Source organism: Lytechinus pictus, chromosome 12 (genome assembly GCF_037042905.1).
Source record: "Lytechinus pictus isolate F3 Inbred chromosome 12, Lp3.0, whole genome shotgun sequence".
In the NCBI taxonomy this organism is placed as follows: domain Eukaryota; kingdom Metazoa; phylum Echinodermata; class Echinoidea; order Temnopleuroida; family Toxopneustidae; genus Lytechinus; species Lytechinus pictus.
Genome location: NC_087256.1, coordinates 1,027,204 through 1,083,918, shown reverse-complemented (window position 1 = coordinate 1,083,918; position 56,715 = coordinate 1,027,204). Strand labels below are relative to the sequence as shown.

The following is a 56,715-nucleotide window of genomic DNA, read 5'->3' as shown; positions in this document are numbered from 1 at the left end:
TGTGCAGTGGCGTAATTACGGGGGGGGGGGGAGGGCACATGCCCCTTATCGGCTGGCAAAATCAGCAAGAAAAAAAATAATTGAGTGAAAATCAAAACTGATTGACTGAGTCGAGTCTGAGAAAAAGACTATTTAGCGTATTCCTTACCTTACTACGGTAGGCACTTTTGATGACAAAGTACAGCGAGGGGCGATAAAATGTCCAGCTCCTACGTCACTATCCATCCGACGGTTCGCCGATGAATATTCATTAGATCGTGGTCGTGTGCATGTGTGTGTGTACAATACCGAGTGTGAACAACCAAAGAGAGTTTTCAAATGGTGTGTGTGTGTGTGTATAAAACAACGTAGGAGTTTATAGTGTAGAAAATATAAGTGTTTGATGAAGTTTTTACATAAGAGAAAATGATATAAATATATGGAGGACAATGGAAGATGAGGTGAGGCAAGTGTGCAGTGAGGTTTTTTTCAGAAGAGAAGATGATACAAATATATTATGGAGGACAATGTAAGATGAGCTGAGGCAAGTGTACAGTGAGGTTTTTCAAAAAAAAGGAGATAATACAAATATATGTGGAGGACAATGTAAGATGAGATGAGGCAAGTGTGCAGTGAGGTTTTTTCAAAAGAGGAGATAGTACAGATATATATGGAGGACAATGTAAGATGAGATGAGGCAAGTGTACGGTGAGGTTTTATCAAAAATTGTATGATGATAGAATATATGTAGAGGACAATGTAAGATGAGCTGAGGCAAGTGTGCAGTGAGGTTTTTTCAAAAGAGGAGATATATGGAGGACAATGTAAGATGAGATGAGGCAAGTGTGCAGTGAGGTTTTTTCAAAAGAGGAGATATATGGAGGACAATGTAAGATGAGGTGAGGCAAGTGTGCAGTGAGGTTTTTTTCAAAAGAGGAGATAGTACAGATATATATGGAGGACAATGTAAGATGAGATGAGGCAAGTGTACAGTGAGGTTTTATCAAAAATTGTATAATGATAAAATATATGTAGAGGACAATGTAAGATGAGATGAGGCAAGTGTACAGTGAGGTTCTATCCGATTTTGATGAAATTTTTAGTGTTATGCTTGTTGAATTTTTCTCTTTTTATTTAAATCTACATTTTGCTTGGGTGGACTTGACCTTTAAGAAAAAAATGTATTTAAAATAGACTTATGTGGAGGTGAGGCAAGTCTGAAATCATATGGATTAATTGGTGGCCAATTTTTTGGGAGTGAACTTAACAACTCGAGTGCTTTGAACCTCCTCCTTGCATGAATGAATTTTTAACCTTTCCACTCCCAAAATATATAAAATCTCTTCCCAAAAGATGCAAATCTGATATAAATAATTTTTTTTTTTTTTTACCAGAATATGCAAAACAATTGTCTTAATATTTTTTCTTAGTCGTGTTTTACCAGAGTTAGCAGGAAATCTGTGGTCCCAGAAAAAATAATACTATTTTTTCTTAGTCATGTTTCACCCAAGTCAGCAGGAAAACTGTGGTCCCAGACAAAATTGACCGAGGCAAATTTACGGGGGCTGGTTCAAGTCTAAGTGTTGATTTTGAAAAAGAAAAAAAAACTAATATCTTGTCAGTTCATAATACTCATTTTGTCGATAGGAGTCCATTCAAGGTCAATAACCATAAATGATATCAAGTGGAAAGGCTATATTTTTCCTTGCTGATCTAGCATGTCATGATCGTTACCTCTGTCATTTTTGCCTCTGCCATTTTTACCTTTGGTATTATTACTTCTGCCATTTTTACCTCTGCCATTTTTGCCTGTGACATTTTTACCTTTGCCATTATTACCTCTGCCATTTTTACCCGTCACCATGAAATTGAATACCAGCCCTGAACCTTATCATCATTACCATCGATCACTTTCATATATACCTCACACCACCTACATCATCACAAACTTCAACTCTCACACTTTGAGTCAATCAACTTAACACTCTCATGCTTGATTAATAATTTTCTGTTGTATAACGGGACGCACACATTATTACTACACCAAACTGTGAGATGACAACAGCACTTGAGTTATAACATTATGCCAAAATACCACTCAGTCTTGAATTGATTAAATTGATCAAATTGAAATATATATGACATACTGTTGCACAAGTGGAAGCCAAGAATAATAATAATAAAAGTCAGAGTATATAATTAGCCATAGTAAATTTGATTGACTTATACTTCAGGTTTATGTAGCTATACATATTTCAATTGGTTTTTTTTTTTTGGGGGGGGAGGGGGTTGTCCTCAGTGATAGTTGATACCTACTGTGTGTTTGACCAACTTTAATTGGTAAGCATACATTGACTTAATTTGTAAAAGATACAGTATATAGACCATGCACATGTACAGAAATGAAGTTAAAGAATATATTTTAAAAAAAAAACAGTATAAATGCATAACAGGTAAAACAACCTATTTGAACAAAAGAACTTTCACAATTTGCAAGCACTACATTTGACAGTAAGCTGAATCAAATAGTACAATGTGATATTGGACGGAAAGAGATTATATGTCATAACGCTTTGAGGACTTGCCTACTGACTGTTATAGCATGACTTTTAACCTGATCTCAACATCCAATGAGATCACCAGTCATAAGCATAGATATTAGCTTTATATATATTTCAGGGGCCGCGGAAGGGTTTTCAAAGTTTGGGGGCTGAGCAAAAGGGGGAGGGGGTGCTGACCATGCAAAAAATCACAATTATATGGTCATTTTTGCGTTTTTGTACACAGTTTTGGAAAAAAGTGGGGGGGGGGGCAGCCCCCCGGTTCCGCGGCCCCTGTATTTCAATGCGTTTTAGGAGTTTTTGACCTTTAACACAAAAATCTGATCAGATCAACTCTACTCAAATATCCAAACATCATCAAGTCTTAAGTTGATCAGTCAAACTATTGTTAAGTTTGCCTCATCTCATCTTACATTGTCCTCCATATATCTCCTCTTTTGAAAAAACCTCACTGCACACTTGCCTCAGCTCATCTTACATTGTCCTCTACATATATTCTATCATTATACAATTTTTGATAAAACCTCACCGTACACTTGCCTCATCTCATCTTACATTGTCCTCCATATATATCTGTACTATCTCCTCTTTTGAAAAAACCTCACCGTACACTTGCCTCATCTCATCTTACATTGTCCTCCACATATATTTGTACTATCTCCTCTTTTGAAAAAAAACCTCACTGCACACTTGCCTCATCTCATCTTACATTGTCCTCCATACTAACTCTTGTACTAGCTATCTCCTCTTTTGAAAAAACCTCCCTGCACACTTGCCTCATCTCATCTTACATTGTCCTCCATATATCTCCTCTTTTGAAAAAACCTCACTGCACACTTGCCTCAGCTCATCTTACACTGTGACTGTCCTCTACATATATTTTATCATTATATATGTTTTTGATAAAACCATCACCGTACACTTTCCTCACCTCATCTTACATTGTCCTCCATATATATTTGTATTATTTCCTCTTTTGTAAAAACTTCATCAAACACTTTTCTTTTCTACACTATAAACTCCTACGTTGTTTTATACACACACAACATTTGAAAACTCTCTGGTTTTTTACACTCGGTATTGTACACACACATGCACAAGACCACGATCTAATGAATATTCATCGGCGAACCGTCGGATTGATAGTGACGTAGAGCTGGACATTTCATCGCCCCTAGCTAGCCCTCGCTGTACTTTGTCATCAAAAGTGCCTACCATTGCTTACTTACCGTACATCAACACGTTGGCTACCACCAACGTAACTATCCTGATCTTGTTACATAATTCCTGAGTAGCGAAGATCTAAGTGATGAATTCCGACGATGGAGGTTCATTGAATGTAAGTCTGAACATCAGATTTGAATATTGAGTGTTTCCTTCTTTAAAATTGCATTTAAGTGACCTTTGACTTTTGTCAAAATTTCTGGTCGTGAGAAATTTGAATTCAGTCCCACTCATTCAGTTATGATGGGGTGAACTTCGTAAATTGTAACGTAGGGCGCGAGCACTCATTCAATGAACAAGGTTATGGCGAGCGCCATTTCAATGAACAAGCTGCAGCGCAGCCACATGACAAGGCACAAGGTTATGTCTTATGATATAACCTTGTTCTCTGTTACTTCTTATTAGTGTTACTGTTACTACTCCATGTATGTCAAAATAAGGCTGGCAATGCAATGTTTGGCTTAATATATATTTTCTCTTTTTCTTGGGACGTCATGATTTTTTGGCACTGTCGGAGTGTCGTCAGACTCACACTGAGTTAGCCTGCTGGCCTGGAGGCTCCTGGAGAGTAAAAGTCATTTACTGACATACATGTAGGCTTACTTAGCCAGGACTAGAGGCTAGGGACCGATTGCACGAAAGGGTCTTTCCAAGGACCGTCTTTCGTGTCGCCCACTCACCACTGGTTCACCCCGACCATTCGCCATACAGGAAAATGTACGGGGTGGGACTGATCTGAGACCAGTGCCGCTAACACTGTCATTTCTATGTAGGAACGCGCGAAGTAAAAGAGTCTGACTTACCCATTCTTGTGTTGACCCAAACGCAGATTTTGGTTCTACTTAAACAGGATTCCAATGCCCAATGAGTCAAATATCGTCCTTCAATTGAAGATTTTTTTCTAAATCGGGTAAAATCATAAGGAATTTTTTCCTTATTCTCGTCTGGTCCATAGTCTCCTACGTAAGTATTTCAGCACGCCCTCTTGTGCAGAATAAAAGAAAGCTAGCCACTGAACAGTGGCGACCACAGAGCTGGTTACAATAAGCTCCTACCTGTTTCCGGTGAAGCATAATAGGAAGCTCCGTGATCCGGGGACTGTAGTCTTTTTCTCACCTGACACCACTAACGTACCTAAGGGGCAGACTGCACCCCCTGACCAGCGTTCTCGCCAGGATTTTCCTTACGCGTGTCGGAAACCCGCCGAATCGGCGTTGGCCAAATTTGCACGTGATGTTTTGATTTTCACATGCGCTGCGCTTTGATCCGATCCAAAGTCAAGTTTCATTGCCGATCCGCGAAGTTCAATAGATGATGTAATGCTGTTTTAATCGGCGGCGGACACCAACCTAAAACTGATATCGGCGAAAATATTGGAATGTTAAGTTGTTATTTATCTCAAAATTTAGGGGTCTTTTTTTTGTCTGGATATGTTTTAAACTGTTTTGAGGTGTTAATGAGTTAAAATATATTTCATATGCATTAAGTTATGGACTCCCGTTCTCCGAGAAGAAATATATATCACGCATTATTATTCGTAAATTTCTTACAACGGCGGAAAAGAAAATAAAACAAAATAGAAGTCACAAACATCTCAGATTAATGAGCGATCGATTTGGGAATGTTTTACAATTGTTTTTGAGGTCCTAACGAAATGAAATATATTTATATACCTTTCGCTATGACCTCTCTAAGAAATATTAATGATGCACTATTTTGACAACGGCGGGAAGGATTATAAAACAGAATAGAAGTCACAAACATCTCAGATTAATGAACGATATATCAGGACATTTTAACATTGTTTTGAGGTGTTAATGAGTTAAAATATATTTGATATACCTTTCGTTGCGGACTCCCGTTCTCCGAGAAGAAATATAAATCACGCATTATTCTTAAATTTCTTACAACGGCGGAAAAGAAAATAAAACAAAATAGAAGTCATAAACATCTCAGATTAATGAACGATCGATTTGGGAATGTTTCTAAATTGTTTTTGAGGTCCTAACGAGTTGAAATAAATTTATATACCTTTCGCTATGACCTCTCTAAGAAATGCACTATTCTGACAACGGTGGAAAGGATTATAATTAACAGAATAGAAGTCAGATTAATGAACGATATATATCAGGACATTTTAACATTGTTTTGAAGTGTTAATGAGCTAAAATATTTTTAATATACCTTTCGTTACGGACTCCCGCTCCGAGAAGAAATATAAATCACGCATTATTCTTAAATTTCTTACAACGGCGGAAAAGAAAATAAAACAAAATAGAAGTCATAAACATTTCAGATTAATGAACGATCAATTTGGGAATGTTTTGAAATTGTGTTTGAGGTCCTAACGAGTTGAAATATATTTATATACCTTTCGCTATGAACTCTCTAAGAAATATTAATGATGCACTATTTTGACAACGGCGGGAAGGATTATAAAACAGAATAGAAGTCACAAACATCTCAGATTAATGAACGATATATCAGGACATTTTAACATTGTTTTGAGGTGTTAATGAGTTAAAATATATTTGATATACCTTTCGTTACGGACTCCCGTTCTCCGAGAAGAAATATAAATCACGCATTATTCTTAAATTTCTTACAACGGCGGAAAAGAAAATGAAACAAAATAGAAGTCATAAACATCTCAGATTAATAAATGATCGATTTGGCAATGTGTTTTAATTGTTTTTGAGGTCCTAACGAGTTGAAATATATTTATATACCTTTCGCTATGACCTCTCTAAGAAATATTAATGATGCACTATTTTGACAACGGCGGGAAGGATTATAAAACAGAATAGAAGTCACAAACATCTCAGATTAATTAACGATATATCAGGACATTTTAACATTGTTTTGAGGTGTTAATGAGTTAAAATATATTTGATATACCTTTCGTTACGGACTCCCGTTCTCCGAGAAGAAATATAAATCACGCATTATTCTTAAATTTCTTACAACGGCGGAAAAGAAAATAAAACAAAATAGAAGTCATAAACATTTCAGATTAATGAACGATCAATTTGGGAATGTTTTGAAATTGTTTTTGAGGTCCTAACGAGTTGAAATATATTTATATACCTTTCGCTATGAACTCTCTAAGAAATATTAATGATGCACTATTTTGACAACGGCGGGAAGGATTATAAAACAGAATAGAAGTCACAAACATCTCAGATTAATTAACGATATATCAGGACATTTTAACATTGTTTTGAAGTGTTAATGAGTTGAAATATATTTGATATACCTTTCGTTACGGACTCCTGCTCTCCGAGAAGAAATATAAATCACGCATTATTCTTAAATTTTTTACAACGGCGGAAAAGAAAATAAAACAAAATATAAGTCATAAACATCTCAGATTAATGAACGATCGATTTGGGAATGTTTCAAAATTGTTTTTGAGGTCCCAACGAGTTGAAATATATTTATATACCTTTCGCTATGACCTCTCTAAGAAATGCACTATTCTGACAACGGTGGAAAGGATTATAATTAACAGAATAGAAGTCAGATTAATGAACGATATATATCAGGACATTTTAACATTGTTTTGAAGTGTTAATGAGTTAAAATATATTTGATATACCTTTCGTTACGGACTCCCGTTCCCCGAGAAGAAATATAAATCGCGCATTATTCTTAAATTTCTTACAACGGAGAAAAAGAAAATAAGACAAAATAGAAGTCACAAACATCTCAGATTAATGAATGATCGATTTGGGAATGTTTTAAATTTTTTTTTGAGGTTCTAACGAGTTAAAATATATTTATATACCTTTCGCTATATGAACTCTCTAAGAAATATAAATGACACATTTATTCTGACAACAGCGGAAATGTAAATAAAAAAAACAGAATTCACAAACATATCACTAAACAGATCACTTGGATTGTGAAGCGTCTTGGCTTGATAGGGAGGTATAAACCGGGATATAAATGATAGTCTTTAATAAAATTGTTGATGATTCATAATATATTTGTAAAGAGTTTTGATGTGATAACGACATGATTTATGATATAAAATCATTCTTCGAAAACCAAAATGAAGCTCACAGCCAAAGCAAGTGATACCTCCTTCGACATAAGGTACATTACGTAATACCTTGGATGACCAAGCTGGGCCAAGTCTGTCATCAAGACACTCGACAACGTATTGAGATAATCTGTCGAGATTTGCTGAACCATTAAATCAGGTAAACATGAGATAAAAATCGTTTCTCTTGGGACTCATTTGGGCAGCCACTGAGGTGATTTTAAAACATGAGCCACGCGAGCAATTGCCTTGGGTGGTGATGGACATTTCATTGATTTCGTTTTTAATCAGCGACTTTACAAATAGAAAATAATAATACATATTCTAATAACTTTTTAAATCTTTGATGGATTTTCCTCAAACTTTCACCAATATTTATCTTTTTTTTCTCCTATCTGTACAATAAACTTTTTGTCAGGGTGAACTCCCCCTTTAATGTTTGGTCACTTGGAAATGAAACCTACGTATCATGAACGTGTTTTCAGTTGGGAAAATTTGGAAATTACAAAATCACTTATCGTTTATTTCTACCATGTTTATTTTTTAAAGAATATTGAGACTTCAAAAAAGTGTTTTTGACCATTTTCATCATTTTGCAATTAAAATTCCCTTTAGAAAGATGTTGCAAAGACTTAGGGATATTTCTGATCTGTACGATGCAGGATCTAGGGGCGGGGGAGTTTTTTTTGGTATGGTAGTTTTTATTTGACAACTTCAGTTCATATACAAAATAAAATACATATAAGAAATAGAACTTTGATGTCTTTACAAATTGATAAATACCTTGACAACTCATAAATTTAAAACCATTTTTTCCCCTTTAGTGTTACAATAAAACACAATGTCAGACATCTTCCAATACATAATTATAAATAACATTGATGATGATTATAATATGCATTAAGAATAAAAACTTCTACAATAAATTCAACATATTGATTTTTTCCAGTGTTAAATATCAACATAAAAAAGAGATTTTCCAAATACACATTGGCATGACATATCGATTAGAAATACCTAAAAATATATTTTTAGATATTTCTAATCGATGTGTCGATCATGCGGTCTCATGCCAACCCCCCCCCCCCCGCCACTAGATTATTAATCAATAGAAGAAACTGTACACACATGTAAAAAACAATACAAGAAATTATAGTCTGTTTTAGATGAAAGAATGAAAAATAAATGTTAAAAACAAGCAATAAGCCGTCAAACAAATAACATTAACTTTACATCTCGCTCCCGCGCCTGGGATCTCGTTTTTCTCCATTGACAAAATCATGCACACACGTGTCGCCCTAAGCCCCATTTCCAGCAAGCTAGCCAACACTCATTGTGAGTAACTTGTGACATGACAGCAGATGACATGAGAAATTGAGAATGAACGTTAAGAATATTACTTAGAAAGTAATTAGCGGGAAAATTATGAGGAACAATTCATTTTATGATAAAAATTTCTTGAAAACTACCGGAAAATGGTATCATGTAAAAATGAAAGGCTACGTCGGACCCAGGTCGCACCGCGGACAATTCAGTTCTAACATACATTGTAGCATGCATGTCCGGCTCAGCTAGGCGCGCTGGCAACGCTAGTGTGGCTGCTCAGGCTTGGCTTGCTGGCTGGAAGTGGAAATGCGCCAGTTTCTACGCATGGATATTTTCCGGTCATCAATAATAACATCGTAGTTTGTCTGTTGCCAAAATGATTCTGAAACATCCTTTACTTTTGAGGATTGATGATGAATGATGCAACAATTATTTCCGATGACTTTTCCCCACTTTTTATGGTTTTTTTAAATTTATTTTTTTGCCTGTGTCGCTCGCGTTTTGCACGTGACGCATACAGAGCTTGTGGAATTTACGTGTGTCGCACGCGACGCGTGTGTTCTACACTGGCGAGAACGTTGCCCCTGACGAGTCACAACTCATGCAAGGGACCTACCCCTGCCCCCCTGAACTTGAAGACCTTTTTTTTTTGTTTCTTTTCAAATTTTTTGGCGGACGAATTTGCCCCCCCCCCCCTTTGGAAAATCCTGGGTACGCCACTGCCTGACACTCAATATTTTGTTCATTTTTTTTTTTTTACACAAGAATTATTGTTGTCACAGGCGGCGGAGGGGGGGGGTACACATTCAATACCCCTTAAATTTCAGGAGGAGGGGAGAGTTCCATTGGCGGCAGAAGCCAAAAATTTTAGGGGGGACCACAAAATTTTTTTGACAAGCCAAAAAAAAAAAAAAAAAAAAAAGGTTATCAACCCAAAAAATTTAGGGGGATGCAGAAAAAAAAATTGACAAACAAGAAAAAAAAATTAAATATTAAAAAAAAAAAAAATAAATAAAATAAAATAAAAATTAAAAAAAATAAAAAATTTAAGGGGGGACCGTCCCCCCCACCTAAAATTTAGGGGGGGACACGTCCCCCTGTCCCCCCCCCGCTTCCGCCGCCTGTGGAGAGTTCCTCTTAAGAAATAAAGAACAAAGACTGAGAAAAAAGTAAGAAATAAAAAATCAAAAGAATTCATTTACGCTATGAAGAAAACAGTAAGAAAGGGTAAGGGAAGAGGAAAACAGACAAATTATGCTCTGGATACAGTACTAGAAATATTATAGATAAGCCCCCAAAAATAGCCATTTGGAGTTTTTGGACTTTTTTATTCTTTAAACATGTTTATCTAGACGAAACAAAATTGCCAATCTGTCGAGGCTATCGAGACATGTTTACCAGAATGCATCACGAGTAGTGTGTCATCCATCCGGGTGGATGAACCTCTATGGCTTCGTGATATTTTTTTCTTTTTCGATTTGTCACGATCAAACACCATTGAACAAACCAAGAGTAGTGACGGTCACCGGAGGTGGAAAAATCGGTGAGTTTTTAGTCATTTTTCATATTATTTTCAGCAATTAGATCTTATTTGTTATATAAATTTATGTCAAGTATCACACTTGATCTAGTTCGATAAGGTCATGATGTTTGGGTGAGGGAAGGGGAGGAAAATAGTCGATGCTTTTTTTGGCCATGCTAGTGTATACACCCGAGAACGAGGTTATATATTATAACCTCGTTCGTAGGATGAGTGGTGTCGCCCATCTTTTATGATGCGCTATAAGCGGGGTGTTTCTGAAATTTATGATAAACAAATAAAATTCGTTAGCTAGCTTTTAAATCAAATTTTATACAATTTCATGAGATATCACATCATTTTATAAAAATATATTTTGTTTATTCTAACGGACAAATAAAATATATTTGCAGATAATTTATTTGAAATGCGTTTCACATAGCGTATCATAAAAGATGGGCGACACGAAAGACGGTCCTTGCAAAGACCCTTTCGTGCAATCGGCCCTAGGCTTCTAGAGAGTAAAAATCATTTACTAACATATGGGTAGTTCCACGGTCACGGAGTGACATTCAGAAACAATTTTTTTGCAGTGAAACAAAGATATCACCCATATTTGAATAGTTATTTGCAAAGAAATGTTACCTGACAGTACCGGTAGTTGCTGAAACCCACTTTTCAAAATAATAACATTTGTTATTTTGATCCACTGAATTAATGAGATATGAATTTTCATAAACATGGTTACGAAGTGATGAAAAATGGACATGCATATTTGAGGAGAAAACATATTGCCCAAAGCCTCAAACTCTGTGAATTTTGAATTGCTATCATAATTTCGATTTATTGATTGGATTCTATGTTGATCTCGCTTTAATATGCTGCATTACATTAAAAAATTGGTGTATTATTTCATTAATTACGACTTAAAACGTAAACCCATACCCGGTTACGGAGTGAAATCAGAAATATCCATGTCACGGGCAACGTAAAATAAACTTTTATTTTAAAATTGTTGTTTGATATGATGTAAAATGATGACCTTCAGATTATCCAAAAAAAATTTTTACAAAACAAGCAATAGTTTTCTGTTAAATTGAAATTAAGTAAAAAACAACATATGTAGTCCCATGTATAGAATTTCTTGTATGGTTTGGATTCTCCTATAAAGAGATGCGTAAGAAAAAAAAATTGTGGCTAATTTTGTTCCCCTTTTGTATTTATGAAATTCCATATGAGTTTTGATAGAAAAATTTGATCCAGATTTGAAATAAAGCCAATATAATTTTTTGGAAAATGTCCACTTTTGCTTGGAACTGCCCATATGCTTACTCTTCAAAAAGCCAGGGATTCTATAGACAGGAATAACCGTCGTTTCTGGGGATTTATTCAACAATTTCTGACATTTTACTATAATCCCCATTTACCGACGGTAGTGTGTTAGTGCGAGCCTGCATGTGTAATCTGGCTCGACAATTCGGAGGGTGGGTTTTGTCCAGATTTTTCATTTCTTTTAGATTCTAAATGACATTATATTATCTTGAACGAAGGCCCACTATAGTTGTGCTTTTATCAAGGCTTTCCGATTAAATTTTCGATATCTTGGCCAATCAATGCGAGCGACAAGTTCTGAACGCACGCACATCTACATGTACAAGCGCAAAGCAGCGGCACAAATCGCGATATATAGCGACTGGTAAATACGTCTGTAAGGATGATGACGTCATCCAAGATGGCAACTTACGTTGACCAACGAAAGGATCGAAGATGACGATGTTTCGATCATCGTTTGAAAGGAATTAGCGGTAACTGCGGTCTACGGTACGATATTTCTGACTTTTAAACATTTTCTCGTAAATATGGATGTGATTTCTTTATCATAATGTGACATTTTATGTACATAAAAACGATCGGAAAATCGGGTTTCCGCTGTTAGATCTAACGTAACTGCTAAAATACGTTGTCTGTACGTACGGGCCTCCAAGCTCTTCAGTCTATGTATTGGTGAGTGAGCCAACGCAGTTCAGCGGAACAACCAAAATACAGAGACTGAAGCTTTTGGTCTAGGGATTCTATTGCATTCATCTACACATACCGCTAAAAAACCTCAAACTTTCACCCCAAGATTTCTACTTCTAAAAGATCTAGCCCTAAATCCTGTAAATGGGATACAACTTCATTTCCGACATTTCAATGCTTTCGATTTCATTTTTAAACAAGAATTCATCCGCGCGTCCGTGACGTTGGGGAAGAACAATAGGAAACAAGATGGCGGCGTAAACATTGGGCGAGCGCGAGTCTCTCCCGTCTTTTCATAATATTTTTCTCATTTTTTTGATGAATTCTTGTTCAATAATGAAATTGATAGCGTAGAAATTTCGGAAATGAAGTTGCATTCCATTTACAGGATTTAGGGCTAGATCTTTTAGAAGGAAAGTAGAAATCTCGGGGGCGAAAGTTTGAGGTTTTTTGGCGGTATGTGTAGATGAATGCAATAGAATCCCTGGCTTTGTGGAGGGTAAGCATACATTAGTAAATGATTTTTACTCTCTACAGTGCGTCCCAAAAAAAACTATACACTTTTGAAATTGCTGCCAAATAAAAAATATATCACTTTGGGGGAAGAGACTTATATATATGGAAAGCCAATAAAGTCAACTCTCAAATGACACCAAAAAGTTAGAAAACTATTCATGCTTGAGCGAGCACTACCCACTGAAACAAAGGGTATGAAAATTAGGGTGGGCTGGAATTAGCCTTCCAATTTATGTCAGTTTTTGAGAGGCAAATCCTTTGCAACTTGCAAAGTTAAGGGCGTTGTGATAAATTAATGATCAACTGTGACCAGTTTTGGTTGTTTAAGCAAATTTCATAAATTATTAAATTGAACTTTAATGCATGTAATGAGTGAACACAAATTACACTTTTTGGGCAGCATTTTAACTTTATCATTTGGATCTCTTTTGGGGCAGCATTTCAACTTAATCATGTGGATCACAGCAATGTGTTCATGGGTGAGATAGGACTTAAAGCTCGTGGATAGTGTTGGTAAAGGATACAAAAATTCCAGTTGAATGAATCTTTTTTGTTGAATAACAATTGCTGATAATAAATCAATGTGAAAGTGACAAAATTTCATCTTGGAAATATCAAAATTTTAAATAAACTCTGAGAAATAAAATCAATTTCCTCGGCTGAATTCACTGACAATTAGCTGAATTTATGCGCACCGATATAGCGCCCACTTTCGTCCACGACTGATTTTTTCCCCCTGTTCGTCGATCGCTATTCCGTTCCACTTTTAGCAAACCGAAATATCCCTGCGAGCGTATAGTCTGCTAATTCCGTATATGCTCGTCGGTTATTGTTATAGCATGACTTCCGTCGAGTTTCTCCCCCGGCGGCGAGTTCTGCGAGGAGCGCAGGCGACCATAACGTTGCGTTAGATTGGTTAGAGAGTTAAACAAAAAACATGGGGACTGACTTACCCTTATGCTGTCCCTCTAACCTGTAGTTCACATGTTACTCTAGTTTTTTTTTAGGTTCACGAAAACGTACTGGAGATGTTTCTGTCAAAATTTTGGCTACAAATTTCCACGTGCGACAAGATTAGTTCATTGGCTGAACTATGGAGAGGATTGATTGAAATTACGGTATTCATGCTGCATGCACTGCGCGATGCGATGGACAGTGGCCACGCTCGCTCAGCTCGGCCTCCTGACATTCCCATCATACACATTTTTTGCGTGTACAACGATTGTGTTCATGTCTTTCACGTCATATTTCAGCGCATGCATTGGGGAAGGGAAATTTGGAAATGGGGAAAAGGGAGAAAAGAAAGAGAGGGAAAGATAACGAAAAAGAGTAATGTTTTGATCATGGGCAAGATTCGTATATCTAATTGCTACTGCAAATGCGAAGCACGAGTAGAATTTTTTAAATATATGTTTGGCCCATTAGCGTATACCTACGGGGGGCCGGGGCAGAGGCCAAGAGGGGGGCAGACTGCCCCCCCCCTGACGAGTCACAACCCATGCAAGGAACGTATCCTCCCCCCCCCCCCCCCCCGCAAGTGGCCTGTTCCTGTGAACTTGAAGACCTTTTTTTTTCTTCTTTCTTTTATGCTTGTCAATTTTTTTTTCTGGTACAAATTCCTTTATTTGTGTTTGAAGTCCTTTTTTTTGCTCGTCAAATTTTTGGGCGGACGAATTTGCCCCCCCCCCCTGGGAAAATCCTAGGTAAGCCACTGTTCTGGGGCCCGTTACAGAAAGAGTTGCAATCAATCGCAACTCAACAAAAATCACGCGCAATTTGATTTTCGACCAATCAACAACGCGCATTTGGGACTTGCGCATGATTTTTAGAGTTGCGATTGATTGCAACTCTTTCTGCAACGGGCCCCTGGCCTGATAAACAAGGGACCTGCTTGTAGTTTTCATGAAGACGATACATTCTTGTTGGCCTATTTCAACAATCGAATAATGTGAGCACGAAGTGCGAGCTGAGCTTTTGAAATTCCAACCAAGAAAATTGATATTCTAAGCAATTTTTGTAATCCTGAACTACTAAACACTAAAAAAATACGAGCGCGAAGCGAGATGGGGAAAATTTTGAGATTTAGAGCTAAAAACGGGACTGGACACTATTCATGTTTTGTAATTCGTGCGCGAAGTGCGAGCAGAATATTGTTTATATTATAATCTCAATTAATATAAGCACTATTTCAATCACTAAAAATGAAAATTGGATGTGGATTGCATTTAATAAAATGATTCGAGCCTGTGAGCGCGAGCTGATATTTTTGTAAAATTATTTTGACCTAGCACGGGGATATTCTAAGGACATTTTGTCATCATAATGAAAATGGTAATTATCTACCTATTAAAGCGCGAGATGAAACTTGTCGACATTCTATTCTGAAAAAATACAATATAGTAATTAGCAATTCATGAAAATGTTCTTACCTTATTTGTTACTCTAATAACTAATAAGCCCGATGAAAGCGAGAAATTTGTTAATATCAAGTTCTGACAACTGGATATTGTAAGCATTGTATTTATGAATAGAAGACATTGGTTGATATAATCTTTAACAATTAATGCGAGCGCAAATCACGAACCGATTTTATTTTAATTGTCTTTTGACAATCATGTGATAGGTTTTGACAATCAGACCTGAATATGAATATTTTTGAGAATTCATTGAATATACGAAGACTAGGGTACTTGACAAATAATGCGAGCGCGTAGCGGGAGCTGCATTGATACTTGGACCATAAAACGGACTATGGCTGCACATAATAAAAATCAATTTATAAATCAAACAATAATGACAGCTCGTCTTGTTTTATTCACTTGTCTTCTTCCCCATTTTCTCCTCTCTTTTCCCTTTTCCTTTTTTTTTTTACTTTCCTTTTTTTTTTGCTCCGCCACTACGGGGACCCGGGAACTTCGCCCCCTGGATCCGCCTATGAGATAGCGATAAAGCTGAATTAAAAAAAAAGGAAGAGAAGGGATTAAGGAAAAGTGGAATTAGGCATATAAGAACACGTCCAGGTTGACGATCGAGGATTACCAAAAAAAACGAACGGGAGGAAAAAATGTGATGCCGTACATGTATGTGCCACGAAGTCTAAATCAGCTTGCTAGTTTTTAATGTAATAACGATCGAAAAACCCTGCTGAATTTCGAAGAGGTTTCGCGGCGATACCATACAAGCATTAACATATCCTAGATAATGTTAAATCCTAGCCAAAGAATTTGGGGGCACGCCCCCCCCCCCCAATTTTCGCTTTCATCGCGGTGTATGTAAAATAACATGGGTGTCCAGGGTCGGTCTTTACGGGGTTGGAGGAGATTGGATAACTGACACAATTAAGTTTGGTCCCTGAAAGTTTTTTTTGTTACATTTAGGCCTATTTTTACTTGTAATTTATTATTATTATTATCATTACTTTTTTTGAGGGGGTGGTCAGTAGCACTACCAGTCTAAAATTTCAAGGGGGGGACAGAATTGCATAAAGGATAAAATTATTACTAGAAAAGCTGCAGGCGAGCAATTTTTGTATCACCCTTCAATACAAAAATCTAACTTTGTGATAGATTTTGACGTGATACATATCTCTTTATCATTCTTTTCTCTTCCATGGGGAGGGGGTTCCAAGTCACCAGGAGGGGGGGGGGGGGTGAGCTATGCTCACAAGGACTGCATAAGTTTATGCAAGCGCGACGAGCGAGTTTAGATGCTACCATTAGATTGCCATTATGATTCATTAAAAAGTATGATGATCAAAGGCCCCCCCTCCCCGAACCCTGAGCAATTCCTGGAGGGTATTGAAGGAGCAGGAGAAAGAAAATGGGGAAAGGGGGAGTAAGGCGTGTGCATGTGCGTAAATGGATCTCAATTTATTTGAAAGGGGCGAAAATGGGTTATTCATAGTTTGTTCTAGGTGTTGTTTTTTTCGTACAGTAGTGTAATTTTAGTGTGAACAGATGTATATGGAAATTCATAAAATATGTTATTATGAAAAATGAAATTTAAATATATTGTGTTGTGTATGTTTTGTATATATTGCCATTGTTATAACAGATTCTAACTCGAGCTCCTTTTTTCTATTCTGCGGTGCTATATTTTTATTCAGTACCATCGGCATTCTCGCTTCGCTTGCTTAATTTCATTCTCACAAAAAAAGTTAGTGCAATATTTTTATTTTTCAGATTACCTTTCAACCTTCAGCTACCTTCAACCACTTTAGAAAAATAATGTGAAGCGGATATTGATCGCACTTACTTACTAAATTTGTGAACGCAAAGCGCGAGCTAATATTTTTGCAATATGAATTTAGAACTTTTCTTGTAATCATGAAGAGAATGTGTATCGCTGAATAAAAAGAAGATAATTAATATTCGAGTGGCGAGAATAATTTGTGCATATTGACTAGACTTGAAAATTAATATTTTAGGGCAGTTGATATCCTCTTAAACATGTTGAACATATTATTATCCCGCTCAAGTCAATGCGAGCGCGAAGTGTAAGCAACGTCTTTAAACGTTTTTTTTTTTACATTATGGCCTGATTTCCTTCTTTATTTTCTTATCATCCCCTCCCCAGTTTTATTACACTTTCTTCCTTCTTTTATCATTTTCTTCCCTTACTCCTTTTTTCATTCCTCGTTCTTTTCTCTTTTACCTCCTTTTCCGCCGCCAACAGAGGTAGGGGGTTGCCCGCGGCCGCTTCGACCCCATGGATCTGCATGCCTTGCCTATGCATGTACATCTTTTAGCACAATTCTGAATGATCCTGTCTTCATTACAGAACATTTTTACTTTGAATATTTACATAGGCGGATCCAGGAAGGGGGGCGAGGTGCTTGCCCCCCTTGGCGGAGCAAAAAAAAACTGAAGAAAAAGGTTGAAAGAAAGAAAGTTGAAAAATAAGGGGGAAAAGAGAGAAGAAAAAGAAATAAAAGGAGGCGAAAGAATAAAATAAGATGAGTGGACGACTTTGAAAATAAAACAAAATATCAGCTTTTTATTAAAGGAGAATGAAACTCTTGGAGCAATTTAGCTTTTGTGAAAGCAGAAAAATCAAAGAATAAGATCAACAAAACTTTGAGTAAAATAGGACTAGCAATAAAAGAGTTATGAGCATTTGAATGTCGAGATCACTAATGCTATGGAGATCCTCCCATTGGCAATGCGACCAAGATCTGTGATGTCACACACGTACAACTCTCCCATTTGGACACTGAAAATATACCCCAAAACATCTCTTTTTGCTCATTCTAATCATATGACAAACGATTCATCAATGATATAATGTTGTGAAACCTCTGTACTTGTCATCTCATAAAGAGAACACCTCACCTTGTGATAGACTCTATAAAAGTGAGAATATAAGTGAAATAAGTACTAAAGTAATGAGGGAGTTGTACGTGTGTGATATCACAGATCTTGGTCGCATTGCCGTTGGGAGGATCTACATGGCACTAGTGATCTCAATATTCGAATGCTCATAACTTTCTTGTTATTCATTCAATCTTCCTCAAACTTTCAACAATATGTTTCTTTGATTTTTCTCTTTGATATGGATTCAGCTGGTTTCAAGGGTTTCATTCTCCTTTAAGTGCGATCAATATCCACCTAGCAATTTTCCACCAAGTACTTGAAACACAGAGCTTATATGGACCCTTATTTTCATTTCAGATTTCCAAAAGTTTTCTGCTCGCGTTTGGCGCGCTCGCATTATTCATGTAGAAAGATTCCCAATTATTCATCCTTTTCATGATTTACAAAACATGAAAAATGTGTCCCGTTTTAGGCTAAATCTTGATTTTTTACGCTCACGCTTTTCTCACGCATCAATTGTTCAGTGATATACCTATCATGTTCACAAATTGACAAAAAGAGCTTAGATTTTCCCTTCTTTAGGTAGAAATGTAAAAAAAAATCAGCTCGCGCTTGCATGCACTATTTGATTGTTGAAATATGCAACGCATTCATGGCCAACTGCAAGTATAGTTTTTGACAGGTGGTCCCTTTTCGATCAGATCAAAACGTATTATAATTTCTGTTCACGCTATACGCAGTAATATTAATCAGTTACATGACGTTCAGGCTCACAAACATTGCCCAGAATGTTCAAGTTTTGGGACAAAATACATTAAAAAAAAAAAATTAGTTCGCACTTTGCGCACGAACTAAGGCTTATGAGATTATGTTTATGATGATTTATTAAAATAAAGCTAAGAGATGCACTGTTAGGACTACCCCTTCAAATAAACATAAACAAATCAACTTCGAGAGGCCGATCAGGGAAAATTTTGGGCTGACAAAATTCGCCCCCCCCCCCCATCAGCGAAGGCTGCCCCTGTATCCAACATATTATTTCTGAACAGGCCTCAAGAGCTATATAGTTCTTTACTTGTGTTTCTACTTAGACTCATTAGAAAGGTGCAAATTGGAAACTTGAAACTAAGCATGCATTAAATGCCATTTTGCCAGGGTATAGGTGAACATCTTCTTTTTTTTCCTAACAATCATGGTACAAGAACGATTTATCGGTAATGTTTATGGCAATGTTCGGTCAATATCAAATTGGAATGAAAATGTGTCAGGCAAGCACGCCAATTATAGTAGAAGATTCTTATACAAAATTAACGTTGCGAAGAAAGAAATAAAAAGTGGTGGAAATAGCAAACAGACGGGCCCATAATGACCATTTTCGAACATTTAGCTCTCTTGTGCAAGACTCTCTTACCTTGGGTAAATGAAACAGAATACATGATAAATGAATGAATTAATTAATAGATTAAAAAATGCATTAAAGTAAATAAATAAAAAATGTAAGTCCATGAGCAAATTTCAAAATATTCCTGGGGTGCCCCCAGCCTGGATCCCTCAATTATATACTGTATTTTTGACCTCTGCTCTTTCTCAATTAATAAAATATATTGTAATTTATAAAATTATAAAGTCAGCTCAGAGATTTTTTCATTACAAGAGATTCGTGCTATGTTTCGTTGACAAACAAAAATTACACGTTTAATATAGGATATAGCATATTTTACAGGAAGGTCAACTACTTGCTCAGTATAATTTTGTCCACCCTCTGCGAAGGTGAGGTTGGGGGAGCGGTAAGCCATGTTCCTATTCACAAGAAAGTGTGTTATTTTTTTAATGAAGAAATAACATTATTTCAATGCACTATCAATTATGATGCCGATATCACAACATTTTTTTTTTTTGCTTTTCTCTCATAACAGTCCGATTGACAATATCCGGATATTTCTCCCTTTTATAATGAGGGGCGTGTACATGGCTTGTTTGTCAAGTTAGAAACGAAAAAAAAATGCAATAAAGTTTGTCAGACTAAAGAAATTCCCAACGACGCAATCCCATGCAGCCCCCATCCCTTCTCCATTTTTTTTCTTTCTTTATACTAATTTCTTTCTTTCATTGCATTTTTTCTCTTCGCACCGTTCTCAATTTCACCTCCTTGTGCTTATGACTTGAAAATCAGTGCTTATATAATGACTTGTAAATCATTGTCCCTGTTTTTTTTTTTTGCACCTCGCCACTAGCGTATACCTAAGGGGGCAGACTGCCCCCTGATGAGTCACAACTGATCCAGGGGACATGCCCCTGTCCCCCTGACGAGTCACAACTGATCCAGGGGATATGCCCCCCCCTGACGAGTCACAACTGATCCAGGGGACAGGTGCCCCCCCCCCTGACGAGTCATAACTGATCCAGGGGACATGCCCCCCTTTTGAGAAGCAAAATTAATAATTTGGAATGTAAAAATGCAATGAAAACAGACGTGTGGACCCTCTTTTGAACTTAAAGACCTTATTTTTCTTTTTTTTTTGGCTTGTCAATTTTTTGTGGTACGAAATCCTTTATTTGTGGTTGAAGACCTTTCCTTTTTTTGCTTGTCAATTCTTTTCGCGCACGAAATATCCTCAAAAAAATTTGCTCCTCTTTTGGAAAATCCTGGGTACGCCGCTGCACCTCGACCATAGTTCAATGTTTAAAGGTCAAGTCCACCCCAGAAAAGAATGTTAATTTGAATCAATAGAAATATCCAACAAGCATAATTTTGAAGATTTCAACAAAATCGGATGTAAAATATGAGAAAATTATGACATTTCAAAATTTCGCATAGCGCACATTTTTCACAGAATAGTTATGCACAACTCAATCATATGAAAAATGAGAGTTGATGATGTCCGATCGATCACTTTTTCTTTTATTTTTTTTATTGTTTGAATTATATTTCAATTTTTAGAGATTTCAAAATAATAAGGACCAATTACTTGACTGAACCATAGAAATATAATCCACAGCGATAATATATTAATGAAAATGTCACATACAATTAGGAGAAAATTAGAATATTTATTTATATTTGACAAAGAATACAATTAAGTGTGTGACGTCATCATGCAGTCATACAGACCAGGATGTGCATATAACTGGTCTGTGAAATTTGATCATAAAAAATGTCCAACTTTCTTTTTTTACATCCGATTTTGATGAAATTTCCAGTGCTTGTTGGATTTTCCTTTTTAATCAATTAAACTTTTTGTTGGGATATGGACTGATCGTTCCATCGCTGTGCTTCCTAATTCATGTTTCATTTAGATACAAAACTAGAAGTTATATAGTAGCAGATCAAATGACTCAGCTTTCGCCATATTTTTCACGTGAAAATGACCCCCTGCTCCCCTGCCCCCCTCCCCCCCCCCAAAAAAAAAAAAAAAAACTTTATAAAAATCATAAATTTATTTCAGTCTAAAATAGAGAAGGAAAAATCCTGCACATCGATCACTAAATAATAGAGACCTGAGACTTAGTGAGACAGCTCTGCATGACAGTAACACTTTGGCGTCCCACAAAACAAATTATGGCGTCAGTGTTTCCCCATTGCCAGTTTTCGAAAGAGAAAGGTATTTGAAATATGGGCGAAAATGATGATCGCGGCCTTAGTATCGACGTTACATCCGACATGACTTCTATATATTGCACATTAATTGTTATTTTTTGGTAGGTCTATTTATTAGTGATATAGTGGTTATTACCCCGAAATGGTCTTCATCCAATTATCGAAAAGTATACGATCGAACTGAATTATGTACATAACTTTATCCAATAATTAATTACAAAAAAATGAAGTTCATTACTAATTCCATAGGATTGCCAGTTTTCCGCAACTTGACACTGACATGCTAGTTATAGGTCCATGCATGGTTTAGTTAGAGCTCGATTGAATTATCTCAGGACACGTACTCATTTATACCTTGGTCACATTTGTTCTACGGCGGCCGTACGGCGAGTTTTAACATTTTTTTGTACCAGCTACATATACATGTATATAGATGGTTTGAATAAAAATGAATAAAACGACTGTTTTCGATCGACTCGCCGTACGGCCGCCGTATGACAAATGTGACCAATGTATTATGAACCACTGGTCAGGAGCAATGGGTTGTAATTACATCTCCCTGTACATGACCAGTGGACTGAACTCTTCATGGCCTTTTACTAGTATGCCTACACTGGCTACACACACGAGTATATCGATATAGTAGGCCTATACAGTTCATGGTGTCATACAATGCTGTTGACCTTACACCATATAGCTCTATGCTTACACACACTCCGGCCTCACACACACACACACAAGTAAATACAATTCCGCCAGGCCTACTGCATACATATATAGAAAGGACAGTGCAACCAACGTGGATAATGTACTGTACTAGTCTATGAATTCAGACACAATTTACCCAAAGACGGTTTACATAACATTTTAGTGAGAGTACAGTGCATTTCCAAAACATAAACAGGATGTATAATCTTGGAATTTCCTTTGTATGTAAGGGTTTCTTTCTGTTGGTTTCACTGCCCTTTTTTTCTCTTGATTCATCAGAATCATAATAAAACTTTTTTCATCAATCTGAAACAACATATGAGCCGAGACTAAAACGCGGGAAGTCGGAGAATATGACCGAAAAAGAATGTTTTTTTCCCCAACTCTGTGCTGTACGTAGTGTTCATTCTGAAATCACTTTTCTAAATTGTTCCCGTGTTATATTGGAAGTTAGACTTAGACAATAGGGGATGTACTCGCAAGCCCCAGCCCCCGCCAGCCAAGGCAAGAGCAAGGAAGGTAGGAAAACAGAATGTTGTTGTGTGTTGTGCATGTGAGGAACGTACTGATCGATGATCCTAATGTCGATACGCGATCAAGGCTTTTTCTGCTCTGCCGTTCACCGAGTGACAAGGCAATGTAGCGGACTACATTATCGTTCTTGCGTAGCACACTCACGGCAGCGGTGGTGGTGTGTCTGCAGAGGGGTGGATAACTGGATTTGGGTGATAGAGGGGGTATGTTACAGTTTTGAAATTACTTTGTCGGGATATCCGAGAAGGTAAAATTCACACATATAAGAGCATAATTTATCATGAAAAACACCTTTTCATTTCATATCATCCACATCACGACTGTTTTAGGACATACACATTCATATAATATACAAATTAATTAGAATGGTGACAGGCCAATTTCGAGGAATTACCAAAACTATCCACCCTCTTTAAGTGGGAGAAGTAGGTTGATGGAATAAGGGTCAACAGAACATTCAGCTCCCGCCCCCTTCCTCTTTACTGCCCTCCCCTCCTGTTGAGAGATTGATGGCTGTTGTCATGTACGCGTGAAGTCCAGTGCAGAATGTTGATTTAATGATAAATTCTGAATTGGGGCATCAACTTTTTCCTATCAATCATTTAATGAACAATTTATCAGTAAACCAACTCATTCAATGTGTAATGGGATCAATCAAACATTCAGGGTTTTTTTCAATAAATTATTTCATTAATCATCATCAGTAAATTTCTTGGTAATCCTTCAATGAAAAAAACTGACCATCAGCCACTGGTCACTTGGCAGTTAAGCTTTGAATAGGCTACAATCCAGGAAGTGAGACAGAGAGAGAGGGGGACTGGGAAATGGAGGTGGACGGTACATATGACTTTAAATTTGTAAAAGGACAAAAGAAGAGGAATGCCCTTTTAACCAAGTCTTAGCATATCTCGCCCTCTTGCTTGTAACAGGTACCATCACATTACTCTGACTCTCACGAACACACTTTTGAGGTCAACAAGATGAATATGCTACACTAAAATTACAATTCCTGTTCATTCATGCATTAAATTTTGATTTAGTAACTCATAAAATTTGCCTAAGAAACCAAAGTTATCTCATTAATTAATTTAGCTTAACACCCTTAGCTTTGCAAGTTCCAAAGGACTAACCACTAAAAAAAACTGTAAGGCTAATTCCTGCCCAGCCTAGTCGAGCTTAGTCTCTCAGGAGAGAAGTGGAGGGGGGTAGAGATAGAGGGAGGGGTTGCTAAATGTTCTGTTGACCTTTATCCCATCAACGTACTTCACCTACCTAAGTCATATTATCCCCTCATTTGACTCTTCTGACTCTCATGAACACATTGCTGAGATCCACATGATAAAGTCAAAATGCTGCACTCAAAATTGCAATTTATGATCACTCATGCATTAAATTTCAATTTGATAACGCATGAAATTTTCACAAACAACAAACTGATCACAACTGATCATTAATTCACCAAATAACCCTCAACTTTGCAAGTACCAAACAAAAAGCCTGAAAGAAATTGGGAGGCTAATTCCAGCCCACCCTAATTTTCATATCCTTTGTTTCAGTGGGCAGTGCTCGCTCAAGCATAAATAGTTTTCCAAGTTTTTGGTGTCATTTGAAAGTTGACTTTATTGGCTTTCCATATATAAGTCTCTTCCCCCAAAGTGATATATTTTTTATTTGGCAGCAATTTCAAAAGTGTATAGTTTTTTTTGGGACGCACTGTAGAGGCCTCCTGGCTAGGCTTACTCTCTATGGAGCCTGGGACGGGATGGCATAGGCCCACACACACCGAGTATTTTGGAGACAACAATGTTGCTCCAAAATACTTGTTTTCTTTAACTTATCCCAAACTTATGTAAATGGGCTATAACTTCATTTCCCCCATTAGGAAATAATAAACTTCTTTTTACACGAAAAATAATATCAAAATGAAGAAAAATCATGTAAGAAGATGAGCAGATACTCACAGATGTTATTGTCGCCCTCTTGCCATCTTTGTTATTGTAGCCTATAGCTACAAGACTCGTACAGAGGGCGACAATATCATGAGCAGTGCCAATTTAAATTTAAAAAATACTTCCATCGGCCGATAAATATCATGAATTGTAAAATACTTGCATCGGCTGATAAATATCATGAATTGTAAAATACTTGCATCGGCTGATAAATATCATTAAATATCATAATATTCATCGGTCGATGCAAGTATTTTATCGTAGGTAGCAATTTGGGGAAAAGGAAGGTGCAGTAGGGTTGAGAAGAAAGAGATTATCTATTAGATTAGATAATCTAAAATAAAGGGAGATGCAGGACAAAAAACTTATGAGAAGAACTAAGGATAATGAATATCCAATTGCAAACTATAATAAAGCCAGGCCTGTCTGGAAAAAAAAAATGTTTTGCATATTATATTATTTAAAAAAAAAACTTTCTTTTCGGAATTGAAGAATAATAACCTTCAAAATGCTGAAATGAACCATTTTCAAGGTTTGATAAGAAATTAAAGAACTTGAAGCTTGGTGCAATAGAGACCAATTTTCAGCAATTACCTATCGAAGGCTATGTCATTAAGAAGTGAGACACATGTATGTCACACAAAAGAGTGTTTTAGTTTCCAAAAGCTGTAGATCTACAGCTTAATATTCTCAATGTAAAAAACATCAATGAATGCTCTAGTATCTATTGACCATTTTTCATATTGTGCATTTATTGTAATATTTTCCTTCTTTTCACCCATTGCTGATAATGTGTTGAAGCTTTTAATGTAGGCCCTACCATATGAAAGGGGCCCCTTGTCTGTGCACCTAAAAAATTAACTTAAAATTTAACATGAATTTCCTTTTATTTCACAAAAAATTTTAGTTGATAATGGTCTTCCTTATGAATAAGTGTGCCAAAAATGGCATAAAATTTTGAAAGATATATATGATTTTCTTGGAAATAACCAACGCCAGTCATTTTCAGACTGAACAAAACAATGCGCACCCTTCACTTTTCACACGATTCAGGGATTTTGATGAGAAAGGCTGCATTTTGAGGCCGTCACATAAAATGCCCGAAAATCATTATTTTTCCACCATTTGTAGTCAGAGTTTTTAAAAGAATATCTTTCTATGTATTGCATGTGTAGAGTTTGTGGTCATTGCATATCTTATTTTACTAGAATCGCGTAGATTCGCGTTTGTGCAGACTTGGGGGAACTTACCATGTATATGAGGTTTGTTACTTTTTTCCAAGCTTCTACACAGATCTCACTGTATCTTGACATGTTTATGATTCCAAAGCTGACAATAATGGAAAGAAAGAGTACATCAAATTTCTGTGATTGAATTTTACTCCATCTTTACATACAGGTACCAGAAGCTGAATTGCTTCAGTTCAAGACACTTCTTAAAGGTCTTCTTGAACAAGTAAGTATAAGAAGACTTCCAGACATTGTTACAATAACCATGGGCCCTTTTGGTGTTTTTTTGGTGGCAGGTATCAAATCTGAAATGACTACCAGGTATTCTATTTGATGTAGAAAATAATAAAAGGTTAAACAATTTAATTTTCAGTGTTCGATTTTTTATTGATAATTTAATTGTCTTTTTTGTTCATTTTAGTTAGTTGTCAGACATGTTATGTTAGAATCCATTTTATACAATGTGAAATTCCTTGAATTTTTAAAAACTACTCGTAATTGATTTCCATATTTCAACCACTGATGAGTCAGGTTAACTCGTTGACCAATGGCATCAATAAACTTATTGAACATATTTCATAGATGAGATTTTTGCAAGAATTAATGTCAGCAATCATAGTAGGAGGATAATATGAAAGTCAAACTACTATAGATTTAGTTGGTATTTTTGAAATAATTTTTTTGTTGAAATCTGCCTGCAAATCAACATTTTCTTACTAATTGCTTGATTTAAAAGTTCACGTTTTGAATGAATGCAACACAGACAACAAAACTAATAGATGTTTTTCAAATATTTTCCATACTCTTATAGAAAATGGCATAACATGGTAATTTCTTTTTGAGCTACAGGAATGTATGCAAAATATGGGCACACTGGCTTTGTTGTTATAGTATTAGTTTCATATTATTTCACAATTGACAGGTATCTGGAGTAACTAAATCAGTGAAAGGGATCCAGAAGAAAGTAGAAGATGGAGTTACATCTACGGCTAAAGGGGTCAGCTTTTTAGAGGTTAAACATCACTTGTTATTAAGGTTTGTTTGATTGAGTTGTTCTCATGAACAAAAGCTGCTACATTATAACCAGGCGCATATATCCAGCATCAGATCTTACAAAGAATTGTCTGGGGACAATAGTGACTCTACTATGCTTGTGCATGGGCCCATACATTTCTTTGTCATAGTTGATGCTGGGTACGCTAGTGATAACAATTTATATTTACTTGGTTTACTTCTTATGGGCCAAACACAAATGGTCTACTATCATTTGGTCTGTCATTAAGTATATAAATGTATACTCAGATGGTCTAGTTTGTAATTTGTTTGATTGTTATTTTTCACTTTGTGAAATAAAAATTTGTTTCATACTTGCAATGTATCTAATCATATACTGAGTGGTGTGAGACTAGGTGGATATTAGATAAAGTGGATATACAGCCTAACTTGAAATTAGACAAAACAGTTAATGCTGTATGAATCAAAGGTGTGATCTGATAATGTGATTTGTAACTCTTTTATATAATTTGAACATGCACAAAATTTATAATCTTCATGAAGGATTCTCAGATTTAATTTTATATTGTCAACTTTCACCAAACAGCTACATAATGGACCTGACCTACATCATGCTGCAGAAGGTCAAAGGTCGGTCCATCAATGGCGACCCTGCCGTCTTGCGTCTAGCTGAGAATCGTACCGTCCTTGAGAAGATGAGACCTATTGATCAGAAGCTTACATATCAGATTGACAAACTGATCAAGACTGCAACCACAGGTGTACCAGCAGCTAATGATCCATTACGATTCAAACCTAATCCTGATGGTCTCATTAGTAAGGTCAGTCAACTTTCATGTTTCTTTGAATTTTCAGAGCTTTGAACTTTGATTTAGGACTTTCCGTTGACCCCATTTGGGGCACAAGGAATACACAAATGTTACAATATCATAAGTAACGAGAAGTTGGCAAAAGAGTAATATTTCTATTCATATCCCATGTTGATCGAAAGAATATTTTTTAAATCAATTCTGTGAGCAAGTCATATCGATATCCATGCACTACCAATTACATATGATATGATGAGTTGTATTTATTTGCATGTATGAAAATTGCTGTCTTTTATTTTCCATCTATAGTTACAAGATGAGGGAGGAGAGGAAGATAGTGATGAAGATGAAAAGATTGAGAAAACCAAGAAATATGTTCCTCCCAAAGTTGCTGCTATGTACTATGGTAGGTCTTATTAACTGGTATCCTAGTGCTAATTATCTTAATGATAATCATACTTGCTTATATAGTATACAAATAATGAATGTTTATGAGTGCAAGGGACAGAATACTTCATGAGGTGAAAGATGAAATGATCCATTCAACGCCTCGTTGAATGGATCATACATTTCATCTTTCACCGAATGAAGTATTGTGTCCAGTGCACGAATGATAAGAACATTCATTATTTGGTTTATATGACACCTAATATAGAATCTTTTTCATATGAAATTTATGAATTTCGATGCAAAATATGCTCATACAGTGCGAGCTCGGTCTGTTGATTATCGCGTACATACAACATGCGCGCTGCAAACACGAGTGCTTGCAGTCTGGGTCCATGCGTGCATTGGACAAAATCGTATGGATCCAAAATTGCACGATGAATGAATCCAAAATTGCACGGTTGATGACGTCATTGTAAAATGGGCTGAATGATCGATATAAAACAACCAGTCAAATGACAAGGATCTATCTAGGTGTCATATAAAAAGCTCTTTATCATAAGTCTGTAAATGTGCTGTACCATACATGCAGCATGATTCCCCTTGTTTGAGCAGAGCTATTATTAGGCGCTCAGTGTTTCAAAGAATAAATGGTGGTGATTTTTTAATCTGATTGCTAAGAAAGCATGAATGCTTGTAAGCATGCAACCAGGAGACCGACAGCTCAAGGTCATTTCCGAGGGACCTTGTAATGAGGATGAGGGCCTTACCAAAGGGCACCAAGTGAGAATCGAAGCCGGGTCATTGGTATCCGAAACCACCGCTCTACAGACTGTGCTATCACGCCTCCTCTAAATTCTTGCCAGGTACCCATTGACCTCACCTGTGTTGAGTGCAACACAATGTGGATCAAGTTATTGCTGAGGAAATTATCTCATTGCTTGGATTCAAACCCATGACTCATCCACTTGGCCCCTATGTTCCACAATTTCCACAATTAAGATTTGGCAAGGGACCATAGTGTACTGACACAGGCTATTACATTTATATATGGTAGCATTCACAAATTGATTTTTTAATGTAATTTTTTTTTCCTGGACTAACATTCATGGTTATGAATTATATATGATGGGAATGATGCCCCAGTAACTAATCTAAAAAAGATGTCATTGATATTGAATATTATCTAACTTTGACCACAGATGGTGATGAGACACTGAAGGAGAGAAGGGAACGTCAACTAGAGAAAGCTAAGAAGAGAGCCCTCAGTAGTGAGATGATTAGAGAACTTAGAGGTTAGTATGATGGTAAATGCTTGTACCGACAGATGTGCCATCAAGCATAGGGCATGAAGAAGTAAAGTGCAGAGGCACTGCAAAACGTTTAGGAATAATTAATTTACATGTACCAGGTGTGGGTGTAGATTTATGAAAGTTCTTAAATATTCATAGGGTGTCATTAAGAGATTGTTTTGCTAATTTGTTTAGTATTTTGAGGATTTACAAACATACACTTAACACAACAATGTTACCCAAACACTTTGAGTACATAATTCCCTTATAGAAATTGAATGAAGTCTGATTGTAAGGTTATGAAATTGTCACTATCCATTGGAGTATTTTTTCACTTCATTTCATTGAATTATTCTAAATGATATTCACTTTCCCTAAAAGGAATATAGAATAATTCGAACATTTCTTTTGTTCCTTTCCTTGCAGCCGAGTACTATGATGGCCCTGAAGAAGTTCGGGTATGTAAATTATCTATTTATAATTTGTGTATACAGTAGGCACATAAACTTTTATTGACCTGGAAGGATACAATTGTCACATTTTACAACTGATCTCTTTCTTACATTATGATTACAATGATGCATAGCTTCAATTATAAGAATTAGAGACTAATTGAAATTTTTTATTGTGTACCAGAGTCATGCCAATTTCAGGTCTGGTGAAATGAATGAGGATATATATTCATATAAAACAAAAAGTATGTTACATGACAAATCTAGCAGATTGTAATCATTGAAACAATTATTGAGCATTGCCATAAAGAAATTTCATCCCATTCCATCAAATAAATATTTTGAAGATTAGTCTTTCTATTTTATTGGGCCGAAAAGAAAATCAGGGGAGGGAAGTCGTAAAACTACAAGTTCGCAGACCTTTTGAATACTATGATTTAATTTTATGACAGTATTGATACCTTTGATGATAATTGAAATTTGGAAGGCATTTGATTATTATTTGTTGTCTGAATAGTTGTCAGATCTGACGTCTTTCCTTTGCTTTGGTTGGCTGAGGAGCACAGTTGTCTGACTGTGTCAGTGCTGACTGACATCTTTCAAGAAGTTGTCTCCTGATAGATGTTGTATCTCTTGATGTCATTCATATTTCATGTTTTATTTCTCCAGGAATCTAGGAGTTTGCACAGGCTCAAGGAAGATAAAGAAGCCAAAGAGAAAAATGAGTAAGTTGATAGCAATGCAATGGTTAAACCTGCATTACACAGATATGTTGATTGTGTTTTCTGGGATAGTTTATCCTAGGATTTTCATACATTGTCACTTGATTGAATTGAGAGAAAATTAATTATTTATAATTTGAGCTTACTCTCATCTAGTAGTCCAGAAGTTGAGCGAGATTAAAGTTGATTGTCTCTTGTTGGTATCTTTCATCAAAGTCATCATAAGCATCATCAAAATACTTTATCTTTACATTCTTTTGGGTCACCTGAAAGCTTCACTAAAGTTTCTCAAATGTTTGTTGGTGTTGCCTGCTTGTATGGCTTGTATCAACTTTCACCACTTCAAAACATGTTCTCTGCCCATTATCAAAATGCATTTCCAAAGGATTTTACACACCTGGGGCCCGTTGCATAAAACTTTGCCATCCAATGGAATCCTTGAATTTAATTGGCTGTTGAGCTCTGTTGCCATGGTAGTTACCATTGGATGGCAAAGTTACCATAATAGTAACTGTTATGCAATGAGCCCCTCTTTCTGTAACATCTGTGTTTATCATCTCATCACAAGTCAGAAAACAAACATTCAATCTGACTTTTTGAACCACATTATTACAATACTCCAGGCTGCAACACTCTGTGCTTATAATTTGCGACAGGAACCCTACATTTCACCTTGATTCTACACAAAAAAACATAAGTATTGCCAAACTATGCTGATACTCATCATAATCACCATTTTTCCCATTTTACATTTTAGGTTCGAAGAAGAGAATTTCATGAGATTTCCTGTAACTAAGAAAGACAAGGTATGTATGCTTCTTATTATCACTGTCATTATTTGTAATACTTACCTGTCAAGTTTTTTTTTAAAGGCAGGGAGGGGCAACTGCCACGCCCCTGTATTTATTATTTTTTATAGTGAGAATAGAAGGGAGGAAATGAGGAAGAAAGAAGGGTATAAAAAAGAGGTGTTAGACTTGTTAATCTATATCATTACCTGTTATTCAAATAAAAGGGGGAAAAATGATGTCACTTTTTGGCCATCTTGCCCCCCCCCCCCCTTATCAAAATGTCCTAGTGTCACACTTGTTATAAGCTCTTATACGGTATATATATTTTTTTTCCACAGCAAAGGGAGCGTAATTTGACGACCATGGCAAGTCTAGATGCTCTGACAAGGTTTGATAACATCAGTGTGCTAGATAGAGACATAGATGGAGACATGGATGGACCACCAAGAAAGAAGTAAGACAAATATACTCTTATATCATAATTATGAATATGTAATGAACTATGAAGGAAATATAATAACCCCTACACAGAGGCGTAATGAGCAAGAACTTTTATATTGAGGGGGCCGGATATGGCGTATGGGGCAAAATTTCTGGAAAGCTGCGAGCGAGTGAAACAAGCAAAATTTTTGACCTTTTTCATACAATTATATTGAAATTGGTCTTAACGGTCCGTTACAGGTATCATGCGTGAATGCTACATGTTTATAGATATTGAGCAAGTTAGCTGATGTATTTGAAAGATCAGTAATAAAAATTGAATTTAATATTCAAAAGCAATGAAAATACTTGAAAGCTATTGTAATTTATGTTGATCTATTCATGTTACTAAACAAGTTGCATGTGATTTAATAGCTTGTTGATAGTAACACAGTTGTTTGTTGTGAAATCAGAAAATGTGCTGTACCTCCTGTAGTGTACATATGGTGTGAAGTAAAACTGAATAGTTAAATAATGGCAGATATGAATTATTGAACGCTACGGTAAACTAGGGCAGAAGAAATTGTAAATTTTTTATTTCCTAACACATGTCATTCCTGTTGTAAACTATGACTGGTTTACACACTCCTTCAGCCTGTTGCATAAAACTTTTTACCTGAGAAAACTCCGGTAAAAACTGAAAACTAAGGTTAGTCTGATTTCTGCCATTGACTTTAACACAGGGCAAAAACTGAGTTAAAAAATACCTGAGTTTTCTCAGGTAAAAAGTTTTATGCAACAGACCCCTTATCTGTATAAATTACAGCTATATAGCATAGAAAATTCCAATGCTTCTGACAGGTAACGTGTATTCTCTTTATTATCATTCCATCTTTTCTTTTCCAGGGGAAAGATGTCAAGCATGGTAAGATATCTATTAACTTGGACATTGATTAAACTTCGATAGTCTGCATGGTTATTATTTGATAAGGAGACATTTCAGTCATAAAATTTGCTTGTGAAATTTTTGTAGGAATGTTTGTGTATACAGAGCACCATGGAAAGTGTTATCAGTACATTGTATGAGTCAGGGATATAACTTATCAATCAACAGTAGTAAAATAATTATGAAGTGATAACTTTTAAGTAAAACAATGATAAAACATTCCTGTTAAACCAAAGACTACAGAGTTTCACTGGGTTTTGTTTATCAAGCATGCCTTATATTTTGAGCAAACTTCAAATTCTAAGCCCTATTTCCTCCTGAAATTATTTCTCAATGAATCAAGTAATAATATTGGTTAAAACTAGGAATTACTGTTCCACTCGGTATAAAAAAAATGGGTTTGTATGAATTCTTGTATGATGCAAACGGGACCCTATGCTTTTTCTGGGGTTCTTGTAATTCTTCCAATATTTAATTTACTGTGTCTTTTTTTTTCTTGTCACAATGTTTCATAATTATACTGAAGACCTTTATTGCCTGAATGTTTAAAACACCTTTGTAACACACATGTATGTACAGAAAGAAAGACAAATTATTTTATCTTATCTCATTTGCCTTACACTAATCCTCATTTCTAAATCATGTTTTTTAAACTTTTCTTTTCCTTTATTTCAGCTTCGAAAGGCCAACAAGAGGAAAGCTGCGAAAGCATTGAAGAGGAGGAAGAAAAAGTTTTAATTTACTTTCTTGGTTGTCATTGCAAAGAATATCAGAATGAACATTCTGGATTATAATATGTAGTTTTTGATTTCAATGTTCAGATGATATTTAGGTGCTGAATTGAATGTAGAAATATAGATGTAATACACAATGTTTAATATTTAACCGTAAAAAGAAGACTGGGGGGGGGGGGGCTGATTCAGCTCCCCTTATGTTCCCGGCTATCGATCACGACAAAAATCGGCACGCACATTGCCCATGGCATAATCTACAAATCTGTATGATTGAATTCATTGAAAAATCTTATTTCTAATTAATGATGCTAATTAATGCATAAAAATCAAAAGTTTGCTCTAAGTAACTAAATAATGCCCCTAAAAATTAAAAAAGTTTTTTTTTTGTTTTGTTCACCGACTCTTAATAGGATTCTGATAAAATGTACTTTAAAATAAGTGTGCACCAGATTTATCCGGAAAAATGTTGCGGGGGGAGGTGGATAAAAAAGCCCCCCCAGTCTTATTAGGGTTAAGTTTCATTTCCTCATTCTTTTGGTAATTTCATATTTAAAATCTATTGAAAAAAGAATACCTTTTAGATTTTGTATTTCTCCTCCACTTCATTGGCAATAGATTGGTAAAACCAGAAATTAAGCCAGGTGTCTTTATATACATCTCATGGTCTTGAAATAAATTTTTAATATCAAGTGCTGCATTCAGGTAAAAAAATGTAACTCTTCGAGATGAGTGAATGCAGTTGCAGTAAACACTGATATGGGAAAGTTTGTAAAACCAAGATTGATTGTCACTATATCATTGCCGATCGACATCTGATACAATAATACCCCTTTCATAAACCCAATCCTAAATTCGGAGCGGGACCAGAGTTATCCGCATTATTTTGATGCTGCAATTATCCGCATAATAGCGGCGTCGTGACCAGATTTTGACTTTATGAACGCATTTCCAAAGTAATGCGGATAATTGCCATGGTGCGTTCACAAAGGTTTACCCTTTTCCAACACAACCCCATCGGAGGGGGCGTGTGCAGTTGCCATGACAATTATCCACCTTTTTCAGGTCGGGCGCTCGTAAAAAATAGTGCAGATTATTTTCGGAGTTTGTAAAATGCAATTTTTATTGAATTATCCGCATTACTCTTAGGCGGATAATTGGAGGATGGGTTTGTGAAAGGGGTATTACATAAACTTAATTATGTTTTACAGATGCATATCTTTTTTATTTTGAAATAAATTGTATTGCTTGTGCATGTATCTAGTTGGGGCCTAAATAATACCCCTGCAAATTCATTTGTTTATATTGTCTTTATTGTAACTAGATATTGATTGTGATGATGATGGTGATGATAATGGTGGTGATGATGATGATGCGATGAGAATTATGATGGTGTTATGATATGTAAAATTTTCTAAATAATTGCCAATTGAAACTGTTGATTCAGTTGAAGTTATTCCCCTGTTAGGTGTAAGCTTTTATACATTCTGAAGAAACAAATCATGACAAATTTGATCACATACAGTACAATAGAATATTGCAATATTTGAGGTCTTGTCAAAGTAAATTTCAATATAATAAAAGTAATCAATACTGTCACACAATTATTTTTCTTTTCAGCCCTTCCAGCATGAATTGGTTAAATAAAAACATAAAATTGCATATTTTCCATGTACAAGTTCATGTATATATCTCAAATTTAATACTTTCTTTACAACACATGCATAAACAGAATTACTTCTCTATTTGAAAACAAAAACTCCTCACACAGTACATCGTTCATGTAATTTTTTTTTTATTTACAACTTCACATTGTGAGAAAATAAAATCCTATGCCCAAAATAATACAGTGTAGAAATATTAAATGACATTGGGCGCTTTTAAAAATACTGGTATATGAGAATGTGTTTCATACACAATGAACCTGAACAGCTGATATTACAAACACAATAGTAATCAATGAAAAATAACATTCTTTGAAATGTGAACTTTCCATTACCAATAATTCTCATTCAGATACATGCCATTCATATGAGAAACAAATTTTGGTCTGAAATCTACAGTGAGAGAAACAATTATAATACGTTTCTGCTGGAAAGTACTTTGCCATGTGTGAATGTGCATATTTTGATTTACCCCCAAATTTACAATTGCCCTCCTGACTAGATAGCAGAAATGAGAATTGTAAATGTCCATTGCTTAAAAGCCTCGCTGCATGCTATTATTAGTTTCAGAATGTATGTTTCTTTTGAACTCAAAGCAGCTTTCTGCTGTATCAATGCCAAGCTGGTATATAACAAATTACATTTTTTTTAAGTACCCTTTAAACAATAAAAAAAGTATGGTGATTCAGGAAGATCATAACAAGATAGCAAAATCATTGTTTCATATTTATGCAAAAATATTGGCAAGTGCAGAAAAGATATGAATTTCTGTTGTATAGAAATAAATAAAACCAATAATGCAATACAAAATTCAATTTTTTGAGAAAAATATATTGAAGATGGCCACATAAAAGGCAGCAATATGTTACAATAAATACTTTCTTAATTATTACATTGGGAAGCTAGACAGATTGACAATGGAAGCAACAATTTCACATATTTAAAATGAAATGCATGCTTTTGACTGGCTGGTTAAATGTCACAGTAAACATCGACTTCAAACCAGTCCAGCTATACAGAAGCAAAAAATAGCATACTTCACACACATTTAAAAGGCACAATGATCAGGACTTTCAAACATCACTATTAACCCTTTGCACCCTAAATTATTTGGGGTGGCCTTGACCCATACCCTGAATTATTTGCACATATTTACACATTTACAAACTTCCATGATTCAAGCTCCAGTGGCATCTTCTCCGGATGGTACCTGGTGTAGTGGCGAATCTGGTGACTGGCAGATACGGTACTAGGCACATAATACGCTGGCCGATCGTGTTCCAACTCCGGTGGATTCAGTATCAATTTCTCCCGCAATTTCTCTTTGGCAGATATCGTTCTTGCTAACGTTCATGCCTATGGTTCATGCATGTACCATATGTACGTATACGTCACGTGGTACGTGGCCACGGCGCACAAACTCGCTATAGCTAGTCTCCCCTATATTGCCAGAGCCGTGCATGCGCTGCCGAGGGTGACGTCATAATGAATACACGTAGTCAATCTGAACCAAATCTGCCGAGGAACCAAATCTGCAAACCTCAAACCATGTCAAACCCGGCGGATATGGTTCCAAGTATGAACGATATCTGCCAGCTGATGCAGTATCCGCCGGTGGAACCAAATCCGCTGCTACACAGGCCCGACCCAACTGAAGTTGTGGTGAAGCTTCTTGTAGAGCTTTGTAGACCTAGTCTATCGACAGAAATATTTTCTTTAGTGTCTGTTTTAGGCTCCAAATCACTGCTAAAGTCAGATTTATCAATAGCATCCCCTTAGTCAGCAGAAGACTCGCTGCATAATACGCCGTGTACATGTATTACTGCAAGTTTCCACACAAGCCTCCGCAGTAGAGTAGCATATTTTGGCCATTTTGGATGCTAAAACCTATGAAATCAAAAGCAATCTGGACTGAAATTATCAAATAACTATTCCTACACGTACTATAAAGATGATGTCATTTTTAAAAGATCACCTGTCATTTACATGTAGAACTCATGTTTTTTAAAGTCACATGGCTATAGGCCGGTAGTTTGGCCTATTGGGTTCAAAGGGTTAATATGATGGCATAGGATTTGCAGACACATCGTGTATGATTTATACAATTTTTTTTTCTAATCAAGAGAAAATTGCATTAAAAAGTTGACAGGCCAAATATAAATTAACCGGTACCTGCATTATTCAGACATATAGTTTCATAACTGGACAATAATGACGTTGCAAACATTTTCAGTTTATCACTTCTTGTTCGCTGAATGGGTTCAGTAGATTATATCCTCTCCAAATTTCAATAAGTTTTAATGACTAAATTAAAAAAGCACATGTATTTCAATTTATGTATTGTAAAAACATATTAAAAATGTTATATTAGATAATGGGCATACAACTTTTATAATTCATATCTAGAGACCAACAGAAAACTTGTGAAAATGTATAATGTACTTATAAATCAATTAAAGCTTCACATAGCTCAATTATGTTTTTTGCTTGCACTATAATTCTGAGGTCGATAATTTTAGATATAGATCTTTCTACTAATCACAATGTCTGTCATTGTTTTGGAAATTTGACAAGTAGCTTGGCCCCATGATGACAACTTGTACAATTAACATTTTTTTTAAAGCCTTTTTCTTAAAATGATATAGTTCAATGATTATATTGACTAATGCCATGAATAAAATGCCTGCATGATTGAAGAAGTACAATGAGTGTGATGTTTTCAATCCTCAATTACATGAACATTGAATAGAGTAGTGATACACAATATACCAAAAAAATAAACATACTACATATCAAAAGGAAAAGTTCAATACAAAATTACATGTTAAAGTGGCAGGAAAATTTCATCATACTAACTTACAGTTCAGCCTCAGTCAGGCAGTGGTAGAAACTTTGAAATACTTTCTAGATCAAGAAAAATATGCTAATGGAAAATATGACGCATCAATCATACCTAAGGCTTGTTCAGTTACGGTACAACACAAAAAAGCTTAGTAAACTTGGTTTAAATGCAAGAGTCAATTGGACATCAGGCAATAAAGATTATTGCAGAGATAGGAGACATTTTTGTGCTGCCTTGCTGAAAACAAGCTATAGAATAATTTACTTTTCATGAAAGTTAGTATAAAATGTGTCCTGATGACTAGCTGTGTAGTTTGGAAAGACATCACCTGAGTAAAACATCAAAGGGATATTGAAGGCCAACATAAAATATAACTCAATTTAAAAAAAAGAGTATTCTTAAACTAGCATATCATTATCATTGAAAATTCATCATAGATGAAAATAAGGATTTTTATCATTTTGAAAATCATTCCATTGAAACAGTTCTATATATGTCATTAGGAATATGCAATGAATGGACTAATGATGTTATGTCCAAACTTCCCTTTCCATTTTTTAATGTAATATGAAATCTTACAACTTTTTATTCCTTTTTTAAAAAATATGTTTACAACATCATCTCCCTTGCAACCTACTGCAATCAAAGAAAAAAGGTTACAGCAATGACAGTCTTACAAACTTGAATAAATGGTCAATCTTTCTTTGAAGTAATTTTTTTTATAAAGTTTACACAGTATGATAATATACAAAAGTACAAAGGGGGAGATAATACAGCTCACTCATTACACATTCATGTAGACAAAGAAATTTACAAATTTCTCCACTCTATATCCAATTTTAATGAAATTTTCAGTGTTTTGCCTTTTTCATCATTTACTTATTTTAAGCCGGTTTCTATGTAGCCCAGAGTACCCCTTTAATGCACATTAATTTAAATAGGTGGCATGATTTTGTCAAACTATGTCCTGATACTACAATGTTGCTGAACATTTTCCAATTGTTTGTTGTACCTTGTTGAACAAGCATTCATACAGTGCATAATAGACAGGGCTTCAAAGAGATACAGAAATAAGCACTTTAACCCTAACTAGGCCGGGCTTTTTTGGCTGTTCTGTGGCCGGGGGGGTTGATTCAACCCCCCCCCCCGAGATCTCAGCCGCCGATCGCGCTAGCGCCGTAAAAATTTGCACGCTGGTAGTGTGCGATGTAATTTACAAGGCTGTATGGTAAAATTTTCCAAAATAATGAGATTTTATTTTTTATGAATTAATTATGCTAATTTATGCATAAATCATACTTTTTGCTCTAATTCACTAAATAAAGCTCCTAGAATGCTAATTTTTTGTAAAAATATTCTTTGTAGCATTCTCAACAATCGCAATTGAAAAAAACTTCGGTTTGGAAATCAATTTCTTATGTATTTTATTGTTTTATGAATTTCTTATGTATTTCTTTGTTTTTCAACCTTTTGTTTTTCTTTGTTTTTTCACCAGATTTATTGCACAACCTTTTTGAAGCATAATTATGCTAAGATCAATTGATTTCAGCTGTTTAAAGTAAAAATAATCATATCTTTATGAATAAGATGAGAAAACTTTATTTGCATTGACTTTGTACACAAAATCACGTTTTGGAACAATTTTTGGTCTGACATGCACTTACGAAATGTTGCGTAATTTCGGAACCGTGTACCCGGGTGTCGTAAATTTGGTATCAAAAGATGCGCGAGACTTAAAAGTATAAACTCTGTGAGTGGCGCGGTCAAAAATTTTTGCACAGCGGAATGATCGCAGAAAATGTTGAGGGGGGGTTGATTCAACCCCCCCCCCCCCGGCCACTTTAGGGTTAATAGATTATACATGAGTGTTTTCTATTGGTATAAAGGTCATAAAAAAATATAAGATTACACAAAATTAAACTAAAAAATCTCATTTCTTAGAAAAATGTTATACTATTTCTTAATGTTGACAAAATATGGTAAAACATATTTTGTAATATAGATAAGCATCTAATTCTGTTGAATTCTCATTAATAAAATTGCAGAAAACAAATCTAAAATATAGTGCCAGCAGGAAAAAGATTGCAGTAATATTACTTTTCTATTTCTATGTTATCAATGTGAATTGATACCAAGTCTGATACGTTCCTGTTAATTGCATGATACATCATAACCAGAGTAGGATGTTAGTGAAGAATCTGCCGCTCAGTCTGCAAGGGATCTGCAAGTACCGAATGCATAACCTTTTCCCTTTTAAAGGTCAAGTCCACCCCAGAAAAATGTTGATTTGAATAAAAATCAAACTAGCATAATGCTGAAAATTCCATCAAAATCAGATATAAAATAAGAAAGTTATGACATTTTAAAGTTTCGCTTATTTTTCACAAAACAGTGATATGCACAACTCAGTGACATGCAGTTGAGACAGTTGATGATGTCTCTCACTCACTATTTCTTGTTTTTTATTGTTTGAATTATAAAATATTTCATTTTTTACAGATTTGACAATAAGGACCATCTTTACTGAACCATATAGTATTAAACAATGCCAATTCCACATGTTCAGGGAGGATTAATTGTTGGTTCACTTGACAATGAGGAGAAAATTTGAATATTTCACATTTCATATAATACAATACAAAAAAAAATAGTGAGTGGATGATGTCATCAGTCTCCTCATTTACATACCAACCAGGATGTACATTTAACTGTTTTGTGAAATTAAGAAAAACTTTAAAATGTCACAACTCTGATTTTACATCCGATTTAGATGAAATTTTCAGTGTTATGCTTGTTGAATTTTCTCTTTTTATTCAAATCAACTTTTTGTAGGGGTGTACTTGTCCTTTAACTGTTTATCATTCCTGAAAAGAAATTGTGTTTTGAGACAAATTTATTGTGCAAATGATCAAAGCATAACCCCATGTCTGAAACTCGGACAAATCTATTAAGGTGTAATGTTTTATATCATGACAAACATCATTTAAACTTGTGCAGTTCCGTCGTGTAACCTGCCTTGCCTATCCTCTCCCCGATCCAAGACATGAGAAAACTGGTTACAGACCTTCACAAAGTGCTTGCCTTCCCAGTAAACCTTACCACACATTGCACAACAAAAGAACTGATCTATCTGATTCAAGATCCCTTCCGGAATCAAGTCCACTTGGAGGTCCACAGACTTTCCTATCTTGACATTGCTGAAGTCCAAGGCATCTTCTCGGTAGACCACCGGTGAGTTGTTCATGTATCCTGAAGCTCCAAGGGATGCCTCCGAAGCAGAGCATACAGATGCAGGATCAAAGTCTGAGGGAGAATCTACAGAGGTTGTGGATCTGTCTTTGTTGCTGGCATGTGATGTCAGGTATCCATATGGATTTCCTACCACGCAGAGCTGGCTTGCACCATCCCGCACCGGATTCTTTGTCGCTGCCTGTCCAGAGTTTGAAGATTGCTTTACAGGGCGCATCAAACGCAGTTCATCTTCCTCATCTTCGTAATCGTCATACCCACTTATCATTTCATTGTCAAAGTTTCCACAGACGTCGTCATCGTCGTCGTTGTAGCGTGATTTGCCCAGGAGGGTTTGCTTGTGGAGCCACAGCCTTCTCATATCAGGGTTGGTTACTTTGGCATACACATTGCCATTGCATATCTACACACACAGAGACAGGATGGATTAAATATAAACTAATATGACCTTAAACACTTTCCAGATGTCTAAAACAAGTCATCTGATTCAGACTCACTAGCACATTTAAATGTAGACACATTCTCTATATCTAGATGCGATGATCATTACAAGAGTAATAACATAAAAAATTATCAATTATTTGTACACTGAACAAACCAGCAAGGGATTACACGTTATTGTCATAAATTTAAAAAAAAATATTCCACTTTCAGTGTTTAGTACATTGCAATAAGGTATGTAAGCACTTTTACTGATATATTTTAACCCAGTCAAGGGATTCTATCATGCCAACACACAGTTTATCCCCAGTTTAGGCTCTTTCTACACTACCTGGGGAACATAATCATGATACCTGACAAATGAGAACTTATTTTATCATGACAATTTTTCCCTTTTGCAGGATAAGTGTGAATTTCTTTATCAAATAATAGTGCTATCAGAATGAAGGCATGTTGCAAGTGTATTTACTTCAAGTACCCCTACATATATATGTCAATTTCCATCTCACCTGACATCGACTGAAGATATCTGAGGGAGTGACCGTCACGTTGAAAAAGTCTAGAACATCTTGAACCTGATGTTTGGCTTTTCTGTTGGTTTCAACACACATGATTTGACCATCGTCCACTCGAGACTTTAACATGATGTATGGTGATCCAGCTGTCAGAATCGCACGTCCTTCTTTAAGCGCAATCTGCACAGCCTCCTCATGTTCATCATCGTTATCAAGGATCTTAACATCTACTCCACATGACCTTAGATGGCGCCCTAATCCTTGGAGCATGTTGTCGCATATAACAGCGAGTTGACCCGGTGATATAGGTGGACCTCTAGGGGGCTACAGATGATACAGGATACAGAAAAGTATTTAATAATCCTCCCTGTGCATTATGGAAGCCAAGGCTGATGGATTCTTTAAAATGTGTCAAGGGCAGCCCCAAAAATAATTACAATTTACTGAAAAGGGAAATCCACTCCCCCCCCCAAAAAAAGAATTGATTTGCATAAACAGAAAAAAAACCAAGCATAATGCTGACGATGTCATCAATGTTGGATGTGAAATAGGGACGCCATTTTAAATTTTCATTTATTTCCACAAAACAGTTAAACCCATAACATGATGACTTCATCAGCACTCATTCATATCATCCTGTAGTGCAAGTCGGGCATAAAACAGTGATTGAATAGATCAAACATATAACAAACCTGATTGAGTGCTTCTTCAAATGAAGGCTTCTCTTTGGGTGTTTTGTTTGGTTTTGGTTTAGCCTTTGATTTTGATTTCTTGTTTGTTTTACTGGAGTACCATGGTTCCATGTTCATCTGTAGGCCGTGGTATGATACAATCTCTTTCAGATGGGCATAAATCTCTAGCAAACAGAAAGCATCTAAGGCTGTAGGGAAAATGAAATGAAATGAAGTATATTTATGAAAATAGCAAAATATATAATGAATATAAAACAAATTTCCTTTTAGAAATGAGAGAATATATCTATTGCTGAAAAAGTGGACACATCTGTGCTTTGAGTAAAGGATAATTATTTTAGGGTATGAACTAACACCATTCCAACCTTACAAAAGTTTAGTGACTATTAAAATAAAATAACTAGAAATTCCTTATTAGTTTGGAGGTATATGTTTGAAATGATTAGGAATATGTTTTGCATCAAAATTCACTTGGGCATATATTCAGATCAGTTACACTGCATAAGTACAGATCCATTATCAAATAAAATGACAAACAATTGACTAAAATTACTAAGGGGACAAGAAGTGCTTCACAATGATACCATTATCTTAAATGACAGTCACTTTCATAGAAGAGATATATTCAGACCCGATGCTAATTCTTGGAGGGGTTATATACCTGCTCTCTTTCAGAACCATTAGACTAATAGACTTACCAGCATATGTGATTTGAGCCGGCCGTAGAGGACGACGTGCCCAGTCAGATATTCTATCTTTCTTATCAAGGTACTTGTTGAAACAGAAGTAAACCAAGTCGGTCAATCCAAGGGAGCTGAGTCTGATCCCATGGTTTGGAATTTCCTTCAGGATCTACAGTGAGAAATACAGCAAAGATTTAGCCATTGACAAAGATTTCTTAAAATAATAATTCATTTGTATATATTTTCATATTGTAGTCCAACCCTACCCTACGATAGCTGCAATCAAAATTGATTGAAATGGAGAGGAGGAGCAGCATTTGTGTATTTTTAAAATAACTCACATAACTTTGAATATTTGAATGTTATAGTGTACAATTTTAAAAGCCCCCACCCAGTAATATTATACAATGCAAACAGTGCAATAGTATTGATATTGGACAAGAAGTGGTGGTGAAGTAAAAGCATTTCCGATCCGGACAACTGATGTCAAGCCATAAGCTCACCTGTCCATTCAGGCTGTGTGGAACAAGTAATAACCAAGAGTATACAACTATTGATTGCTCATGGAGAAATCAATAACAAGTCAAAACCATCAGACAATATTATTCGGAAATGCCACATGATGTAGTTTTGACTAATAAATGATGAGAACCTCAGTAAGAGGTATTAATACCTGTTTGCCTAATCCATTGAGATCTACTGTTCTTTTCTCTCCCTTCAGTGTTTCCTGGAGTTCTGGGTAGGACTGACCCAACATCCTGTAATCACCAGATATCTCAAAACCTACAAAAAAATAGGACCAAAAATAGAATGTTCATATCGATAGGCACTAACACGTTAGCAGTATATTCAGTCTCCAACATCTTTAATATTAATGTACCTGCTATGTACCTTGCCTTTCTTTCTACACTCAGATACTACAGAAGTATGCTGTTCTATAATCTCTACTCTTTAATTCTAAAAAACAAATCAAAACAAATATGTCTTTATGATGCTGAGGTAAAAAGCTTTTGAAAGGATTGGCTTTGCATAGGACTATCAAGAATGTTGTTTTTACAGTAATTTGGAGTGACTTAATTGTTTTTGTCATGTGGGCTTGCATAACTATGTCATCAAATTCATTTAAACAGTACTTGAACTGGCTCAAAAGAATTAAGAGTCAATTATTTAGTTGCCTATTCGATGGTGTACTATATATTACCCCGGCCCTATGAAAGAAAGCATAAACAAAGCTTGGTGTATCTTAAGCTCTAGCTATCAGATTAAAGAGGGTAACATTAACCTTAAAAGCTTGGAGAGAATAACTTAAACACTGGAACAGATATCTTTCAGTTTCCCTACCAAGTTTAAGGATGTCTTCAGACTGTAATAACTGTTGAAAGAAATGCTTGACGATATCTTTGCTTTCTTCTACCCACAGGGCTGGCATGTCCAGTAGGTAGGCTGCATCTTCGGTTGCTATCTGGCATAAGGCTACCCTAAAAAAGAGAAAGGTTGGAAATAGCAAAGCTGATTCACATATTTCAATATCAACAAAAATTGGCAGGAGAGACAACATACAGATCTATCATTTCAAATTTAAACAAGGATTCTGAACTGCAGTATGTATTCTTCCATCATTGCTAGGTCAAGAACTATATTGAACACCTACAATGTCAAATAATGAACTCTGTGACCTTTGACCTGCAGATCACCTTCACTCACATAAGCATACATGTACATCAGCCAAGTTGAAGATAATCCCTCAAAAAGTTCTTTAGTTATCACAATAATGAGATATTTCTGGGTATGAAATGACCTCTTTGCCTTAAGATTTGACAACATGATCCAAAATTCTTATTAGAAATAGAATTATCACTCTTTTATGTATGTACAGTTTTATCAAGTTAAAACTGATTATTTCGTTTTTGTGAAAAACATAATGGGAAGAAAAGATGGATGGAAAACCACCCCAAATAATGTCTTTTTGCAACCACAGTGGCATGAAAAGGTACGAAGACATGAGTCCTGTCTCTTTATGCTTACTTTGATTTCTGTGTTGGGGTGAATGATGGTCTCCATTCCATGTCTATTCCTACTATTCTATTAGGCTGGTGAGAGAGGAGGAAATAACAGAAAATATCATAACGTAAGAAATGACAAGAAGACATTCCTGACACTTACCCATCCAAAAACAACATTCAAATAAATATATTATGTTCAAACTTTAGCATGTGTCATCATAAATAATTTTAGACCACATAATGGGAAGAATTTGATAGCTGACTATGATTAATTCCATCTTTCCTACAACGGTAACTCCTTTAGAATAGAATCTATCCAGTCATTATTGGGTCAATGATTTCATTATTTACCTTACTAGTAAGGTCAGCAAGGCAATGTTGTAAATCAGTAGACGTAGAGACGATCAGGATCCTATCATCAGGAAGATTGAGGGGGTAGTAATCAACAGTAGGAGTATCATCTACCTCATCATCCCAGTTCTCTTCTGCTCCATCTTGTATTCCGCTAGCTGCATTGCTTCAGTAGAAATAAAAATAATACTAATAACATGAAAAAGCCATAATTTATAATTATTTCATATCTCTTTCAATAAATCATTACAAATATATAAATTTTACTTATTCCATCTTCCAAAGTTTAACCTCCTCCTCCAATATTCCCGACCTTTCGTCGGAGAACGCGAAAGCTTATTTGCGACGGTAGTTGATTTTGGAAGAGACTTTTGGGCCCGTCGTCATGGTCGTAAAACTCTGTCCTGCAATGCAAATTGTGTGACATGAGATTTTTTTTCGTTTCGCATCTGGAACGGAAACATTCAATCTGTGTTTCGTGTGCAAAATTCTGGTTACTACTATGGTAACAGCGATATATCCGATTTAGGACGACTTTCCAAAGCCACATTTGGTTCCTCCCAGAGCTCGAGAGGCCGCCCGGGGGGCCCACTTCCATTGACAAGTGGATACCAGGCGCGACCACGCGTAAAAAGGGAAAGAGTGGGCAAGTACATTAAGGCCTATGTAACGTTATAAGGGTGTCAAAAACGATGTTTAAAATACTAAAAAGGAGGATATGTTTTCAGTACTTGTAGGGTTTCACAAGCTAAATACTTGTTAAGAGATGCATTTTCATAATCTGGAAAAGCCTTGCTTCCCTTGTTTAGGGTGCTTTTCGAAACCGCATGGTCGTGCCTGGTATCCACTCATCAATGGAAGTGGTCCCCCTGGGAATTCGAATCTAATCCCCCATTTCTGGGGAAATTAAAACATAATGCCCATTACATTGTGTGCTAGAGGCATATCGTTTGTGTAGGAGTAAACAAAAGAAATTTCGGCTGGTACGTGTTCAGACCAAGGTAACTCCTTGTTCAGACGTATACATGCTGTGTACATAATCAACGCATGCAAAATGGTTTCTGCTGGAGAGGTGATTTGACCCATGGAATCAATTGCCAGAGATCCACCAATAATCCACATTAAATGCAATATCGATTTGATGGACTGTAATGATCTATATCTAAGCCTTAATTCAGTAACTTTTTCCTCACTCAATATGTACTCGATTTGTTTGAAAAACCACTTTCTTATCCATGTCATAATCTATTGTAGGTCCTGCATTTCGTATATCTCCAGCCATCAGTCGTAATGTACATGCATGTATGGTGCGGGTGTCGCGGGAAAGAATTTTGCACACGAAAAGCAGATCTGTAGGGCCTGTAACCCCCCTGTAACACAAAGCTTAGCATTGATTGTAGAGCAGTTTTCTACGTTTGATTCTATTGACTATAATGTACAATCAATCTTAAAAATCAAGTGCATGATTAAGCGTTAACTTTTGTGTTAGGGGACCCTAATATTAGCGTCCGTGAGGTTTGCGAAAGGTCCCAAATATCAGCAGCAGCAGCACCATCACCACCACCATAATCACCATCATCATCATCATCACCACCACAATCATCATATTAATAATAATAATAATCATCAGTATCATCACCATCACCATCATCATCATCATCATCATCACCATCATCAACATAAAAAAAAAAATCTTGTTATCCAAAGTGACATCAAGTCTACAACAATATATACCTGGTTTCAGAGTTCTGCAGTTCTTGGACAACTGCATCAGGCAGTTCATTGATATCAATCCCATAATGCACTGCCCATCGGGCGGCTGCAGGAATATCATTGTACCATACCAGCTGGTCAATGAAATCAGATTGGACGGACTTGTTGTCTCCTATGGTTGAAACTATCAGATCTTCCCAAGTATCTTGTGGCATTGACTCCTAAAGATTTAGTTTTTTTTTTTCAAAAAAGGTAAAGAAAAATGAATGATAATATGAATACTCTGCTTCTTTACAATCCCTTATGTATGACAATGACTGATTTCAAGTTCAGTATTGGCGATGGTATTGATGTTGGAAGCACAATTCAGTTCCATTACCTTCATGCATGTAATCAGATCCCATTCTTATATCTCAACACCTACTGATTCATCCTAGAGATTCATCAAGAACTAGCTTCATTCTATTAAAGTTTGGTGCTGTGTTGATTAACACATCTTCCAAACACCAACAACAAAAGGTCATCAACACGCATAATTATTATAGTTTATCAATTTTAATTACATCATTTTTTGTTCATTTTTTTGTTTATTTATTCATTATTATTATTATTATTATTTTTTTTTTGGGGGGGGGGGCTAATTTCACAACCCACTAAATCTGCAAAACTAGATAAGCTTTAACATTGCAGTGAATCTGGATTTTCTGGTGCTCTATCCAGCATTTCGGGGGCAAATTCGCAGCGAGCCCCCATGTAAATGTTCCACAATTCCAGTACAAAAACGTTAAATGAAAAGAAAAAATTATCAAATATCAAATCTCTTTTTAAGGCATACATCCAGCAAATGAAACTAATCATGCCTATTTCTTTTAAGTGTACTGTACATCATAAAATACTTGGTTAAAGTTACCTCGATATACCTCTTATGGATGAGGTACTTGATTGCACCAATATCTTTGGACTTTGAAGTGTTGGGACAGATGGACATGTCTAGTTTGAACATCTTGACCAGTCGAAGGATCAGTTTGGTCAGGTGACGTCTTCTCAGTTTCTCAACCCTCACCCCTGGGACAGGAACATCCATCTCACTACAAGGTTCAATAATACATGTATAAGTTTACAAATAAACATTTTCAATCTGATTATCTGCAAATAATACATCCAACTATTCATTAATTCAACAAAGTATATGGTAGATGTCTATTGTAAGTGATCTCATGAGGAATATAAAAAATAACTACTTGTGTATGAAGACCATGAAAATACTATGATCCACTAAAATATTAATCTCTGAGGGCATTCGAAGAGGGCATCGTTATCTAGTGGTAACGACTGTCATCTTTCAATCAGAGAGACGTGGGTTCGAATCCCAACCACGGTGGGTTTTCTTTCAGCAAGAAATTTATCTTTGTGCTGCACTCAACCCAGGTAAGGTGAATGGGTACCCGGCAGGGTACCCATAAAGCCATGGAAATATAGTGCACCACTAAATAGGCAGCTAGATAATCGGCGCCTCATAAATGCTATATATTATTAATAGTGAAAAGAGCGACTGTGATCATACAACAAGTGGAATGCCTCTGGCGGTCTCACCTGCATCACGCGATTCAATATAGCAGCAGTGCTGACTTTGAAAACTACTATAACTTGCACAAGATGTTCAGTGATACTTGGTTACTCATATGTACACGTTTTATGAACTAGACCAATAACTTACAGAGATATGATGGTAATTCAACAAATACCCCCAACATGGCCAAGGTTCATTGACCTTACATGACCTTTGACCTTGAACATGTGACCTAAAACTCGCACAGAATGTTCAGTGATACTTGATTACTCTTATGTCCAAGTTTCATGAGTCAGATCCATAAACTGTCAAAGTTATGATGGTAATTCAACAGATACCCCCATTATGGCCAAAGTTCATTGACCTTTGACCTTGGTCATGTGACCTGAAATGCGCACAGGATGTTCAGTGATACTTGATTACTATTATGTCCAGGTTTCATGAATCAGATCCATAAACTTTCAAAGTTATGATGGTAATTCAACAAATACCCCCAATTTGGCCAAAGTTCATTGACCCTAAATGACCTTTGACCTTAATCATGTGACCTGAAACTTGCACAGGATGTTCAGTAATACTTGCTTACTATCATGTTATAAAGTTTCATGAATCAGATCCATAAACTTTCAAAGTTATGATGGTAATTCAACAAATACCCCCAATTTGGCCAAAGTTCATTGACCCTAAATGACCTTTGACCTTAATCATGTGACCTGAAACTTGCACAGGATGTTCAGTAATACTTGCTTACTATCATGTTATAAAGTTTCATGAATCAGATCCATAAACTTTCAAAGTTATGATGGTATTTCAACATATACCCCCAATTCGGCCAAAGTTCATTGACCCTAAAAGACCTTTGACCTTGGTCATGTGACGTGAAACTCGTGCAGGATGTTCAGTGATACTTGATTAATCTTATGTCCAAGTTTCATGAACTAGGTCTATATATTTTCTAAGTTATGATGACATTTAAAAAATCTTAACCTTTGATGTTGATTCCCCCAACATGGTCCAAGTTCATTGACCCTAAATGACCTTTGACCTTGGTCATGTGACATGAAACTCAGGCAGGATGTTCAGTAATACTTGATTAACCTTATGGCCAAGTTTCATGAACTAGGTCCATATACTTTCTAAGTTATGTTGTCATTTCAAAAACTTAACCTTCGGTTAAGATTTGGTGTTGACGCCGCCGCCGTCGGAAAAGCGGTGCCTATAGTCTCACTCTGCTATGCAGGTGAGATAAAAATTGTGCAATTTCAAGATTCAAGGTCATAACGTTGTATTCAAATTTGATTGGTCTCAATGACCATTTCATTGAACTTGGAATCAACAGTGCCCTTTTAAACTTATTTTCATTTTGTATCATAATACACAAATGTGCCCTATAGATAAATATCATTCTTCAATTACATGATTTTTAATAGAAAAAGAGCATATTTCTGTATAATATCTTGAGGTGCATAGAAGTTTGACTTGTGCAAACAGATTTTTCATTACATCATAGTTTTCTGTGACCTAGTGCTGATTAGATAAGTGCAGTGTGGGAGATTTGCTCGCTTGAAGTCTGCACAAATACTAACCTGAGATATGCATTAATGTCATAACCTTGCTCACAGAAAACATCCAGTTTTCGTATAAGAGCCTCTTGCAATTCAGGATGACCCTGAATGTACTTCTCTACCATGTTGGCTTTGTCTTGGAAAATAAGAGGCAGGCAGATCTAAGATAAAGACAGAAAAGTAAAAGAGATAAAGGAATAGGAAGGGAGGAATGTGGATGAATAAAATATGAAGCATTAAAGAAGAAATTGAAGATATATAAAAGCCATAATGAAATAAAGAAAATCACCCCCCCCCAAAAAAAAAAAAAGAGACGGAAAAGGGGGATAAAGAAAGAGAAACAAGAAATAGAAAGGACAAGGAGAAATAAGATAATGGAGAGCAAGAAAAGGTTTGAAATAAGAAAAAAATGATAAAGATGAGAAAAGAATGGGCATTAATCCTTTTACAATCATAATAATGGTTTGTAAATGTTATGCATTGTAAAGTGCTAAAAGAGGGTGAAATGTGCAATAGAACTAAATAATATCATCATTAGTGCTACTATCATGATTATAAAAATAGGTTCTGTGTGAGGTGTAACAACCCCTGGGATGGCTCAGTACATAACAAGCCCCTCAAACGCTATAAAGAATTGCAAAAGTGCCTCAAAGCTGAAATTTTTATATTTTTCATATTCCACAGTAAAAAAAATCCTAAGTGCTCCACAAACAATACCACTTCATAAACTACAGAAAAAATGAATGCAATGAATCTGATCAAGAAGAATTTCTTGATGTAGTCAGCTGAGCTTAGACAAACTGGTAGAGAAATTCATTCCAAAATTAAGCAGCCTCAAAGGCTAGAGATGACATAATGAAAAGATGATGGCAATTGTTAATACATCATGTAAAAGTGGCAAAGACTTCTACCCCCAAGGCATGTCCTTCAAGAGACTGTTACAAAATATTTTCCCTTGTAACAAACTTACATCTTCCAAAGAAAAGCAGTCATGAAGATTCACTTTTGTCACACACGTTGCAGCCTGTAAAAAGAGAAATAGGTAAAATATCAGAACCTACAATTTACCTAGGAGAGGAAATAAATGGGGCACTTATCAATTCTTTCCCTCCCTTCCTCCTACTTCTTGCTTTATATCTAAAACGTGTCCACGTGTTTACGCCTTCTAGTATGATATAGAGGAATCAAACTTGGGCGAGAATATGGATTTGTGTCAAAGGAGAAGTTCTGGTTAAAAGAAATAGAACAATGTAGACAGTTATCAAAATTTGTAAAATTAGATCACTGAGACTATAAATCTCAAGACCTGTACAGGAATATTTACCAGTGCCTTGATATTAACCACTTTATAAAACAAAATTCAAAAAAATATAATGTAAAATAGGAACTATTAATAAATTATAATGTATTTCAGAAAATATGGTTGTTTAAAACAGAATTCCAATCTCTTTGTTCATTGCTAACATATATTTATGTCATTAGTTTTTTTATCATTCTACTGGTATGGGAATATACTACAGTTATGTTCAAAAGTTAGTGAACCCCACCACAAAATGCACTCCTTCATGCTGAGTGTTGAATGTTGACAACAACACTCCAATGTTGGTGAGCCCAGAGAAACAAACTGTATTGAATGTAATATTTTATCACCTGACTTCACAATCAAATATCTACAACATGGCAGCAATGGAACACTTGAAATATCTTCATTTTCTAGTGGGCTCACAGTTTTTTTTGAGCACCACTATATATGACAACATCATGAAATTAAACATTCTGGTAGTAAAAAAGAATCAATAAACCTCAAGTATATGGAAATCCATCAATATCATATTTTTTTCTGCAGGAAATTTGCACAATGTCCTTTCTCAACAAAGAAAAGCACAATGAATTTTCAAGAAAACTATGAGTGTATGAATGTACATCATATCTGAAAAATATTTCAAACAAATATGTGTTTTAGATGTTGATGTTGCTGGCTTTCCATAGTTGTTTGATTGGATCAATCGTAACTCTTTGTAAGACAGGGCCCAGTTTGCATAGTTCAGGATTCAAGCCAATGCTATTCAATTTAGCTGTGCAGTTACTGCTTGTAGTATAACAGAATACTGCTGAAGTAACACTTACTTCTTTGAACTGTTGCCTTGCAAGCATGACCCTGACTCTAGAAACCAAGAAAGAGTTATCAGGTCCTTGCAGATTGTAGAGTCTAGACAGGATATCAAAGACATTAGAATGAGAACTGGCTGCTAGATGAAAGGCATGCATCCTCAGCTCCGGCGTCAGGATTCTTGTCAATTCCTTTAGAAATAACAGGTCAGGAAATCAATTATGATTTCCAAGTTCTATGTGTTCTGTTTGTTAACAATGTTCACCTGATTTGAAATACAGAATTTCACAGTGTAATTTAAAAGTACTTTCATTCTTTTTTAAACTGATGTTTGAAATAATATAAAATTATCAATTTTTATAATTTACATATATCTGTAAAACAAAATATCTAGCAACAACAAATATGTGCTGCTGCTACTTGTACTATAACTAATTGTAAATGAAATATCTACTCAAATGATAAACCTGTTAAATAGTTATGCATGACATTATAGTGCAGTTACACATTGGTATGTGCGTGAGCTAAACCTTTCCCTGGTTTTCTAATAAATTGTTATCAAAATCATGAAATCTCCTCAATATGTAAACCCGATTCAAAGATACACCCTATACCAAATCTGTGTCTTGAAATGCTTCTGAAAGAGAATTTGGTCTACAGAAATGTCATGTTTATTTCAACTTTAAAAGCTAATGTAAATAAAAATGATTAAAAATACAATTAAGAACAAAAACAGGCACTTAATACCAGTCAAATAAGGAGAATTCATATCCTGAGAAGCTCCCTAAAATTGCAAACAGTCTGAATCAGTGAACACAAGCTAGAATAGTGGGTTTTTCAAAACAACATTTAGAAGATTAAGGTTCAAAATCTAAAGGATTGGTGCAGCTCCACAGATAAAAGGGGTGTACCATTACACTTAAAAAAAATCCCCTTACTAAAACTAGCAGCTTCAATAGTCACCTCTTTAGCCATTTTCTTGATATTGAGCATGGTATCAAACTCCTTTAAGATGAGAAGTGCAAGTGTGTCCGGCTTTCTCTTGCGTAAATCCCTACTGTGATCTATCAGGTCCAAGACAAAGGAATGGTGTACTCTCTGTTCCATTGATGATAGTGCTTCATGGAACATTCTGCATACTTGAGGCTTCTTCTGCTCCTCCCAAAGGTCTTCCATTTGCTCCAGCCAAACTTCAAACCTTGGCTTCTCATCCTTTGGTGCTCTTGGAACCCAGGCTTTACCTGAAGAAGCTCTGCTACCTCTAGTTCTACTACCTTTTGGATCGCTCATCATCGTTGCTTTTTGTTCTATATTGTTCAGTTCAGGGTGGACGTAGGCCTAGTTGTTTTTTCCAGCTTCAATTTTGGTAACATCTAACTCAGTAACTGCAAAAATAGAGCACAACACATTGTGAAGTCTGAAAACCAATCAAACGTTCTAGCCTAAAAGTAAATCATTGTAAAACATGGTGAATGATTTATATCTAGGTCTATCATATTATTTGATTTTTATGTTAATAAAAATACACTCTCATGTTTCTAGCCCAGTCTAACTTAGCTAGATCATAGGCATAAATATTCATATCTGAATATGGTATGCACCTTAAAACCCAAGGGCCAAGATAACAACAACAATTAACAGTTTTTCCCAATTAATTCAACAATCCACTACTGCCGGCCTGGGGATTGCTAGACAAAAGCTTCAGTCTTTGTATTTGGTAGACAGGAATAACCGTCATTTCTGGGGATTATTCAACATTTTCTGACATTTTACTATCATCCCCATTCATGTGAGTGGAGCCAACTAAATACAGAGACTGAAGCTTTTGGTCTATGTATTTGATTGTTCCACTGAACTGCGTTGGCTAGCTCCACTCACCAAAACATGAATGGGGCCGGGGTAGACCAAAAGCTTCGGTCTCTGTTATGTTGGTTGTTCCGCTGAACTCCATTGGCTCCACTCACCAAATACAGAGACCGAAGTTTTAGCGCGATCTGTACAGGGGACTCAATGGCCATATGTTTATGTACTATTAAGTTTATGTACTATGTTGTTTCTTATTGTACTTCCCCAACGTTACGCAACGCTCGCGTCCGTAACGTTGGGGAAGTACAAAAAGAAACAAGAATCAAGATGGCGGCGTAAACATCGGGCAAGTCTCTTCCGTCTTTTCACAATATTTTTTCATTTTTTTGAAGAATTCTTGTTTAAAAATAACAACGAGAGCGTAGTAATGTCGGAAATGAAGTTTTATCCCATGATGTACATAATTTAGAGCTAGATCTTAGTTTTAGAAATAAATTAGCAGGAAAGTAGAAATCTCGGGGGCGAAAGTTTCATGGTTTTTTGCGGTACATGCAGATGAATAGGAAGGACTCGTTTAGAGTAAGCCTACGTTAGTAAATGATTTTTACTCTCAAGAAGCCGCCTGGCTAGGTAGGGCAGGGGATGATTGATAGTACTGAAAATAAAATGTCAGACAGAAATTGTTAAATAAATCCCCAGAAACTACGGTTATTCCTGTCTAGACTCTAGGGCCGGGGATTGCTTACCAGACCAGTCTTGTCAGTTCAGTTGCCTGCTCGTGCTACTTCATGTTAATGATTTCCAACTACTGTTCTTACTATTAAGTTGTATAAACTGCTGGCTATTTTATTTATTGCTTGATGACGAGGATGAGCTGATTGCGTAATACCTGTAAGTGATCGAGCGAGTGTTGCAACACAATCTCCCCAAGTTGCATGCTAAAATAAATTGGACAGCGCGCGGTACGGTGTCGGCCGGGCCAGCCTCGCAGACGCAGTCGCAGAGCCCGAAACATTCTTTGGAATAATACTACCAAATCCAGGCGCGGATCCAGGAGGGGGCCGAGCCGGCCCCGGCCCCCCTATTTTTTGACAACCTGTAGAAAGTACTAAAGGAAAAACACTAAAGAAAAGTAGGAAAGAGGTATCATACCCAGGATGTGTAATTTACAACCTCGTAACGGCCGGCCCGACCCCGAAAGAAAACAAGAAAAGACGTGAGGGGAAGAATTGGAAAAAGAACTTTACATAAAAATTTCGCTCGCGCTTCGCGCTCGCATTGCCTGTGCCAATGAATCCCATTCAAGAGGATTAAATGACACTTCTTTATCCAGATCTGAAATCAATTTGCACACAATATTTTAGCTCGCACATCAAGCTTTTATTATTTTGTTTGTTTTACACAAATTGTTTATATCAAAATTTTCAG

The 56,715-nt window shown here is 36.0% G+C and overlaps 2 protein-coding genes across 3 annotated transcripts; one reads left to right on the top strand and one right to left on the bottom strand.

Annotated features, from left to right (window-relative positions):
* Nucleotides 1-26,667: 26,667 nt before the first annotated feature.
* LOC129273318 (neuroguidin-like) lies at nt 26,668-35,347 on the top strand (the record flags this gene model as incomplete). The annotated part of the gene is made up of 11 exons (XM_064107829.1): nt 26,668-26,745; nt 27,442-27,554; nt 28,120-28,354; nt 28,652-28,748; nt 29,932-30,024; nt 30,448-30,479; nt 31,143-31,198; nt 31,953-32,001; nt 32,325-32,440; nt 33,313-33,331; nt 34,028-35,347. Coding segments are annotated over 11 exons (951 nt in total), but the record flags the coding sequence as incomplete, so codon positions are not given.
* Nucleotides 35,348-39,192: 3,845 nt separating this feature from the next.
* On the bottom strand, nt 39,193-56,389 carry LOC129273168 (exonuclease mut-7 homolog). 2 transcript variants are annotated; one of them, XM_064108034.1, is made up of 15 exons: nt 56,034-56,389; nt 54,445-54,866; nt 53,499-53,672; nt 52,342-52,395; nt 51,393-51,532; nt 49,147-49,324; nt 48,258-48,457; nt 46,524-46,689; nt 46,195-46,259; nt 45,511-45,647; nt 44,843-44,952; nt 44,185-44,338; nt 43,487-43,674; nt 42,789-43,118; nt 39,193-42,241 (listed from the first exon to the last, which is right to left on the bottom strand). In XM_064108034.1, the coding sequence occupies exons 2-15, from the start codon at nt 54,772-54,774 to the stop codon at nt 41,573-41,575; spliced, it is 2,895 nt and encodes a 964-aa protein (XP_063964104.1). In that variant the 5' UTR covers nt 54,775-54,866; nt 56,034-56,389; the 3' UTR covers nt 39,193-41,572. The 2 variants fall into 2 exon arrangements, with proteins under 2 accessions (XP_063964104.1, XP_063964105.1); XM_064108035.1 differs by having other exon boundaries at nt 56,177-56,286.
* Between the last annotated feature and the right edge of the window lie 326 nt (nt 56,390-56,715).

Excerpts from the sequence above, each read along its gene's own strand:
- LOC129273168 (XM_064108034.1), bottom strand. The coding sequence starts at position 54,774 with ATGATGAGCGATCCAAAAGGTAGTAGAACTAGAGGTAGCAGAGCTTCT. Across the intron at positions 46,690-48,257 it reads CTGCAGAACTCTGAAACCAG|CAATGCAGCTAGCGGAATAC; the intron begins GTATATATTGTT and ends TTTCTACTGAAG. Across the intron at positions 46,260-46,523 it reads TTGCTGACCTTACTAGTAAG|CCTAATAGAATAGTAGGAAT; the intron begins GTAAATAATGAA and ends CTCTCTCACCAG.